This window comes from Helianthus annuus, chromosome 1, assembly GCF_002127325.2.
Source record: "Helianthus annuus cultivar XRQ/B chromosome 1, HanXRQr2.0-SUNRISE, whole genome shotgun sequence".
Taxonomy (NCBI): Eukaryota; Viridiplantae; Streptophyta; class Magnoliopsida; order Asterales; family Asteraceae; genus Helianthus; species Helianthus annuus.
The window spans coordinates 115,435,593-115,495,961 of NC_035433.2; the positions used below are offsets into that span (position 1 = coordinate 115,435,593).

General features: G+C 37.0%; 2 protein-coding genes and 1 pseudogene across 2 annotated transcripts; 2 read left to right on the plus strand and 1 right to left on the minus strand.

Annotated features, from left to right (window-relative positions):
* The first annotated feature begins 7,304 nt into the window (after positions 1–7,304).
* On the plus strand, positions 7,305–22,386 carry LOC110873133 (annotated as a pseudogene).
* Positions 22,387–34,949: 12,563 nt separating this feature from the next.
* On the minus strand, positions 34,950–35,423 carry LOC110928536 (uncharacterized mitochondrial protein AtMg00810-like). The gene has a single exon (XM_022171546.1). It carries the CDS (start codon positions 35,421–35,423, stop codon positions 34,950–34,952), a length of 474 nt encoding a protein of 157 aa, XP_022027238.1.
* Positions 35,424–39,596: 4,173 nt separating this feature from the next.
* Positions 39,597–44,258, plus strand: LOC110928519 (polyadenylate-binding protein 2-like). Its single transcript, XM_035988819.1, has 5 exons — positions 39,597–39,694; positions 39,786–39,914; positions 40,028–40,262; positions 43,749–43,843; positions 43,937–44,258. The coding sequence occupies exons 1-5, from the start codon at positions 39,647–39,649 to the stop codon at positions 44,123–44,125; spliced, it is 696 nt and encodes a 231-aa protein (XP_035844712.1). The 5' UTR covers positions 39,597–39,646; the 3' UTR covers positions 44,126–44,258.
* The last annotated feature ends 16,111 nt before the right edge of the window (positions 44,259–60,369 follow it).

Sequence of the window (60,369 nt, forward strand, 5' to 3'; positions counted from 1 at the left end):
TATGATTTGGGATGAGCGTCTTGTGGAAATTACATTTTGAGAAAATTACATTTTTAGTCCTTTATATTTGTAGATAGTTGTAATGGATGACCTTTACCTTTAACAATTACAGTCACAGTCTTTTATTTGTAAAACACGTTAGACCCTACGTCCTTTAACACTAACAAAGTTAAAATTTTATGTTAAGTCTATTTACACGAGGGTAGTTTTGTAACTTTACCTATTTACTTAAAAAATATATTAAAAAAATGAAAAACAAGAAAATATATTTGTTTATTTATATAATACTAATTTGCAAGTTGTTTGTGTATGATGGTGTTGTATCTCATGCTTAACAAGTGTTATGTGCATGAAGGGTTGTACTCTTATTTTTGGTGGATTGTACCTACTATTGTTTTTTTTTTCTTTTTTTTTATCTTTAGTTTTTACTTCTTACCCTATACTTTTATATCATTTACAATTCATGTAATATCCCCAAAACAGATTCGGTAATTAAGCCAAATTAACCGGGGATGAGCGGGTAAAATACCATTAGTCGTAAAAGTTAACCCGATAAACATTAAGATTTAAATAAATAAAAAATAAAAGATGAATACATGTTTTATAAGATAAAGTTATAAAAGACTCGGGCTATCGGAATTTAATCTAAGTCGAGTTGTAACATCTCCGAATTTAGTAAATGGAATTACCATGTTCACTTAATAACTGGCATGAAGTGTATGACTAGGAATATTAACCTAGTTTATATTTATAAACCAAAATTCACACTCTCAAATCTATCCCTCTCTCTCTCTAAAACCCAGAAGCTTCTGATCACCACCAGTCCTGCCCGTCGACCACCACGTGAAGCCTCGCCACAACCACTCCGGCCATCACTCACTCTAGACACTCCCTCATTCCTAAAACACCCAGAAATCTCCACTATATGTGCAACCCCATCGCCCCATCTCGAATCTGTTTTAGCATATCTGCAATCGATAGCCGGATCTAGGGTTTAGGTAGATAAAGAGATGAAGGTGCGACTCCCGAATCTGGTGGTGGGTGGCGAAGTGGCTACGACGATGAAGTACAGAGAGAAAGATGGAGACGCAGGTACAATCTGATTCTCTTCTCTCGCCATTTGTGTGAAGAAAATCATTTGTGCGTGTTTAGAGAGAGTTTCTGTTTTTAGAAATAGAAAATCATTTGTTGTTCTTCTCTCTCTAAACAAATGATTAGAGATTGTGGTGATGGTGGTTTGGTGGAGGATGGGGTTTTCAGATTTAGAGATTGTGGTGATGGTGGTCTGGTGGCGGTGATGGTTGTTGGTGATATTTGTGGTCAGATTTAACCATTGCAATCTGATATTATAGCCGGATCTAGGGCGGTTGTGCAAATGGTAGTGGGTTTAGGGTTTCTAGATCGTCATTCAGATTTGTGCGAGGGTGGTTAGTGGTGGTTGCAGGTGGTGGTTAGTGCTAGTTGTGTGGTGGGTTGGTGTTGGTGGGTGAAATCATCGGCTCAACAAGATCTGAAAGCAGATGATGTTGTGACAACAGAGGTGATGATCTTAAATGCAGGTTTGGATAAACCCTAAAATGAGGTATTTGGGGGAGAAGAGTGGTATTTATATGATGGGGTTGTTGCTATGTGAATGGACATAAATGCCCTCACGCGCTCTGCACATGATGTAACTTAACTTAATTTTCTAACTGAGTTTGGGATAAAGGACGAAAGATGTAACAGGTTTTCAAAATAAAGGACTGTGACTGTAATTATTAAAGGTAAAGGTCATCTATTGCAACTAACTACAAACATAAAGGACGAAAAGTGTAATTTTTCCTTACATTTTTGTACTTATAAAATGCTTTATATAGATGTATAGATTATTATCAGCCAAAAATACTAAAAACATATTTTTTGACTTTTTTTAAGAATGTTATTATATTCTTAAAACAGACTTCTAATAATTAAAATGATATTAGAAAACATATCAATACTAGCATCTTGAGGGATATAATCATCTAAAATACACTGAAAGTTCAAAAGTCAATTCGGTATATATTATTTGAATGATTCAAAGCATATACGAAAACAACCATAAAATGTTTTTAATATGATTGTTGAATAATTTGAATCTAACTAGTTATACAGAAATCAATAATTGTTGATTAGAGGTTATTAAAAATTAGGATAATTAGCAGTTATAAAAAATGAATGTAGTCAACTTTTATTTCAGGTAAAAAATAAGTCAAATATAATTTAAATTTAAAATTACTATAATATGTTGGAAGAATTTAATCAATTATATATAAAATTTTAAATTTTGAACCACTAAAATGTCTAGGTACACTGAATCCACCTAAAAAGGAAATCCAATTAATGTTATTAACTACAAATCGTTTACTTCCATATTATCCTCCAAATCAAATTTTTGAATTTAAAATCAAGTTATTATCTATCCTCTAAATAAGGAAATAATAATTAACAATAATAATTTTGTAACAAATCAATGGATAGTAGCGAACCATTATCATGATCCGAAATTTAATTGTCAAACATCAAGGATCAAACCATTAAATTCGAAAAACACATATAATATTCAATCAATCTTCAAACAAAATAATAGAAAGGTGGAGCAAGGATTCGAAAACATAATCAAATAAAAAACAACCAAACACTTCTAAGTTTACACAAATTTATCTAGCCTAACAACAAATTACAAACACAACAATCATAATCCGATGATCAATCACAATATCTAATCCTTAAGCTCAAAAACAACCTTAACACGAAAAATCATTCACTAAATGGGGAGATAACAATCATATCTATTACGATAGATCAATAATATATAATATATTGAAGATAAACTCACTGAATCAAAAACATAAAGGAAGAATAAAGATCAAAAGGAAGATTCAATTGAAAAAAAATCATATACAACATACTAAGATTTATTTAAATAACAAAGATCTTTAAAACCATAAAAAAGAATCAATGGATACAAACTTACAAACCCTAAAAAAGAATCAGTCGATACAAACTTTTACCATACGAAGAGGAAATCTATGAACAACGAATAAAATCAGAAGATGATACTTTATAAAATTTACATATTTTAAGTAACAGAATTTTATACATAAATCATTCCAGATGTTTACTAATTACTTTTGTTCCTTATACATAATATTATGTATTAGATAACGAAATAAATATAATCTAAGCAAACCTTTAAGAAATCAAACAACACATATAAACCATAGATCTTATACCTTGGTGATGAAGCCATTAGAACAGAATCAAAGATTTGTGCTCCAGGACGTTAAAACCCTAGACATGAAACATATCCACATCAAAAAACACAAATACAATAAAAAAGGTTAGAATGATAGATGGATATCAAGTAAAAACACAAAGACCACTTAATATGATATGTTAGATCTTTTGAATTCCACATAATCCAAAAACAATAATATAATATCAACAATAAAGCTTCATAATACATAAAGAAGGGATTCGTACCTTTGTGATGGCGACATTTGATTATCAGAATTAGAAAAGAAAATCAATCCAAGATGTAGAACCCTAGACAGGAACGAATACAAAAACAATCAAAATCAAACATGAATGATTTTCGAATGACAGATAAAAAATGATTACTTGATAGTATCCGTGACCTCACTTTGATTTGAAGATCTTGAGGGTCGGCGGAGAAGAAAGCGAGAGAGAATGCGAAACTCCGAATTGGTTGAGTCGGCGGAGAAAAATTAAATTTTCTGATGCATTTTTATTAAAGCAATTTAATCGAAGCTGCCCCTTGGACCCTGCTACCAGGGGCTGCCGCCCCCGGACCCCCGCTAAGATCGTAAAACGCAATGACTAAATCAAAAAACCCAGATCGTAAAAATGAAATTAAAGAATTTCTTACATGGATCGAAGTCGGTTTCTTCAACAATTGATGAAATTTGAATGATAGAAAAACTTATTGGTGATCGAATCGAACAGGTCGAGTGATTATCTTCAAAATCACAGGAAAAAACAAGATTTTGAATGAAATTAAACTGGGTTTTCTTCAAAAAAAAAAAAAAAAAAAAACTGAAGAACACGTTGATCGGTGTTTGAATCATTGATTGGTAATCAGTGATGAAAATCGCACTATAATGTAGAGATTATTAAGATAGAAAGTGAAGAAATGATTGAAGATGGCGGAGAAGATCTTGAGAACGAATACAAATACAACCAATTCCAAGGGGCGGCTTCGATTAAATTGCTTTAATAAACCGCAGTTAACCAGGGCCGCTTCGGAGGCCTAAAGCAAACTCCGAAATTGGGGCCCTTTTCAAATTTAATTAGAAGCCATCCCACCCATTTTACTACCCATGTTAAAGGTCATATACCCTCAAAGCAATCAGTAATAAGTAATAACATGTAGGAATAGATTCAGTAAGTGTGTTAATTTGCGTTTCCAAAAAAAAGTACGAGATTAATTACCATGAAATAAGAAAAGGCTCCGGCAGATTGTTGAACACATTGATGATCAGATTATCATTTGTGACAGAATATATTTCCGGTCCGGGAAATTGTCCGTTGATCAAGATTCCCTGTGAAAAAAAAAACATCATATTCATAAACAAAAATACTAAATTTAATAAAGCCTTATAATTCTCGAATCAACAATTTGTATCAATGTATGAATTGTACCTGTTAGACGAATGCCCATTGGATATATGTCTCCATATGTTACATTCCATGTAAAGAACCGACACGGGTCTTCAGCGTTAACAATCGCGACAAGACAGAAAACCGCACACGAATACAGTGACCATAAACATACTCTATTATGTCTAATGCGTTTCGGGAACTGAAATAAAGAGAATACCAAACTACAAATCATGGAGATTGTAGTATCATCTTTTACAGTTTCTTACAACCAGATCTACTATCAATTTGTGATTGCCAACTATTGAACACATCAAGAATTGTAGATTAGAAAATCAAATAGTAGTAATGAAAATCGAAAGAAAGAAAACTTACAGGTATTAATAAAGCTTTTTCGATCGCAGAAATAACAATCACTTACCTTCGATCAGATTTGCGTATTACCCAAAAAAAAGTATGCGCTTGATGACGGTTGATCTTCCACAATCGTTTCACGACTTCTAATTTCCTTCCCGCTTATATTTTGAGACCTAATTTTCTATCGGTTCCCTCCTCCAGGCTCCAATACCTAAATCCCCATACCCAGATGGCTACAACAAGCCCAAATCGAAGGCCCTTGACAAGTGATGGCCAAAGCTAGGGCTTGAGTTGACTAAGGCCGGCCCTGCAGTTAACCAAAAGATCATGGGAGAGAGAGTGCAAAACCGACACCAACTTCTGCTTCTAGAACGAATTTAATGACTTTCAACGGCTGAGATTAAAAGATGGGGACTTTATACGGCTGTAATTCTTCCAAAAGTTGATTACGAACAACGGTGACAATATAATATAGAATAAATCAAAGAACTTTCTTGTGCAAACCTATGTTAGTATTTGATATATAACAATAATAATTTATAATTTTAAAGGCGAACAACAGTGACAATATAATATAGAATAAATCAAAGAACTTTTAACTATTAAAACAATTATAATATAATTATAATAAAAATATTTTCTAGACATCCAAATTTGAAACTTCCAGGCAATTTCCACAATAAAAGTAGGTGTTACTCATTGATCGAAGACTTCTTCCTTTAAAAGTTACAAGTCTTCAGATTGCTTGTTTCACACCTCGTCTTCTTTACTCAACTATTAAAACAATTATAATTATAAGGGTAAATTACACTTTTCGTCCTTTATGTTTGTATCACATTGCAATAGATGACCTTTAACTTCAATAATTACAGTCACAGTTCTTTATTTGTAAAACTCATTACACCTTACGTCCTTTAATACTAATCTGGTCAAAATTTTCAGTTAAAGATAGCATGTGCCTTGCACATGAGGGTAAGATGATAATTTTACCAATATATTTTAGCAACAAAATATCTTAAAAGAAAGAATGATGAACAACCGTCTCCACCCTTTCTTTCTCATCTGTCATTGACCTCAAAACACAACACATACATAACCAATCTTCTATCTATATTATCCAAATCCATCCCTTTCTTTCTTTCTTCAACAAACACCGATCAATCCATCTTCTCAACAATCACCGATTATCATATAGGGTTTCATTTCATGTGCCTATTTCAGTAGTCGTCGACAAAACCAGAACAAAGCCACCACCGACAGACCGTTTGCTAGGTAGTTGCGTCAAGACGCGAGCTGCGGTGGCGCGTGAGGCTGCAGCTACGGTCGTTGAGGTGAAACGACAGAAGAATAAGAAGAAAAAAAAGGGGAAAACGAGGGTTTAGGGTTCGGTTTAGCTCCGGCACCGACACCGGCACCGGAAACAGCTCCGGTGATTGTTGTTTTGAAGTCGAAGAAGCGATGGCGGATGCCGGATGGTAGCCGTAGTTTGAGTGGTAATAAGGTTACTGATCAGGAGGAAGAGGGGAATACTGCACCTTTTCCTGATAGGGTATATAAATTTTCTAACTTTATTCTATTTTGTGTGTTTGAAATGTTGAAAATGTTTGATTTAGATTAAATTATTTTTGCTGTGTTTATAGTTGTTATGTAAAGTTAGATGCTTGGTGTTGTTATGGAAATTAAGTTAATTAGCCATTCAGATTGCAGTTGATGTTGGTGAAGGCTGATTTAATGTGAACCTACAAGTCAAATTTTATAAGGAATTTGTGGAGTCTTACTCGTCAAGCTATCTGAATATTTCAATTGATCATTTGAATACAGTAATAGAGGTTAGGGTTTTGTGGTTTTCAGCGGTGATGGTTGTAAAGATGCTGGTGGTTCTCGTTGTTACTAGAGGTTGGGGAGGTGACGGTGGGCTGGTGGTGGAGAAAAGCTAAAGATGGGGGAATTGAGATAGAAAGAGAAGAGAGCTGAGAGAGAGAAAGTGTGTGCGTGAGTGTGTTCACTTATATATATTTTAATTTAATTTAATTAAATTAATTTTAGAGTAAAATTACCAACTTACCCTCATGTGCAAGGCACATGACATACTTAACTGAAAATTTTGACAAGGTTAGTGCTAAAGGACGTAAGATGTAATGAGTTTTACAAATAAAGGACTGTGACTGTAATTACTGAAGTTAAAGGTCATCTATTGCAATCCGATACAAACACAAGGGACGAAAAGTGTAATTTATCCTAATTATAATAAAATATTTTCTGGTCATCCAAATTTGAAACTTCAGCAATTGGACAAAAAGTAGGTGTTGACTCATCGAAGACTTCTTTCTTTTAAAGTTACAAGTCTGGCTTGTTTCATACCTATCTTCTTTACTCAAATCACTCAAACCTTCCTCCAATAATTCATAGTTATAAACAATGGTTGTTCTCACTGATCTTAATCATAGATATGATGTATTTTTAAGTTTCAGAGGTGCCGACACTCGTAACGGTTTCACCGATCACCTCTACAACACCCTTTTGGATGCCCGTATTAACACGTTTTTAGATGATGAAGAGATGGAAACTGGAGAACCACTTAAACCAGAACTGGAGAGTGCGATTAGGTCTTCCAGGGCTTCTATTATCGTCTTGTCTGAAAAATATGCTTCTTCAACATGGTGCCTTGACGAATTGGTATTAATCCTTGAGCAGAAGAGGAAGTTTAACCAAATCGTCATCCCCATCTTCTATCATGTGGAGCCCACGGATGTGAGAAAGCAACAAAGCAGCTTCATGAAAGCAATGGCACAGCATAAAGAGAGGATGGATGCAGAAGCAGATGCAGAGAAAAGAAGTGAATGGGGTCAAAAGATGGAGTTATGGGAGAGGGCACTCACACAAGTTGCCAATTTAAAAGGAGTAGTTGCAAATGGCAGGTAAATCACTTAATTTTCTAGATGTCAGCCATTGCAATCTTTTCGAGAATTCATTACAAATGGCAGGCAAAATTCTGCACATGAGGCATCAGTTAATAATGGCATAATATGATATATTTAGTTTGGACATAGCAAGTGTTTTATTTTAAATAAATATTACAAATAAATCCATCTTAAACAATTTCAAGACTTTAATTAACATGGAGTAAAAGGGTGAACTTTTCAGACATAGAGTGAGCGGGTGAACTTTTCAGAAAAAATAAAAAAGTTATGTTATTTTTTATTTAGTTAAGTTAGGTTTTTGTCACTAGTTGAGTTCAGAACCCAAACCTTCAACTATATTAGTCACTATGGTTTCAGTTTTTAACCTTTTCGTCTTTAAAGCTAACGCAGTCCAGGTTATTCTGTTAAGTGGATGTCCAATCCCAAAACCTATTCAGAACGAACTATTCTGGCCTCTGACATTTGTGTCTCTTGAAGCATGAGAAACGAAATCTTGCTCTCTTTTCAATCTCCACAGTTTGCCTCCATTTCATGAACCATCTTACTCACGTGATTTTGAAAGCCTTCCAAATGGAATCCCAATGACTCCAAATTTCAAAGTTGCTCCCACCTCTTTCTAAGTCTTCGTTGCAATTGGGAGGGAGGTTCTTATTTAAACCTAACCCTATATATATACATATATATATAAAGGATTGTGGAGGGAATCCTGGCCCAGTACCCTTTTGGGTACTCATCATCCCACCCCGCAAGGGTTATGATGCCAACAAATAGCCTCGGTCACTACCTCCATGATATGGGCACCACAAGGGTCGAACCCGCGTCACTACAACTTCCCATTTCAACGTGACTTTCATTGGATGCGGGTACCACTGGGCTATAAGCCAATTGGTTAACCCTTTATATATAGGGGAGGGTTTATGAGGGTTAACGAGAAAACTCCTGTTTTTTAGAGAACTCAAGAAACCAACATATCTAACCTTACTAAACCCTAAACTCTAATCTTAATCCCTAAACCCTAAAAAAAATGAACCATAAACCCAAAAAAAACTAAATCCTAAAAGCTAAACCATTAACTCTAAAGGCTAACGGATAAAAGCTAAAAATAAAATCCTAAAGTTAAATCCTAAGATTTAAAAATTAAACTCTAAACCATAAAAAATAAACCTTAGGAAAGAAAATTCAACAAAAATAGAGTTTCTCTTAATCCTTTCTATAGATGTATATAGATGCATCTTAAGAAAATTCCTCTTTGTCATAAAACTCTGTCTAACCATTATTAACCCTAAAGTGGAAACTCAAATCAATAAACCCTAAGAAATAAACCCTAAACTCTAAAGTTAAACTCTAAAAGTTAAACCCCTATAAAGGCTAGCGTCTAAAATCTAAAAACTAAATGCTAAATCTAAACCCTAAAATTTAAACTAACCTCTAAAATTAAACGCTAAACCATAATCCCTAAAAACTAAACCTTAAATAAAATTCAACACAAATATCAATCGTTTTATACAGTTTTCTAACTCACGAAGAATGAATTTTCTAATGCGCCTCTCCCTATATATATTGGAGCTTCCAATGAGAAGAAAACATTTTTTAAGAAAAGAAAGAACATTTTAAATCAATAAGAATGATTCATTTAATATTTGTATATAATGTTATTCTAAGGATATAAGGATAAATTTACCAAGTTATTAATTTAATGTATTCCTTTAAATTAGCTAACTAAATTAAACCAATAGCTCATTTTTTAAATTTACCCTTTCAACACAAACTTGATTTACAGTTAAGTATAACTTTTGATATTTTTAGAATAAAGTGTAAAATAAATGTAGTATAAATTTTGATGTGCATAGGATATTTGTAGATTAAATGTAGTATAACTTCCGATTTGTGTAGCATAAATATGAATATGTGTATGATAAAGTTTTTTTGACTAATTAATTAAACTAGAATTGAGACCCGCCGCAATGCGGCGGAGATTCTTTACTTATAACTAAGTTGACTTAAGACCCGCACGTTATGTTAAACCTGTCAAACGAAAAAAAAAAAAGACGATGTAAAAACGTTCACCCATACACGCACGTTGCGTCGTGTTAACTCGCAAAATTTAGAACGAAACGTAAAAAAAGTTAAACCAAAGACGCACGTTGCGATGTGTTAAGTCACAAAATTTAGAACCAAGCATAAAGCGGAAAATTTGCGGAAAATGAAAACTATAAAGGATCAAAGTTGAAAGTAAAAAAAGTTATGAGGATAGATTGCAAAAGATAAAAAGTTTTGGGTTAAAAGCAAAAAAAGAAAAAAAAAACAAATAGTTTTGGGTTAAAAGTAATTTATGAAATACTTTTGGGTGAAAAGTAAAAAAAAAATCAATTTTTTTTTGGAAAACCTCTAAAGCCAAGGTTACGACAACCATATGCATAACCATTTTTTCTTTAGAAAACCCCCAAAGCACAACCCGCTTTGCGGCGGGGCGTAAAACGGCTTCAAATAGTATTAATGTCACACAACCGTGATCGACCACCAACACTGAGTCGACCTAGGATCTGCGTGTTGCGACGAACCTGTCAAACATGAAAAAATAGAGGTAAAAACGTTGAACCACATATGCACGTTGCGCCATGTTAACTTTCAAAATTTGAAACAAAGCATAAAAGTTGAACCACACCCGTACGTTGCGTCCTATGAACTCGAAAAATTTAGAACTATACGTAACGAAACGTAAAAACGTTAAACCAAAGACGAGAAGTATAATTGACAAAAGTTGTGAAGTTAAATTGCAAATAATGAAAAGTTTTGAGTTAAAGCTAAAAAAACAAATTTTATAGGGTTAAAATTACAAAAGGTAAAACCTTTGGGTTAAAACTAAAAAATCAAGTTTTTTTTTTTTTGAAAAATCCTCAAAGCACATGTTACAACTCTATATGCATGAAAAAGTTACTTCTTTATATAGGTTTTAATTAAGAAATATTTAGTGTAAGCAGTTATGAAATAATTAGTGTGTTAGCATTATGTTTTTTTTGAACGGCGGATCATCTATATAAAAATATAGAAAAGCCGGCCAGCTTGAAGCTGCTGAAAAACCCGGAATTACAACCCGATGTTCCTTTATTTGCTCCATCGTCCTGTTAATCGACGTGTGTCGTTTGTTGAACTCTATTTCATTCCTAGCTTTCCAAATCCCCCACATAGTGACGAGTACGATAGCTTCAATAAGTTTCTTCCACATCTTTGATCCTATCGCATTCTCCACAACCAAGACCAATTCGTGAAAGGAAGACGGCATGAAAGATAAAGGCAATTTCAACCAAACCAAGACTTGCCACCATATCCATTTCGAAAGCTGACACCGGAACAGAATGTGGTTCATAGATTCCGTCCCGATACCGCATCTGCTGCACACAATACTAGGTAAATTAATACCTCGAGCTCTTAACGCATCTTTAGATGGATTTCTGCCATGTGAAACTTTCCATCCGAAATCCGACACGTTAGAAGGTATCCATTTATTCCAGCGATGAACCACTCGTTGCCCATTTTCATTCATGACCTTCGCTAACTGCTCTCTCACAAACCAAACTTAGAAACTTCCTCCTTCGCACCCAGCTCAGATCCATTTATCAGGCCCTTTCTACGGCCTTACCCCGTTCAGCAGACCATCAGACGGCCCAACTGATCCCATTCGTATTGTTGTTGTGGGTCTTTAGTCCATTCCCATGCCCATAAGTATATATCCCCCACTTTGTTGTAGCACTGATCCACTTTAATGCCTTTATCTTTGGCCAATTTAAAAATGTCTGGATACGCTTCCTGTAGGGGACCACAATCCAGCCAATTATCTAGCCAAAAAAACACACCTTTACCATCCCCTATTACCGGTTTGAGGTGTTCATTTATCCGTATATTGTAGCTCTTAAACTCCTTTTCCACGACCATAATATCTTTTCAAACACCTAGACACGAAGCTTTGACCGGGAAGCTTTTAAACGTTCTTCCATTACCATGCATTGCAGAAATTACTTTGGTCCAAAGAGCCGATTTGGAATCTTTAAACTTTCACCACCATTTAACGAGAAGGCCCAGATTCACACCCTGGATATCACCCATGCCAGTTCCCCCATAAACTTTAGAATTAATCACTTTCTCCCATGCTATCCACCGGATTCTTCCTTTCCCACCTTTATCTCCCCAAACGAACCTCTTCTAATACTTTCGAGGGTGTTAATCACTTTGACCGGAGCCTTAAAAAGGGACAAGTAGTAATTTGGCAAAGCGCGCCAAGAACCGCTTTAGCCAAAGTCACCCTTCCGGCGAACAATAGGCATTTGGCTTTCCATCCTGAAAGTTTAGCGTTAAACTTATCGATAACGAGCTTCCAATTTTTAACCCTTTTCATGTTAGCTCCGACGGAAATTCCAAGAAAAGTAAAAGGCAATATACCCATTCTACAGTTAATTTAGTTAATTTTTTGGGCCATGGCGACCACCTTCTTACTTTCCACCCAACCCCATAGATATTGCTTTTGGCAAATTGATCTTAAGACCCGAACAAAGATAGAAACCCCTAAGTATCCGGTTGAGGTTCTTTATATTTGTTTCCGACCACTCCCCTAAAAAAATATCGTCCGCATAACAAAGGTGTGAAATAGCTGGCCCATTCGGTAATTTTACACCTTGAAAAACACCTCCATTCAGCGCTCTCCTCATAATGACATCTACTGCTTCCATAACCAAGATGAAAAGGAACTTGGATATAGGGTCTCCTTGGCGAAGCCCTCTAGTCATATGAAACTCCTAGGTTGGAGATCCATTTACGAGTACCGACGCCCTACTAGACTTCAAACAAGCTTCCACCCACTGTCTCCATTTAACCGGAAACCCCATAGCCTTTTTAGTGGATAATAAAAACGACCAATTGACCGAGTCATAGGCCTTTTCGAAGTCCACCTTAAAAATCATCACCTCCTTTTTTGTGCTCTTCGCCAAAGATATGACCTCGCTAACTATTAAAGGGCCATCTAGGATGGATCTTCCTTCGATGAACGCGGTTTGCACCGGAGCCACCAAAGAAGATACCACACGCTTCAACCGACTTGTCAAAACCTTTGCAATCATCTTGTATAGCGATCCAATCAGAGAGATTGGTCTAATTCTTTTATTCCATTCGGGTCTCGAATTTTAGGAATAAGTGTGATAAAAGATGAATTACAACCAATAGGGATTATTGGTTTAGAATGAAACTGTTGAAACACTTCTCCCACTATTGGTTCGAAGTACTCCCAACACTTTCTTATAAATTTGAAAGGGCACCCGTTTGGGCCCTGCCCCACATTCCCACACAGCTTGTTTGATTTCTTCTTTAGAAAAATTGGTAACCAACGATCCTGCTTGTACATCCAAAAGCCTTGAAAATCCATCTTTATCCATTATTGGTCGCTTCTTCGATGGTTCTCTAAATTGTTTTTTAAAAGCTGAGTTAAACTTCTTCTTAATCACAACAGGATCCTTCATCACAATCCTGTCAACCTGAATCGAGGTAATCCTGCTCTGAGCCTTCCTGATGTTGATGTTGACATAATTATGGAAAAACTTGGAATTTTCATCTCCAAGTTTTGCCCACTTAATTCTCGCCTTCTGTTTTAGGTTCAGCACTTTCTACTTTTCTAAGGTTTTTATTCAACATTTGGCAGCAACTCGTTTAGATACTTCATCCCTGTTTAACAATCTTGTCTGAGCCAGCATATCCAGATGCCTAACCACATCCGACGCCATCTTTAAATCAGCTCCCTCTTTGATGATACAATCAGCCCTCCATTGTTTTATTCTTGTTTTCAGATCTCTTAACAGCTCCAAAAATTTTGTGTACGCATTTGAATCTTGTTTCCTCTTATCTACACAATGTCATTTGTTTTCTCTTTTCTCACATTAATATTTTTTTCTCGAAAGACTCCCCTACATATGGTTAGGGTAAAATAAAACCCAATTGATCGAGTCGTGAAAGCTTATTTAAAAATGATATGTTTTGTACGGTTTTATTTAAATTTAAATAGCAGGAAATGTTATGTGAATAAGTTCGCGAGACTTCTATTAATTCTCAAATGTAGTAATTTTTGTCTATGAAAAATGTTTTTTTCTAACTTTTTTAAAAAATGTTTTTTTTTCTAAGTTTTTTATTCAAATTCGTATATGAAGTTAGTTAGAGGCATTAATTTATTTTTTTTTTTTTTTTTGAATGGCTAAACTTGCTTGTCATGGGAATTGAACCCATGACCTCCACCTATTCTACACCTTATCTAACTCACCAACACCATTGGGCTACTCCCAATGGATGCATTAATTCATGATTAACCATAATTATTCTTATATATTGTAAGAAAATGTGATGATATAAAGGGTGAAGATACGATAGGAAGTTTATTTGGCTAGCAAGGCTAGGAAGTGATCTTGACCATCCATTTTTAGGGGCATTCTAGTCAATCCAAGCCAATAGTTTCTCTCTCCTCCAATTCTCCCCCCCCCCCCCCATTTTTTAAACGTTAATAACTCTTTCATACAACATTATTTTTTTATAAAAATTGCACCAAAAAACAAGCGTTTGTTATCTTTAAAACGAGTATACTATTGCTATATTTAAAAAAAAAAATTTAAAACCCAGTTGCGTAAAACGCAATGAAAAAAAAAACCCCAGTTACGTAAAACGCAATGAAAAAAAAAACCCTAAAAAATGACATTTTTCTAAAAAGCAATGCACCAAAAACACAAAGAAGTGACTTATTTGTAAAACGCAATGGCCAGAAAACACAAAGAAATGTCTTATTTCTAAAATGCAATAGCCTAAAAACTCAAAAGAAAATTTACTTCCTAAAACGCAATGGACTAAAAACACATAAAAATGTGTTTTACCTAAAACGCAATTCACCAAAAACACATACAAATGTCTTATTTCTAAAAGGCAATAGCCAGAAAACACTTAAAATGTCTGTTTTCTAAAACGCAATGGAATGAAAACACATAAAAAGTGTTTTACACGCAATACACAAAAAACACAAAAAAATGTCTTATTTGTAAAACGCAATGGCCAGAAAACACATAAAAATGACTCATTCTAAAACGCAATTGCCTAAAAAACAAAAGAAAAGTGTTTTATGTAAAAAACAATGGACTGAAAACACCTAAAAAGTGTTTTACCTAAAACGCAATGCACCAAAAACACTTCAAGAATGTGTTTTTCTAAAACGCAATGGCCAATGCAGAACTGTTCTGTGAATTGTCTGTGCTGTGAACTGTCTAAACCAATGCAGCAGAAAATTAATTTTTCTGATGCATTTTTATTACAGCAATTTATTTGAAAAAAAAAATTTCTGTGCTGTGAACTGTCTAAACCAATGCAGCTCAACCCCAGCCAGGGGCTCTGCCCCTTGGACCCCGCTACCAGGGGCGCTGCCCCCGGACCCCGCCAAGATCGTAAAACGCAATGACTAAATCAAAAACCCAGATCGTAAAAATGAAATTAAAGAATTTCTTACATGGATCGAAGTGATTTCTTCAACAATTGACGAATTTTGAATGATTGAAACACTTATCAGCCCTCGAATCGAACGGATCGAGTGATTATCTTTCAAATCGCCGGAAAAAAACGAGATTTTGTATGAAATTAAACTGGGTTTTCTTCAAAAAAGCTGAAGAACACGTTGATCGGGTGTTTGAATCATTGATTGGTGTTGAAAATCGCACTATAATGTTGTGATTATTGAGATAGAAAGTGAAGAAATGGTTGAAGATGGTGGGTTTTGAAAATGGTGGGTTTTGAAGTTACTAGGTTTTGAAAAAGGAAGAAGAAAGGGTTGGATTGACTAAAATACCTTTTTTCTTTATTTTAAATGTTGCCACATGTCCTAATCCTATTGCTTCCTACACAGCCAAAATAAACTTCCTATTTGATCTTTCACATGATATAAAAACTCAATATATTATTTTATTGATCACATCAATCTGTATAATCCCGGATTATTCATTCATTAATTAGATAAATAGCAACAAGTAACGTTACCATAAATAAATTAGTAAAACCAGAGGAACTCACATAAACAAGTTGATTAAAAAGAGCGACGCAAAGGATAGGCTAAACTAAATATGCCACATTTGGTTTCGATCTTCAAATTGTTATATCTTTGGATCAGGTAGTCTATTTTTAAGAACGCTATTTCATATTTTTCATTTAATGATCAATTCTCAGGAAGGAGACAAAGCTGATTGAAGAAGTTGTTATGGACATCCATCGTAGATTAGGTGGACCCTTAAGTAATACTCTACCATCCCTTACGGGGAGGAACCATGACATTGAATTCATTACTTCGTGGTTGACAGATGGATCTTCTCATAGCGTCGACATTCTTACAATTGTAGGCATCAGTGGGATTGGAAAAACATCTTTGGCTAAGTATGTTTTCATGTTGCACTTTAGTAAATTCCAGAAAAGCAGCTTTATCGAAGATATCAATACAAGATGTGAAGAAAGCCATAATGGATTGCTTGATTTACAAAAGCAACTTCACGGAGACATTTCAAAAAAACTCGACTTACATGTTAATGATGTCAACGAGTACAGCTCTAAAATTGAGGATGTGTTATCTCGTAAAAAGGTGTTTATAGTGTTGATGACATTGGTAGTCTTGACCAGCTAAACGCTTTACTTGGAAAAAAAGGTTTACATCCAGGAAGCAAAATCATTATTACAACCAAGGATACATCTTTAACAGAAAGGTGTGACTTATTCAAGACACAAGTTCATCCCAAGCATACTCAGGTCTTACTTGATGGCTTAAATAAGTATGAATCACTAAAGTTTTTATGCATTCATGCATTCCAGAGCCATACGCCCAAAGAAGGTTATAAAGATGTCTCAATAGAGCTTGCGAAATATTGTGATGGACATCCATTGGCTCTAGAAGTTCTGGGTGGGTCTCTACATAAGCGAGATGTAGCATATTGGGAAGAGCGCATAAAAGAGCTAAAGAAAGAACCTCTTTCTGGTATAGAAAAGGTAAAAAAGGCATTGCATATGAGCTTTGAATCTTTGATGTGTGAAAATGATAAAGAATTGTTTAAGTATATTGCTTGTTTCTTTGTTGGAGAAGATAGAGAATTGACTAAAACAATATTAGAGACATGTGGTATAAACACAACATCTGGGATTGAAAATCTCATGGACAAATGCTTTCTTCGTATGGGATGGAATAACAAATTGACGATGCATTCATTGATTCAAGAGATGGGAAGAGATTTAGTCCTTCAAGAATCACCGAACAAGCCAGGGGAGCGTAGTCGGTTATGGTGTCACGCGGAGTCATTCGATGTGTTGAAACGAAAAAAAGTAAGAGGCCATTTATATTATAGTAGTAATGCATGTTCTAAGTATTATTATTGTCAATATACATGTATATAACCTTTATATATTAATGTTTGTATTCCTTTTCTTTGTAGGGAACCCAAAATATTCTAGGCCTTGCCCTTGACATGAGGATGCTTGACAAAAAGAAGTTGCGTGGATCATTTGAGCTGAAAACAGAGTCATTTAGTCAGATGGATAATCTAAAGCTACTACAACTCCATTATGTTCAATTAAATGAGTGTCTCCACAATTTTCCGGAGGAGTTACGATGGTTGTGTATGCACGGGTTCCCTTCAAAGTCTTTTCATTTAGACCTACCAATGGAGAATTTGGTTGTTCTTGACATGTCTTACAGCAATATTGAATCTTTTGACATGTCATACAGTGACCCACAACCACCTGCAAAGAAGCAAAAGGTAAGATTTTAGATATTTGTATACGAGATTCTGAATAATCAATAATCCGCTTGGATAAACTTTGAATGGTGATGATAGAGCTATTACAATGTAGTATTTTAACCCAAGAATTGCCTAGGCTTTCACGTAATCACAATCAACTGATTCAGATTCACACTCAGGTCTTAGGTATAAAATCAAACACAGACACTAGAATCGCCACACAAGATAGCTCTTATTATTCTTTCATATTGAGTAAATGCATGTTTTACTTATTTTAACTTATCTCTGTTTCACCAGTTGGTTGGATCATGCTCAAAAGAAGAACCATTGCTTGGATCATTGAAGATTCTAAATCTGAGTTTCTGTGAACAGCTTCATAGTGTTGGTGGTTTTTTTGAACTACCTGCACTTGAGAAGTTAATAGTTAGATGGTGCATAAGTTTGATGGAGGTGTGTGAATCAGTCGAGGAATGTGTTGAACTTGTCCACATTGATCTGAGTTACTGCTACAAGCTTAAAAAGCTTCCAATATCCCTAGGCAAGTTAAAGAAGGTTAAAACACTATCGCTAAATGGTTGTAATTTATCTGAATCTGCCATTATGGATTCATCAGATCTTAGCATAAGCTCTCAAACCTCTTCATCAGCCATTATAAGGGGGGCTATGCCAAGTGATTTCAAGTTCTTTATGACTTTTTTACCAAGCTCATTGAGAATTTTGTCACTTGCAAACAATAATTTGTCAAACGAATCCTTTCCCATGGACTTGAGTTGTCTAGCCATGTTAGAGGAATTATGTTTAAATGAAAATCCAATTGTGTCACTGCCCATTTGTGTGGGAACCCTTCCTAGGATTCAGAAACTTAGTATTGACCACTGCTATGATGTGATATCAGTTGAGCATCTTCCACGTACCCTAAGAGAATTCTCCATGTTCACAAATGATCAATATGCGATTAGGAAAATTAAATTTGATCCAGAACTTCCTCCACTCAAATTAGGAGGAATTCCTGATTGGGCGGCATCACATTCGTCGGTTGAAATTGAAGGCATAATCAAAATTCAACCAATGGCAGATGTTGAGGAAAAGTTATTACATAGTTTGGGCTGGAAAAAGCCAGACTTTATTAAAGGACACCTGGAAACTCATGACATCCAGGTATCCTCTATTTAATTGTCTCTTTTGTGTGTACATGTGTATTTTATGAAAGGTGATTAATGTTGCATTTACTTGGCAGATGTACTACGAATTTGGAATATTTAGCACCATTAATTGGTTGAAAGGGATGCCGGAGTGGATTAGGTGTAGAAGTTGGGGCCCATCAATATCATTTACCATCCCATCATCTCCTAAGAAGCTTCGAGGATTGAATTTCTGTTGTGTGAATTGGCCTCTATTTACATGTTTTCCCATGCCAACGATCAAAATTAGTAATATTACAAAAAAGCAAACCTGGATTTATAATCATTATAGTGGACACGCCTGGGTATCTGTGGACTGCATTAGTTGGTTAAGCCATTGGATGTTTGGGCCAAATGAGATGAAAGCTGGCGATATCATTATTATAGAGTGTGGCAGTAGAATGGAGTGTAAAACGGAGTATGGGGTTGGTGCTGTATATGATGATGAAGAAGAAGATGTGTTGAGTTATTACAAGTCATGGAATCACATCATTGGTGGAGACCTCTCTGCTTTTCAACTTACAATAGGAGAATACCTCCTATACCGTAACTGGTTTCTCAGTAAGCTCCATATAATTCCATATTATTGCCCTTTCATTCTATTATATATACTGATACACTTATCATCAGGTATAGAGATAAAAATGATGTTTTTGATTATTGAGTTCATGCTTGAATACACATACATATGCCCAATTTATAGTAAACTGAAAACAGGAATGAAAGGAAAGGCAATAAATAGCTGAGCTGGAGTCTGGGCTGTAAAAAAGTTGTGATTGGGCTGAAAATCCTCATAATATTCTTGAATTATTCTCTTCTTTCCGACACTCCCCCTCAAGTTGAGTAGTGGGGTCACCAATACTTAACTTGCTCAAGCAACTACTAAAAGCATTTCGGTTGACGGCCTTTGTAAGAATATCTGCGAGTTGATCTTTTGACGATACATATGGGAGCTCTATGATTCTTTCCTCCAGTTTCTCTTTGATGAAATGTCGGTCTACCTCCACGTGTTTTGTTCGATCATGTTGTACTGGGTTTTCTGAGATTCATATTGCAGCCGTATTGTCACACATAACTTTACTGGGTTCCTTTTGAAAAAAACCAATGTCTTCTAGTAGCTTTCTGATCCAAAGAACTTCGCTTAACCCTCGAGCTATACCTCTAAATTCCGCTTCTGCACTCGACAGAGCAACCACCTTCTGTTTCTTACTTCTTCAGGTAACATGGTTTCCTCCAACCAAGGAGAAGTACCCTGATGTTGACCTTCGTTTTCCCTTATCTCCTGCCCAGTCTGCATCAGTGTAGAGCTCAACCTTCAGATGTCCATTTGTTCTGAATAACACTCCATGGCCTATGGTCCCCTTGAGATACCTTAAAATTCTCTGAGCAGCTTCCATGTGGGCCCCTTGTGGTTGGTGCATTCTGACAACTGTCAATTTTCCATGTAATTCCATACATGTTAAACAGTAATTTGGGCTTTAATGACTGCTTGATTTGAATTAATGACATGAATGCTTTCTGATTATTGTCATATACATACAAGTGCATGCAGAATTATGGTTTAATGGTCCAGAATACCTTCCTAGGTGTCGGGAATCAAAACTGTCACAAAAGGGCTCATAAAGACACTAAACTGTGTAATTTAGCATCTTAACGAACCGGTAACCAACCGAACAACCGGACACTACCCGAAACACCAAATTCTCACTAGAAGCACTGTTTTATCATTTCCGAGCTAGTTATGGTCACCGAACATCCTAATACTTCTTATAATTACATAACACATATAAACACTAAACTATATACTTAGAAACTAACCTAACTTGTTTAACTAGCCATTACACTTCAACCATACCCCCCCCTCCTTGGCAATGGTCACCATGAGTGGACCCACCCATGGATTTTGTTGAATTGTTTATATAATTTGTTTGTAACTTTTGAAACATAATATCCAAGAGTTTATAAAATGTTGGAGGATCTTTGTTTTAAACCCACAAGTGACTTCACATAATTCATTTCACAAACATCAAACTTCAACTCTCCTCTCCCTCTCCCCTTGCTCTCGGCCGTGAACCACCACCCACATCACCACCACTTTCACTTCAATCTCTTGCATTCCAAGGTGATTCTAAGGTGTAAGAAGCAAGATTAAGAAGCTAGGAGGCATTGGAGCTTGAAGGACCATTCTCTAGAGCTTTTATCCACCTTGTTCATCATCTTGTTCATCTTTGATTTCTTCCCTAGCCTTGTGCTAGTAGTAAGACTCTTGTAACTTGATTTTGCTTCTCATTTTGTTGGTTAAAAGATTATGTAAGTGGTTAAACATAAAGATCATGAAGAAACAAGAAAATAATCTTTAACATAAAGCTTAAAATCATAAGAATCTATGTTGATTTAGTGTATGTATGAATCTTGATTGTTGATTTCTTGTGATTATGGTGTTGATCATCACAAGAAGCTTGTAAGATTGTGATTAAACACATGATCTAGCAAGTGAGAGGATGAATCTTGTGAAAATCAAAGTGATCATCCTTTATGTTTCACATGAACTTGAAAATGAAGATGTTTTTGTGTATGATGATGATGGATACATGTTACAAGACTTGTAAATGGATGATTTCAAAAATGATTTTCTCAAGAAACTAAAGTTATTTGCAAGATTTACAAGACCATGATTTTTAAAGAAGTTAAACATGTTTTAAGTGTTTAATCAAAGCTAGAAACATGTTTGTAACAAGAAAAATACAAAAGAATTATTTTTAGAAAAATCATCTTGTAAGTTGTAAAAGACTAAATTTTATAAGAAAGGGATTTATGAACAAAGAACCATGTTTTAAAGGGTAACTAAACCTACTAAATAACATACTAAGTTACTACAAGTTTTTACAAAAACTTCAAGTTCGTGTTATAGTGTAAATTGCATGATTTTGGCTCATGGTAAGTGTTGAATGATTTGTTGATGATTGATGATGATTTTAAAAGAAAATGATATGCTTTGAAAGCATGGAAACCTTCATTTTTAAGGGGAACTATGGCAAATTTTTTGTAGAATTTAAACACTTAGAAAAATATTTTTAAACAAGTGTTTACCAATAAATTTTGAACATGATTTTCATATAAAAACTTGCCATAATTTTGTCACAAAAATTACAAACTTTGGAGGTTGATTTTTGATAAATAAAAGTGACCAAGTATATATTTAGGTGTCACAATTTGTGTGATTATTTGTATATTATGTGTATTAGTTATATTATTCTAGCACTTGAAAATAATATAATTCACCAAAAAATCAAAATTATAATACAAAATATTACCAAGAATTCCAAGAAAATGAATATATAATTTATACCCAAATATTGGACAAACCGAACAAGGACTATGGACTATATATAAATATTCTGGAACTGAAATTCATATATGTTTTGACAAACGAGTTAAACGGTATTTTGGAAACCAAAAGAACGGAAAGTATGACTTTTACAAATATTACAAATGTATCATATTTTATCAAGAAGAAAATATATTATTTTTGAGTAAAGAATATATATATATATATATTCTTGAACAATTAGAAGATATACTATTTTTGAAGAAAATATACATTTTCTTAAACAAATTAAGAATATATTATTTTGGGTGAAAAATGGATTTATAAATGTTTTCTAAGTAAATGTTGAAAATATATTATGTTTGAGATTTAGATAAAAGAATAATTATTTTTGCCAAGAAAGATTTATGGATTTCTATAAAAGTTTTCTTAAAATACATATATTATAAGAAGACAAATTGGTGATTTTAGTTGATTAAAAATATTCTGGAAAGTTTAATACAAAAATTAAGTATAAAATACTTAATAAATACAAGAAAATACGTATTCTCGTATGTACAAATACACACCTGAATACGCCACCAATACTTGGCAAAATACAAGTATAATTATACCCATCCTTGGGGAAATATTCATGAAGGATTACAAGGCAAAATAAGTTAAAATATATTATTTTAACAAATATTCCAAATAATTGATAAATATAATTCAAGTTAAAATATTATTATTTTAACCAATAATTATATACTTTGGAATAATATAATGTACATCAAGACGTAACTCAAAGAATGTTAAGTCATAACAACTAAGACTAAGAGTCGTTACACGACCTAACCGTCTAATAAAGCATAGCACGTGTGTAGTAGTTGCACGACTTCAGGACAGGACCTTTGAGTTACACCGGATTACAAGACGCAAGATTGTGAGTCCATGCCCCCCTTTTCTTCTAATTGTTTTCAGTTTTATAAATTCGGGGGTGAAATAAATGTTACAATGTTTCAATGATTATAAATGGTATGGTTAGCTAAGGAATGAACTGTTAGATCATGTGAATGGGTAGACGTTAACTTGAGACCATTAATCCTTGTATAAGGACCGAGGGGCATGAGTGATAGATCTATTTGGGTGTTGCGAGCCCCACCCATGGGTCCGCGAGTTGGCTGCATGTGGTGACTATGTCGTTCCAGCCGGGTGGCCCGGTACGAAATACGCAAAGGGTTGAGACTTCCTACACCGTTGCACACATATTAATGACTTTGCAAATCATTAATTGATCTGTTCCTAGTTGCTTTCATACCGGTTTACAAATACAAACTTACAAATGTTTCCAAGGTTATTCGTGCACACATACAAACACATGAACTCGCTCAACTTTTGTTGATGTTTTCAAACTATATGTATTTCATGGAATTGATGGATCTGGCGAAGGTTGAAAGTTTACAAGATGTGTTTACAAGGAAGGATGTCATCGTATTTTGAAGGGTTTGAATTGTTTATCCCATCTTTGATAAGATACATGAATCAAAACCTTGTTTTATTTATGTCTTTTGTCAAAGTCTGTTATGGAACTTAAAACATTTGGTTGGTTTGTATTTTAAACTCGAAGTCTTGGTTTGGTACTAAAACAATGTGGTTTGTAATATTTTGAATCGTATTAATGGATGAACATCATGGTTTTAAATCATATAGTTGTTTGTTATAATTGAATGCAAAGATATTAAGCAAGTCACACATCACACGGTTCCGCAAAAGTCAGGGTGTGACAGTTTGGTATCAGAGCTTCGATTATAGCGAACTAGGATTCCTTCTCGAGTCTAGACTACAATCACTAGGGCTCTCTCACGAAAACATTTTCACAAAATATTTTTCATTGCATTTACAAAACGCCAAGATCCATGGAACAAACATTTTACAAAGGAAAGACAAAGAAACACGAGCAAGGACCATTGGCCAAATGGTCTAGGTTGCATGGGATAGACTTGTTAAGTTAGAAAGATCTCACGTAGGAGTAACGCGAATACATGATTAAGTGATACTCGTCTTTGTTTACATACACCGAGTGTTAGTGGTTAACGTACGTGCACATGTCATAATTGTAATGTTGCAGGTACACATGTCCTCATCCGAGAGCTGTCTATCAGAGGAGAATGATCCGATGGCGATCATCTCTGACGACGAGGTGGCGCCTATACCAGAGGTTTTGACTTCGGACACCGACAGCGACCCAGAGATGTTATCTGATGACGACGATGATTTTCAGCACTTCGCTCTCCTGGACTTTGGAGATGATGCACCTATAGCTGATGGCATTCCTGTTGAGGATCTTTTTGATTTCCTTGCTCCTATCCATGACCACCTCATTATCGGTCACCCCGATGGTGAGCATATTGTTGCACCTATCCTCGACGCTATTCCATTAGTGGTCATTCCCCCTGAGGATTGGCCCTTCGATGATCTTTTTAACGATGATGTCAATTTGTTTTTGGATGGTCCCCTAGCAGATGCGCAAGGTGATGGGGAGGTTGACGATGTTGCTATACTGGATGTACCCCCTCCTTTCATACCCGTCATTGAGATATCTTTTGACTCTAGCATGCACTCAGTTGCAGACTCCTTTAAGTCTGTGACTTCGTCGGCCCTGCAGGCTGCAAGACTGTAGCTCTACGCTACTGACCTTGATGACGATGATGCGATGTCTGCTGCACCGTCATCTCCTGTTTGAGTCCCTACACCCCCTCACGCCCCAGAGCATATTCCTGATCCAGACCCTGTTCCGTTTGGCGTGCCCGATATTGCACCTCTTATCCCAGAGCCGGTTTCTGCACCATTTGATCTCCCACTTGTTGATCCCTATATACCACAGCCCCCACCTGTCAGTGTTGCTCCCCTACCTCCTGTTATGTCTGATGCTCATCGTACTGACCTTCCGATCGTATTTCTACAGGAGATACCTACACCCCGTCCAGGGAAAGGTACCTTGGGACAGCCCCCGAGTTTTGATCCGTTTCTTTTAGCAGATTTCCCTCATATCCTCACATTTTTCACCGATTACACCAGCTTCATTGGATGAGCCTTTCAGGCGGTTTCAACCATACTATATGCCTATCTCTGACCCTTACCATTCCTCGCATCACGCTGGCTATACCCATGATGAGCTACTTTTGTCGCTTCAGTGGCAGTTCGAGATCTTGAGTCGTAGAGTTCTCGAGTTGTAGTTCGGTGAGGGTGTTAGACGATCACCCTGTCCCTTCCATCCTGCTTCTTTCCCTCCACACTCATCATCATCAGCTCCATTTGTACCTCCACCTGCTGCTCCCGCACCTATTCCGGGTTTTGATGCCCGCTTTCTCACCGTCGAGCAGCAGATTAGCTTTTTGCTTCACCTCGTTTATGAGCTCGAGGAGGAGCTCGCCCATGTCTGCAGTTTGCTTTTCTTCCCTCCTCCTCCTCCGCCATCAGCAACGTAGGTTTTGGTCTTACGCACGTACACTACTTTTGGTGAGAACGCTACAATTGAGCCGAGATTATGAAGATATGAAGACCATATTTTGATTATTACTTTTGTACATTGGCAGACTTATCTGACAGGGGTAGTGTGACCCTATGTCTCTTTTGATATGATACACTTTGAAAAACAATTGTGACCCTATGTCTCTTTTGATATGATACACTTTGAAAAACAATGTAACTTGTGGTTGGTCATTAATGAAAGCTCAATAGTCGTGTTCTCATTAACTACATTGTTGGTTTACATGTTCATGCTGTGGTTATGTTATTGTGTGGTTGCTGCTATGATGATTGCTATGTTATATATATATATATATATATATATATATATATATATGTATGTATGTATATATGACTCCTAGACAATTATTTATTTATTTAACAAGTAAGGCCTGACCTATCCGATCTTCTTACTAGAGGAACAATGCTGCCTCGAAGAGACACCAATAACGACAATGCACTGCCAAGGACTGAGGCAGAACTGCAAAAGCGCATCTCACAAGCTATAGCCCAGCACGAGGCCAACTGCTCCGAACATGGCGGTGGTTCCTCTGGAAATAACCCTCCAATCAGTAATGTTTAGTCACCTAAGACACATTACAACTCATTTGGACATTTCCAATTGTGCTTTGTCAATGCTTACAGTGAATTGTGTTGCTTGTGTTACAGGCTGTACCTACAAACAATTCTTGGACTGCAGGCCGCTTAACTTCGATGGCACCGGGGGTGCTGTCGCTTTCGTGCGCTAGGTGGAGAAAACTGATTCTGTATTAAGGATGAGCAAATGAGCTCCAGAGCAAAGAGTCATGTATATTTCTGGGTTGTTTCTAGACGGAGCGCTTTCGTGGTGGAACCTCCAGGTGCAGACATTGGATGAAGCTGCTACATACGCATTAACATGGGACGAACTGAAGGAGTTAATGCGCAAAAAGTATTGCTCGCGAGCGGAGATTCAGAAGCTTGAGACAGAATTCTGGAACCTCAAAATGGATGGTCCGAAAGTAGCAGAGTATATTCAGCGATTCCATGATCTGTCCAGGGTTGTTCCTTATCTGGTGGAGCCAGAGTTTAAAAGGATTGAGCGGCTTATCTGGGGATTGGCACCTCAGATTCTAAGCATGGTGACAGCCTCCAAGCCTCTAACTATTTCTGAGGCTATTGACCTAAGTGTGGCGCTTACTGAGGAGGCAGTTCGTTTGGGAAAGTTTTCGACTTCTGAAATTAAAAAGGAGACTCATGTGGAGTCATCAAGGGATAACAAAAGGAAGTTTACTAATTTCAAGAAGGGCACCCGAGCGAACAACAACAATGCCAACAAGCGAAGAGACACTAATCAGCCAGCTGAGGCACAGACTGGCGCTGCAAATGCTGAAAACAAGGGAAAAGGGTACATGGGTACCCTACTAAAGTGCGACATCTGCCAATTTCATCATGCTGGTCGGTGCAGATGTCACACCCCGACCACGTAAAACAACAAATCGTGGCGGAAACGTCGGGGAGTGTTGTAACAGAATCATTGTTTCACAACCATGGATCAAATAGTTTTGTTTTATTGAATTATTGAACTCATTGATTTTGTACAATTCGGATAAATACAAATAATTGTTTCTCAGTTTTATAGTCACTAAGGCACGAGTCCGTCCTATGTGTAGCATGCATCAACAATCATCACATAGCAGTACCTGAAACATATATGAAAATAGGTACGTCAGCATAAAAATGCCTGTGAGTAACATAGGATTTTATGTATTAGATTCATGGCTTTGGATAATGGAGGAAAAAGTTTTATGTTTTTAAAATAGCCATGAATCCAATGTAAAAAGTTTTGTTTCTGAAAACGTGTCGTTTTGGAAAAGGGTTTATAGTATAGACAAAATATACTTTGATTTTGGAAAGTTTGTATAAATAGTATAACAAAGTATACTTTAGTTTTGAAATAATTAATAGGTAGTATATCAAAATATACTTTAGTAATCAAAATAATAGATTTGGTAGTACATCTCAAGTATACTTTGGTTTAAGGATAAAAGTATCGGTAGTATATCAAATTATACTTCGGTTTGGAAATAGCATATCAACTATGCTTTGGTTTAAAATTAGCATATCAACTATGCTTTGGTAGTATATTAAATTATACTTTAGTTTATGAAATAATAAAGTTGGTAGTATATCAAACTATACTTTGGTAAACAGTAGCATATCAAACTATGCTTTGGATAGTATATCAAAATATACTTTGGTTTAAAATAACAAGGTTGGTAGTATATCAAACTATACTTTGGTAAATAGTAGCATATCAAACTATGCTTTGGTAAATAACAAAGTAGTATTTTAAAACACATGTTGGATTTTGTACTTAGTATATCAAAATATACTTCGGTTGATCACATTTGAGAGTACATCAAACTGTACTTTTGTAGTATATCAACATATACAAAAAGAGTGTGATTTGGTATTCAATCAAGCCTTAGTGTATCAAACTACACTTTGGAGACTATAGAAATACCACAAAGGCAATTTCTATTTGGTTAAAATTTGGTTTCTGACATTCCATACAACAGGAATGGGGTGTCTAGTCCTATAGCGCTATATCATACTACCAATCGGCTGGGTGAATGTATAAAAATGGGTACAATCCAACAATTAGTTTTATAAGTTTTGGAAAATCAGTGTTTAAACCATAGGTAATTGTTTAATTTGTCAAAAGAATATGTATTAAGCATGTGTAATCATATAGTTTAAAATCAGGAAAATAACAGATAGGCATATATGTTTCACCCCAAAACAATTGAAAACAGTAAAAGAGGGGACTATGTACTCACTTGAGATTGCAAGTATCCTTGATTAAGTGTCCTAACCAAGCTCGGGAAATCAAGGAATCAAGTGGCACCTAGTATGGATCACTATGTTAAACAATCGGATCCTAAATCGGGAGATAGGATAGAATGAAGTTCTATAAATCAAATGAGTATTGCAACTCATATGGTATGATTATAGAGCTAGCATTCTGATTTGGAAGTCTACCTAAGTGCTTTTGACCCGTTTCGACCCATTATGGTAGTATAAGCCACTATAATGCGTCGTTTGCGTAACACTATGTTCGGATGGTTAACTATGTGCTATGTCAAGTCTTACATGCCCAATTATCCCTAAACATGTTACTAAATCAGATTATATGTCAAAAATATGTTCACATAATCAAAATACGGATTTTAGCTTCAAAAGGGCATTTTGGTCATTTCCTATGGGCATACAAGCTAACTAGCATACGACTAACCAATCCTATGTGATCATAAGGTATAACCTCAGTGGTTATTCCCTATGCAACTAGGATTACTAACTAAGCTTGGTCGGATCCTAAAGATCGACCAAATGGGTCGGGTTCGAAAGGCTAAGCGGTTGTTTAGACCGCTTACCTTACGACCCTAAACAAGCACTAATCTAATAGTGTCGAGTTAAACATGTCAAAACATGTCTAACCTACTGATTTGGTATCAAAACAAAGCGTTTTGATACCCTAAAGTAGTTCCGTTGCAAAATGCGTGCTAAAACGCATTTTGACCGAAACTTTGACTCGACACTACAACTAGTTAACATGGTAATCAGCGGCTATAATCACGAAGGATTATAACTATCGTGATTACAATCACGTTTCAAAGTTCAATTGAACTTTGACTTGACCAATTGATGGTCAAAACCGAAAGTCAAACTGTTGGCCAAACGTTTGACTTTCTGCACAAATTAAGGAAAAAGCCAATAAAAGAATGAAAGAATCTCACTTAGGGTCCTTGCTATCTTTTCAACAAAGAAGACAAAGTCCCAATTCAGCTTAGGAGAGCTCCCAAGCAGATGTAGAGAGGAGAGAATGAGAATGAGCAAGGAATGAAGGAGTTAGGATGGCTATTTATAGTTGTGGTGAGTTAATAGGATCATCACAAGTGTTTTGATTAGCCATTAAGCAAAGAAATCTGGCCATACAAGTGTAATTGACAGCTATACTTTGCTTGGAGAGGTGCTAACTTGGTCACCACACAAAGGAATTGCAAGAAAGGTCCCTGAATTATCAAACTGATGCTGAAAACAATGTTTCTGCCCAGATGTGATGCTCGCGTAGCGCGACGGCATAGGCAGGGGATGGTCGTGCTACGCTACCATGTGCCTGATTCAGCAAGTTTCAAATAATTACAGTTTTGGTCCCTGCACGTGTTTAAAGCCTTTTTCGATGCGTTTAAACCCCGTTAACCTCATTTCAAGGCTCTAAAATGAAGTTAAAGTATAGGGGACTCAAAACATGCTCAAAAATATCTCGGATGTCGGTTCGTTTGATCGTACAATCGCGTTGTTCGGTTAATTACGACGGAAGTCGTAACGAACGCAAAAATCGATCCAAATTAAGCGACGAATGGAATTTTTGCATGCCGATCACTAAAATAAAAATATTTTAGTGTGTACAAAAATTTTGGATGTCCAGATATGTCCAGAACGTAAGATATGCGCGAAAATGCAAACTTACGCCATTTTTGACACTTTTAGTCCCTGTAAGATCATATAAGCATGTTTTCGCACACCGAACCCATCAAAGCTTATTTCTAAGCCATGTTTAGGTTATATATGGTATGTTTAACTTATGATCAAGTTCTGGACTATATGTTACCTTACGAATCGGTATAGTTTCGCAGTTTGACGCAAATAGTCCCTGCGATCGAATAAACTTGTTTTCGCCATACCAAACCTTCCAAAACTTATTTATAAGTTATGTAAAGGTCATTTAAGGTATGTTAAGCCTATTTCACTATTCCGGTATGTTTGTCGCGCTAAACTGATTAAGTTTACGCACCAGTGCGCGTATAACTTTCCAGAAAGCGATTTAAAGCTCGGAATTGAACGAGAAATGATATGTGCAAAAGATACACATATTTATACAAATCCCAAGTATGAAACACAATATTGCATTGACTTGGCATTTGTTTGGTGCTTGTGGTGACACAGGTGTCACAGCAGATATGGGAAGTGTGAATCGTGTGGGAAAATTGGGCATTCTAAGGAGACGTGTTGGTATGGAACAAGGCATGGGAATGGAAATCAGGGTGGTAACAGTAATGGCAACTGTGGTGGGAATGGTTATGGAAACAGAAACCAGGGAGGAAACGGTAATTTTGAGGGAAACGGGAATCGTGGTGGTTATGGGAACCAAGATAGCAACAGAAATCGTGGAGGAAACAATAACAACAACAATCAGGGTGGAAACAGAAATGACAATGGTCGCGACCAAGGATGTTTTGGTTGCGGTGAAGTGGGGCACTTCAAGAAAGACTTCCCAAAGAACAATCAAGCTCGTGGAAGGGTGTTTAACATTGGCGCTAGGGAAGCATGCCAGGATCCAAACGTGGTTACTGGTACGTTCCCTATTAATCAACGTTATGCATCTGTGCTATTTTATACTGGTGCCGATTTTAGCTTCGTATCTCTCGAATTTAAGAATATGCTTGGTTTAGTTGCGAATAAGTTAGACGTCCCATATTCGATAGAATTGGCTAATGGAAAGTTAGTAGAGGCGAATGAGGTAATTAGGGGTTGTATTTTAGAGCTTGGAGAACGCGAATTTTCTATCGATCTTCTACCGGTTGACTTGGGAAGCTTTGATGTCGTGGTCGGGATGGATTGGTTGTCTAGTAACCGTGCGGAGATAGTGTTCCATGAGAAGTTCATTCGCATTCCTATGGCGAATGAGAAGACGATCGTGATTCATGGAGAGAAGCATGATACGCCCTTGCGGATTATCAATTGATGAAAACACAGAAGTGTCTACGTAAAGGATGTGTCGCCTTCCTAGCTCATGTTGTGGATAAGGAAGTCGAAGAACTGAAGCTTGAAGATATCCCAGTGGTGAGGGATTATCCTAAGGTCTTCCCCGAAGACTTGCCAGGATTACCTCCGCAACGACAAGTCGAGTTCCATATTGACTTGGTTCCAGGCGCCGCGCCTGTAGCTAAGGCACCTTATCGACTTGCGCCGTCCGAGATGCAAGAGTTATCCACGCAGTTACAAGAGTTATTGGACAAAGGATTCATAAGGCCGAGCTTCTCGCCTTGGGGAGCTCCGGTGTTATTCGTTAAGAAGAAGGATGGTAGCTTTCGAATGTGTATGGACTATCGGGAGCTGAATAAGTTAACTATAAAGAATCGGTATCCATTACCGAGGTTTGATGATTTATTTGACCAACTACAAGGATCGAGCTACTACTCCAAGATTGATCTTCGATCGGGTTATCATCAATTGTGGATTCGAGAGGAGAGCATACCAAAGACTGCGTTCAGGACTCGTTATAGACACTACGAGTTCCTTGTGATGCCGTTCGGATTGACTAACGCGCAAGCAGTGTTTACGGATTTGATGAATCGTGTATGCAAGCCATATCTCGATAAAATTGTGATTGTATTATCGATGATATTCTGATTTATTTACGGATGAATGAAGAGCACGAGCAACATCTCAGAGCCATTCTGGAACTACTGAAGAAGGAAAAGCTCTACGCAACATCTCAGAGCCATTCTAGAGCTTTTATCCACCTTGTTCATCATCTTGTTCATCTTTGATTTCTTCCCAAGCCTTGTGCTAGTAGTAAGACTCTTGTAACTTGATTTTGTTTCTCATTTTATTGGTTAAAAGATTATGTAAGTGGTTAAACATAAAGATCATGAAGAAACAAGAAGATAATCTTTAACATAAAGCTTAAAATCATAAGAATCTATGTTGATTTAGTGTATGTATGAATCTTGATTGTTGATTTCTTGTGATTATGGTGTTGATCATCACAAGATGCTTGCTAGATTGTGATTAAACACATGATCTAGCAAGTGAGAGAATGAATCTTGTAAAAATCAAAGTGGTCATCCTTTATGTTTCACATGAACTTGAAAATGAAGATGTTTTTGTGTATGATGATGATGGATAAAATTACAAGACTTGCAAATGTATGATTTCAAAAATGATTTTCTCAAGAATTATTTGCAAGATTTACAAGACCATGATTTTTAAAGAAGTTAAACATGTTTTAAGTGTTTAATCAAAGCTAGAAACATGTTTGTAACAAGAAAAATACAAAAGAATTATTTTAGAAAAATCATCTTGTAAGTTGTAAAAGACTAAATTTTACAAGAAAGGGATTTATGAACAAAGAACCATGTTTTAAAGGCTAACTAAACCTACTAAATAACATACTAAGTTACTACAGGTTTTTACAAAAACTTCAAGTTCATGTTGTAATGTAAATTGCATGATTTTGGCTCATGGTAATTGTTGAATGATCTGTTGATGATTGATGATGATTTTAAAAGAAAATGATATGCTTTGAAAGCATGGAAACCTCCATTTTTAAGGGGAAACTATGGCAACTTTTTGTAGAATTTATACACTTAGAAAATATTTTTAAACAAGTGTTTACAAATAAATTTTGAACATGATTTTCATATAAAAACTTTCCATAATTTTGTTACAAAAATTACAAACTTTGGAGGTTGATTTTTGATAAATAAAAGTGACTAAGTATATATTTAGGAAAATATATAAATATTCCGGAACTGAAATTCATATATGTTTTGACAAACGAGTTAAACGGTATTTTGGAAACCAAAAGAACGGAAAGTATGATTTTTACAAATATTACAAACGTATCATATTTTATCAAGAAGAAAATATATTATTTTTGAGTAAATAAAAATATATATATATATATATTCTTGAACAATTAGAAGATATACTATTTTTGAAGAAAATATACATTTTCTTAAACAAATTAAGAATATATTATTTTGGGTGAAAAATGGATTTATAAATGTTTTCTAAGTAAATCTTGACAGTATATTATTTTTGAGATTTAGATAAAAGTATAATTATTTTTGCCAAAAAAGATTTATGGATAATTTTCTATAAAAGTTTTCTTAAAATACATATATTTTAAGAATACAAATTAGTGATTTTAGTTGATTAAAAATATTCAGTAAAGTTTAATACAAAAATTAAGTATAAAGTACTTAATTAATACAAGAAAATACGTATTCTCGTACGTACAAATACACACCGGAATACGCCACCAATACTTGGCAAAATACAAGTATAATTATACCTATCCTTGGGGAAATATTCATGAAGGATTACAAGGCAAAATAAGTTAAAGTATATTATTTTAACAAATACTCCAAATAATTGATAAATATAATTTAAGTTAAAATATTATTATTTTAACCAATAATTATATACTTTGGAATAATATAATGTACATCAAGACGTAACTCAAAGAATGTTAAGTCATAACAACTAAGACTAAGAGTCGTTACACGACCTAGCCGTCTAATAAAACATAGCACGTGTTTATGTAGTTGCACGACTTCAGGACAGGACCTTTGAGTTACACCGGATTACAATACGCAAGATTGTGAGTTCATGTCCCCCTTTTCTTCTAACTGTTTTCAGTTTTATAACTTCGGGGGTGAAATACATGTTACAAATGTTTCAATGATTACAAATGGTATGGTTAGCTAAGGAATGAACTGTTAGATCATGTGAATGGGTAGGCGTTAACTTGAGACCATTAATCCTTGTATAAGGACCGAGTGGCATGAGTGATAGATCTATTTGGGTGTTGCGAGCCCCACCCATGGGTCCGCGGGTGTCTCGGTACGAAATACGCAAAAGGTTGAGCCTTCCTACACCGTTGCACATATATTAATGACCTTGCAAATCATTAATTGATCTGTTCCTAGTTGCTTTCATACCGGTTTACAAATACATACTTACAAATGTTTCCAAGGTTATTCGTGCACACATACAAACACATGAACTCGCTCAACTTTTGTTGATGTTTTCAAACTACATGTATTTCAGGGAATTGATGGATCTGGCGAAGGTTGAAAGTTTACAAGATGTGTTTACAAGGAATAATGTCATCCCATTTTGAAGGGTTTGAATTATGTATCCTATCTTTGATAAGATAAATGAATCAAAGCCTTATTTTATTTATGTCTTTTGTCAAAGTCCGTTATGGAACTTAAAACATTTGGTTGGTTTGTATTTTAAACTCGAAGTCTTGGTTTGGTACTAAAACAATGTGGTTTGTAATATTTTGAATCGTACTAATGGATGAACATCATGGTTTTAAATCATTTAGTTGTTTGTTATAATTGAATGCAATGATATTAAGCAAGTCACATATCACACGCTTCCGCAAAAGTCAGGGTGTGACATGCATGAACTGACTTACTACTCCAACCACATACGCTATATCAGGACGAGTGTGAGAGAGATAAATTAGCTTGCTCACGAGTCGTTGATACCTCTCTTTGTCCGCAAGCTCCCCATTAAGTTCCATGTGAAGGTTGTGGTTTACCGCCATTGGAGTATCTGCGGGTTTACAATCAATCAACCCGGTTTCCGCCAAAAGATCAAGGACATACTTTCTTTGGCAAATGAAGATCCCCTGTTTAGACCTGAGAACTTCAATCCTGAGGAAATACTTGAGATTTCCTAGATCTTTCATTTTGAATTTTGAAAACATATTCTCTTTCAACTGTGTTATTTCTTCTACATCATTTCCGGTAATAATCATGTCGTCTACATATATGATCAAGCAAGTTACAAGGCCGTTTCTTCTCTTGAGGAACAGAGTATGATCAACATTACTTTGGTGATACCCGTATTCTTTCATGGCCAAAGTGAACTTTCCAAACCATGCCCTAGGAGATTATTTTAGCCCGTATAATGACTTTTTCAACCGACATACTTCCCTTTCTTTAAAACTCTCTGTAAAACCTGGAGGTGCTTCCATGTAGACCTCTTCCGTTAAGTCTCCATGGAGAAATGCGTTTGTAACATCAAACTGGTGGAGAGGCCACTGCTTATTGGCTGCCACTGAGAAGAGGACTCTGATAGTGTCCATTTTTGCATACGGAGAGAATGTCTTAAAGTAATCGATCCCATACGTCTGAGTGTAACCCTTGGCTACGAGCCGAGCTTTGTATCTTCCAATGGAACCATCTGGTTTATATTTGATTGAATACACCCACCGACATCCAACAGTTTTCTTTCCTTTAGGAAGAACACACTTCTCCCACGTGTTGTTTTTCATAAGAGCACGCATCTCCGTTTCCATTGCTCCCTTCCAGTTCTTCTTACCCTGGGCTTCCTTTACGGAACTTGGTATTTTTTCGGAGTATAGTGAGGTAACAAATGCTTTCGCACTGTTAGATAAGTTCCCGTCAACCATATTGGTTGTAGGATACCTTAAATTTCTGGTTTCCCTTTCTGGGGAGTACCGTTTTGGAGGAACCCCTCTATTGGCTCTAAGAGGTAAAATGTATGTTCCAGGTGTTGTTCCAGAGCCTCCATCATGTTGTTCATTAGATTCGACTTCTCCTTATACTGCGTTGTTTTGCTCAACAATCTCTACCTGTTCCATTGTCTCGGGACTTTCCTGATTGTTAGTGGTATCTGGATCAGATTCAGGCACATTTCCGAGGTTTGGAGAGTCACTTACCTCGAACACCAGTCTAGATGATTCTTGGGTGAGGCTTTCGACAGGCTTAGTATGTGTTGATGTATGAGATGACTCATCTTCGCTTGCAGATGGAATCCACTTCAACCAGCTCAGTGAGTCTTCATGTTCTATCTCCCCCTGACCACCGAGATGGGAATGATAGTAATATTCTGTTTCAAGAAAGCCGTAGTGGACAGTGGTAATCACACGACGTCGTTATGGGTTATAACATTGGCATCCTTTCTGATTCACCCCATAACCAATAAAGACACATTTTTCGGCACATGGATCAAGTTTGGATCGTTCGATTTTAGGTACATGGGGAAAAGCGGTACACCCAAAGACACGAGGTGGTAAGGTAAGAGGTGGGGGTAGTTTGGTGAATGTGGATAAGGTATCTAGGGGAGTTTTTATGTCAAGGGCTTTGGTTGGTAAACGATTAAGGAGATACACAGCTGTGTTTATAGCTTCGGGCCAAAAAGATTTAGGGACTTTGGATTCAAGCATAAGGGCTCGGGCCATTTCTACTAAAATGCCATTTTTCCGCTCAACTACACCATTCTGTTCTAGGTGTTTTGGGCAAGTGGTTTAGTGAATCATTCCCTTCTCTTGAATAAATTGTTTCATGGAGGTATTAACGTACTCCCCACCATTATCAGATCATAAGATCTGAATGTTGGTTTTGAATTGAGTTTGGACCATGGTGTAAAACAGTCTAAATTTTTCAAAGACTTCAGATTTGTGTTTTAAAAAATATACCCATGTCATCCGGGTACAATCATCAACAAATAATAGGAAGAAACAAAAATTTTGACCTCCATCCGTTTCAGCTGGACCCCAAACATCGGAACGTATTAGTGAAAAAGGTTCACTGACCCTAATGTTACTTGGTTTGAAAGGTTTTTATGGCTTTTGTATAAGGCACATGTTTCACAGTCTAATGTACTGTTGGATGGGAAGAGTTTAGGGAGTAAAAGATGTAGATACCCGGCGGAAGGATGCCCTAGTCTCCTATGCCAAAGCCATGCTTCTCTACTCTTTGTTCCGTGAGCAAGCATCGCAGTCCCTAACTGAGTCACCTCATCCACATAGTATAAGCCTTGTCGTTCAGTGCCACGCCCAATTATCTTTCCAGTTCTGATGTCCTCTAAGATACAAAAATGAGGATGAATTAGAACTGTGCAATTGAGTTCCTTTGTAACAAGACTTATTGATAACAATTTGTGTGTTAACGAAGGAACATATAAACAATTTGACAATCTCAGATTGGGAGATATTTCGACAGTTCCTCCTCCCTTTACTAAAGCATTTTCGCCATTTGCAGTCTTGATGTGGGTTATGTTTGGTTTCTTTGTAGACACGAAGTCCGATGGCTCGTACATCATCGTATCAGTGGCTCCGCAATAAAAAATCCAAGAACTTACTTGATCACCGCTTTTCTGTGTTGTTAAATAGGCTTCCCCACTTGTTAATGAATAGACTTTCAACATAGTTCCTGTGATTAATCATTTGCAAAAAAAAAAAAAAAAAAAAAATCTCCTTTTTTTAAATGTTGTCTTTAAACAAGAAAACTTTGGGTTTAAAGAAAAGTAGGGTACAAGTTTAGTAAAAAAAAAAAGTTCCCAAAAAGGTGACAATCCCTTTTTTTATCTTTCCTTCACATGCACCCCACCCCACCACACTTTTACTTTTACTTTTCCTTTCTTCTTTCTTCTTTCTATCCTCTGTCTTGTTCTTGGTAGCCACACAAAGAAAAAAATCCTTTCTTATCTTTCAATGGTTCAACCTCTCAAACACATAGAAAACTGAAACACAGAACAAAAAACCTAGCGGTTAAATGTGCGGTACTGATGTAGATCTAGTCCGGATCCGGTGGGATCTGGTAGTGGTCATACGGAGTGGGCGAGCAAGGGTTGTTTTGGGCTGAGTGCTTTCTCCGAGGTTGACCGGATGTAGGAGTCGAGACTGGGTCTGGTGGGTGTACGGTTGTGAAGAGTGGCAGAAACAAACAAAACCCTAGGAACCTTTCTGTTCCTACAGTGATGATGGTCGGAGTTGTGATGGTGGAAAACGGAAGACGAAAGACGGAGTGGAATGCAGCGTTTGTTTGTTTGATTTTTTCGGAGTTTGAGTTTTTGTGGTTTGAGGTTGGATTGGCTGGGATAGATTGTAGATGATGAGAAAAGTGTTCACGAATCAGAAACATTGCTCTGATACCATATCATCAGGTAAATGATGTTTTTGAGTTCATGCTTGAATACACATAGATATGCCCAATTTATAGTAAACTGAAAACAAGAATAAAAGGAAAGACAATAAATGGCTAAGCTGGAGTCTTGGCTGTAAAACAGTTGTGATTGGGCTGAAAATCCTCATAATATTCTTGAATTATTCTCTTCTTTCCGACAACACTATGCACTAATTATATATACTACCTAAGTAACTAGGAATTTGAACGGTATTCCGATGTTAATGGCAGCTACAAGGGTAAATGTCGTCTCTCTATAAATAATATGAAAAAAATTATCTTTTTTTTCTTTCAGAATAGGAAATGATGTTTAAAGCTTTTACAGTGATTATCACAGTTCACACACGTTATGAACGTTGCATATAAGGGTATTCCGCTTCTGATGTCAAATTACCAATTACCCAATGAGTCAAACCGCTTAACAGAACTTCCAGTGATTATCACAGTTCACACACGTTATGAACGTTGCATAGGTTCATCAACGCTCCGAGTCTGCAACTGGTAATAAGTGTACTTTCGTTTCCCACACCGCCCGCATTTGAGCTGGTCTGTTGTAGCCTTTGGCGGCCCACCACGCTCACACTCAAACAAAGCCTTCTCTTTTGTTTTCACATTCTGCATTTGCCTCTCGGTGCTCGCCATTTCTTCAGGCGTTAACTCCACGATCCTGGTGGAGTTCGTCTTCTTTTGCTTGTGTTCTTCTGCCTGAAACTTGAAACAACTGCCAAGAAGAACTTTGCAAAAAACAACTGTCTGAAAGTCGAAACTTCTGCTCGTCCTGTGGGCTTCGTCTTATTATGCTCGTCCTATGGGGTTTGGCGATGTAGGGTTAGGCGTGGGATGAAGAAACGATCGGCATGAAGATTGAAGATTATAACCGATGGCGTATGTGATGTTGGGTTAGGCGTGGGAAGAGGAAACGATTAGATATGAAGATTGAAGATTATGAGAATAAGAAAAGGGTAATTGAGTAATTTCTCAAAAAAGGGGGAAATATGTAGTTTTTTTAGGAAATATGTGATAAGCCCTCTTAGGAGTGAGAAATATGTAAAAATCCCTAAAATTTAGCCAAGTCTTGTGTATTACTATGTTTTGTAAGATCATAATGTAAAAAAATTTATTTTTTTTTCTTTCAGAAAAGGAAGTGATGTTTAAAGCTTTTTCCACAAAGAAGTCTGAAATAGTTGGGTCTCAGGTGCATTTCAACACCTAAACCCCTCTCTCATCACATGATTTAAAACCACACAATGCGAAAAAGATTGGATTTTTATATTTTGTCCATGTAGGCACAGTGTTCACAAACGCGTCCAACTACAATGCCACCTGCTGGAGCTCCTTACATGCCTATGTTCCCATATGGTTTAGGTCAACAAACGTTTGATGGTCAACCTCAACTTACTCTCATTCCTTCCCAAGTAATCTCCCATAATCACATTTTTAAACATTTTCTAAAGGAGACTGAAAACTACTTTAGATTTAAACTTGAGATTTCTTATTTATTAATAATTTTGTGGTAATACCTGGATAGCCTGGTTTGGGGCACCAGCATCAACTTGTTCTAGGTATGAGCTCACCAATGGCAAACTTTTGCATGCCAATGGTTCCAACATGTCAGCAGGAAGCAGGTGGAAGCCGTGTTAGTGTTCCTGGGCCGCGGAATCACCAACAACCTCTTAGTCTTATGCAGCAACAGGTTTGTTTTACTATTCTCTGTCTCTGTTTTATTGAACTAATGTATTCTCACCCGCTTGGTAGTGACGTTGGTAATGTGTTAATGGCTTCTATTTCGTATGTGTCACACCCTGGCTTTGCGGAAGCGTGGGTTTATTTGGTGTGACTTCTTAATACCATAGCTTAATCATAACAAAGTTATATGAAAATAAAACCATGCAGATCATCCATTGAATTAAGTTTGAAAAGTAAAATACCACAACATTGTCTTAATGCGTTGACACATGCAACGGAAATTACAATCTAATGACATAAAAACATTGTTTGAAAGACACAACCACAAACTTAAGATAGACGTAGTTTAAGAACTGTGACTCGTCCAGGTAAAAGTCACAACCCCTAAACTTGGATGATCCCATAACTCTACGCAGCATGAAAATGTAGCATACTGTGCCAGATCCTTAGATCCCTGAAATACATGTAAGTTGGAAAAATCAACAAAAATTGTTGAGCGAGTTCATGTGTAAGTGAGTATGTAAAACCTTTGTAAGTATAAAATCCTGGTATGTAGCAAATAAGGAAATAAAGAGATCACCAATGGTTTGCAAGGCCATTGATATGTGTGATGTGCAGTAGGAAGACTCAAACCTAGCGGATTTTGCGTTGGGCACAAAGTCACCCCGAGGTCCGTTCTGCTGGGCCTGGGGCTGGGCTCGCTACACCCAGATAGATCTACCGCTACTGTCCCTCGGTCCTACAATGAGGATTAATGGCCTCAAGTTGCGCCTACCCACTCACATGATCTAAATAGTAACCCTCCTTACGCTAACCATACCATGTAAAAGTACTTGTAATCATAGTAACATGTATTTCACCCCCGCAGTGTAGAAAACTGAAAACAGTTAAGAGAAAAGGGGGACATGAACTCACAGTGGTGCGTCTCTAACAAGAAAATCTCCTGGTCAAACTGTTGTGCGACGACCTACACGTACTAACTTCTATTAGACGGACGGCCGTGCCTTAGCTTAAGGGTTAATGTCTTTGGGAAATAGTTAGACAATTATTTCGTATGTACACTTCGTAATTATTTGGTAAATATTTTCCTTCCCAAGGATGGGGGCTTTAATACATGTGCGTTCGTGAATTTTCGAAATATATTATTAAGTCTCACTTAAAATATATTTTAATTCTTTCTCCAAAATATAAATATTTTTCCCAAAAATATTATATTTTATTACATATAATTTTCCCAAAATAATACCTTTGTCAAAATACGCGTTCACTAGTATTTTTCCAAAAATGCGTAAGTTACGTTTAAAGATCGGGTGGTATTAATAATACCGTTGTAACTTAATATTTATTGTGAAGGCGTTCGTATTATTTTGGAGTCGTTAACATTCGGTAATATTATTTTTACCCTAAAAATAATATTTGTATAGTTCACAAAATAATCATAAAAATCTCACAAGTGTTGTTATGAAAAATATATACTAAATATATATTTATCAAGTTTTATTTTGTGAAAATCCCACCTCCGACACTTAGAAATTTTGTAATAAAAATCGTGGCGAAATTTACATTTTTGAAAACAGGTTAAAAATATATTTATAACACTTGTGGTAAAAATATTTCCAAGTGTTAGATTTTTGGAAAAATTTCGCCAGAGTTTCCCCTGTAACTGGAGGTGGCCACGCTTTCTAACGTATCATTTTCTTTTAAAAATTCAACCAACAAGGTTCCCAACATTAACAAACAATATTTCAACATTAAACTAGTCAAAATAGATATAAATCGCAAAAATACATGAACTTGTGGTTTATCTAAAATATGTAGTAACTTTCCATTACTTTTAGTGGATCTTTATATAAATCAACTCGGTTTCTTGAGAATCTCGTTTTTAAGGAGAATACATTTCCACAACTTCTTGTCAAAAATTACAAAAATGATTCTTTGTCAAAACTTTGTGTTACACAAGTGTCTACACACTTGTGTGTTCACAAAAATCACCTTTATTTAGTAAAGATTCCGGTTTAAAAACATGATTTCATTTGACACTTGGTCTTTTGAAAATACCACTTGTAGATCCGTAGATCTACTAGTTTAGAACTCCATTTCATGAGAAAAATTGTTTTTACACAAGTTCATGTTTATGCTTGAAAGGGTTCGTCATCTAGAATCTTTACAACTAAACATAAGGCTAGTTCATGTTTTGTGAACATGGTCTAGCAGGTTTGATGACGATCCATTCCCATACTAGAAATCAACAACCAAAAATAATCATAACAATACTAGTTTTATAAGTTTTACACTAATATTCATCTATTATCCACCTTGTTCATCTTCTTTAGTAGACTTTTAGTTTTGTTCTTACATGTTCATGAATTTCAACCACTTTAGATATAAATAATAGGGTGTTTAGAGTCACTTACTGCTAGCTCGAGGCTAGGGAAGAAACTAGTCGAAAAACGAGTGGTTAATAGCATTGAGGCGAGGTCCTTTGCAATCTGTGAGCACCAGGCTTCCTCGTACGCGATTCTTCACACTTGTAGATGTATAGAATGGCTTGTATGAAATTGAAAGGTGGGTGTGTGGGTGCCTTGGTTCTCGGCCGTGAGGTTCAAGAGAGGGGAGGGAGATGATTTTTTTTTTTTTTTTTTTTGTTTAGTGGTGTGTAAGTTATGATGGACTAATGTTATTACTTATAGGCCAAACTTCACTAGTTAACCAAAGGATATTGTGTAGGGGTGATATTAGGCCAATCAAATAAAATATTTAAAATGTAAGTGGGTGTGTCTCACATGGGGGAACAATCGTTGGGGGGGGGGGGGGGGTACATGGTTAGTTTTCAACTAACTTTGTTAAGTTATATGTAGTTTAGTTAATAGGAACTTTAATTAATTTACTAGTGTGTTATAATTTATAACGGGTGTTAGGGTGTTCGGGTACCCTAACTAGCTCAGAAAAGAAAAAACAATGTCCATGACAATATTTTTATGTTCCGGGTAAAGTCCGGTCGTACGGTTGGATATCAATCCATTAATGTGCTATATAAGCGTTTAAAGTGCCGTTAATATTATTTTTAGTGACACAATTTATTCCCGACACTTTGGAAAGTGTCTAGTATTATTTTTCCAACTTTTTGCACTTTACTAGTTTAGATAAATGCTGAATTTTTATTTAAAGTGTAGAATTTTGTACTCAAAGTACGTTTTAGGCACATCCGGTCACTATAATTATCACCTAGTGACGCAGTTCTACAATCCTCATTTCCTTACACTCTCTACTAGTGTAGTAAACTATCTCTGGCTCATACAGGCCTTAGAGGCAGTGCCTGCCTGGTGCTGGCTACATCAGCATGTTTAATGGGTTATCCGTTCATTGTGCTACTGTGCTTTTGTGCATCAAGGTTGTCACTAAAGTTCTGTATGTAAATAATAGAGTGACAGCAAATAAAGTATGATGCAAGTATGTGCATGTATCAGTATTCAAGTAGCAGTTTATCCACAATTTCAAACAAGCACAGTCATTAAGCAGTAATTAAATATTAATTAAGTCGTACGGATACCTGATTTGGTGAGGGTTGTCACAGTATGATGTTGAGAAGGCGATGCATTTGCGTGATGTTGGCGGAATCTTTGCCTTTACAAATGCTTCTCCAACAGAGCAAAGGACTGTAAGCGCTTTTGATCATAGTTTATAAAAACTGACACAATTTATTATTAAATCATTATGTTTTAGATATATGTGTGACGTGTAAATATTTCAGATGTCGGGTGAGGATCAGTACCCACCATTGGAACAGCTGGAGGCCGAGTCAGAAGCAACGGTAACAAGAGATTTTCTTCGCTTGATAGAATCACCAGAAGCACGAAAGGCAAAGGTTGCAGAGGCAATGGAGATCGAGCAGGGTAGCCCTGCCCCTGCTCATGAACTGGCTTCATTTTTATCTTTGTAAGTGGATGTGTCTTGTACGGAAGATCTCAATAACGCCAACAAATACACAAACTCTAAGGCATAGATTGGATTATGAAATAACAGGTGACTAAAAACTATAAAACCCTGCAATCAATATCAATCCAATTTTATTAGAATGGTTGCCACTGAGAATGAGCACATGCAAGCATGATCAAGGTCTCTCTAAGTTTAATATGCATTTTTACTACAACAGAAACATGTAGGTGAGGTTAAATGTCTTACAAAGTCTTTCCAATGCTTTCAGGTTACAGTTAGTTTTACTAAAAGATAAGATTATAACCGTAATAACAATGTTTTTGTAAGCATTTATAGAAAGTTTTAAAATGAACAACAGAATCCAATCCGTGTAGGACTGAAAAAGCGTGCACAGTTTTTTGATGTATTGTAACAGCAGTGAGAACGCAATAAAGCTTATTCCGGTCTGCTTGCATTACGTTCTCTTAGTACCCATCACAACTTTCCCTATTTTTACAACGAAACCCTATACTACTAAATAATTACCATCATACCCCCCATTCTTTTGAAGATCCAACAAAAAACAACAGCAGTACTTTATTGATTTCCTTTGGGAGTACTCTCCATTTTGACAGCTTAATCTAAAACCCCTTAAACACCAACTTGTTGACTTTCATGTGCATTGACCACCATTCAAATACCAACAGAACCACAGTTGAAACCAATCTTCCATTGATTTTAAAACCACTACAAAAGACTTTAAGCTGACAAAAGTGTAGTTGCAACTCCAGGTGGGGACATCTCTGGCAGTCTTTAGAAGCCCATTAATCATTCTTTCAAAAAAGTTAAATGGATCAACTTCACCATCATAGTTGAAAAATATATCAACTAAAATCTGTGAGTCAACACATACTCTTTTAAGAAATCGTAGTAGGATCATATTTTGCTGAAAATTAGGTTGAACAATCAGAGGAAAGAATACTCCAATTTTCGTCTTTAAACCAGCTCCAAATCTTGACAACATGCTAATGAAAATTGACCTAGAGGGTTGACATACAATTACAAGGGTTGATGTACCATTCTTGAGCAAAGACAAGCATAAGTACTGCTTAATGGCGCCTTCATACTCACACCAAGAGACCCCTTCTTTTTTATTGCAATTAAGCCATGAAAGTTTTCAACAGTTTCTTTAGATGTCCATTTATGCCATGTGGACATTGAATCCAAACCTCTTACTTGATTAGAATGATCATTAAAAATATTTATAACTTGATTTAAAGCACCAAATCCATGTTGATCATTCTCATATGTAGCAATATCAGAATCAATCAAATGATTAGGCCTATTGCAGTGGGTTCGATCTGGAGGAGAGTGGTCTCCAAGGTAGCGATGAAGGGAGTGGGGAAGGATATGGCCAAATATCTTGGCGACTTTCAGTTTGGGTTCGGGGTTCCAAACGGGGCTGAGGCGGTTCTTCATAGTGCCAACAGACTCTTAAATGCCCACCACCAAGACGGGTCATTGGCTATGCTTACCGTCGATTTCTCGAATGCCTTTAATCTTGTGGACAGAACTGCTCTTTTAAATGAGGTAAGGAAAATGTGTCCATCCATCTCTGCTTAGGTTGATTTTTTTATACGGGCAACCAGCTAGGCTTTATGTGGGGAATATTTGGTCTTCCACGGGGGTTCAGCAGGGGGATCCTTTAGGGCCTCTCCTTTTTGCCCTTGTTTTACACCCTCTTGTTCTTCGAATCATAGATCGTTGCAAGCTTCTTTTTCACGCTTGGTACCTGGATGATGGGACCCTTATTGGAGATGCTACTCAGGTGATCAAGGCTTTAGACATCATTAGAGTGGAGGGCCCCTCCTTGGGCCTCCTTCTCAACATTAAAAAAACTGAAGTTTTTTGGCCTACATGCGACGGGGTGAAGACTCAAGAGGGTTTATTTCAGCGGGAGATTGTGTAACACCCTTGTTATTATTTTAAAGGTTTTCGTATAAATGACGAAAATAAACATGTAATTACTATTAAGTATCCTTAGAAAATACGAGTTTACTAAAACTTTTACAATTTTAAAAGTTTGAACAACTTAATGTAATTGGATTCGTCGTTTTAAAGATACGAAAAAACACCGCGCGGAAGCTTGTATTTTATCGTGTTCGGTTCCTCATCGAGCTTGATCTTCATCCGGGCACTCTTGGCGATCACCTATGATCAAAACCAACTTAAAAGTTAGTTTTGATAGTCAAATATTAAGTTCAAACAAGTACAGGGGTTAAAATGACCAAAATTAAAAATTTTCCGGAGTTAGGGGCGTCGCGTGACGCCAAGGGCCTAGGCGTCACGCCTAGCCCTTGTTTTCACAGACTGTTGCCTTCAGTTGTTGCTGTACATTCCCAGCTCAACCCGATTTCACGGAAACGGCCATAACTTCTTCGTTATTGATCCGTTTTACCCGATTCTTTTTCCTACGCGTCCGTAATTCAATCCTCCATCTTATGGAGTTAAAATCCTACATCTAACATAAGAAATTTTGAGACTTCTAAGCCTTCGACTCGTTACCTTTTTACCGAATTTTAACCCGTTTATGCATTTTATCAAACAAACATATTCATTTGATTCCTATATCTCATACACTTCTTCAAATTAATGTTACCTACTATATTAGGTTCTAATCATAGGTTTATTACACAATTTAAACCCGTTTTCGTTCGTATGCTTATTTTGACCCGTTAAGGGTATTTAAGCACTTTAAAGTTTGAATTCGCTTTCATTCATTTCTAGCATCTTATTCCTACATTTCTTATCAAGTAATCTTCATCTACAACTCTTTGTGTGTTGGATTTCAATGTGTATATCTATATGTTCCAAATTTTTCCCTTCGAATTGTTATTTTACGGCAAGACTCAAATAGAGCTATTTGACTAACGTTTTACATCTTTCAACTTCTACACTTATTCTAAGTATTTATTTAATCATGAAACTCATTTCCAAACAACCTTTAAGGGTTGTTTGTTCAATTTAACCTACAAGGGCATTTTGGTCAATTTTGGTCCTTCTTTTACGACAAAGGACTTTCAGATACTTGTTTGACCCAAAAATTCGATCTTTTAACTATAACCTTGTTTAGAAGCCATTATGTTTCTAAAACACTACAATTATAACTTGAATTATTCGGTTTATCTTTAAGATAACCAAATATCCAATTTGACCTGGTTTAACTCTTAGAAAACCTCAAGTTCTACATGATGAATTGAATCATTATACATACCTGGCTCGGATCAATATATTGACCCGTTTCAATACCTTGACTTAGTAGCCGCTAAGCAATAGCGATGTGCGTATCCATTTGATATTTATTCCTATAAACATGTAACTCGACAAACCATTAGTCGATATTGTCAAAGGGTGATAATTTCACCTTTTGACCCGTTTATTTACCTAGTGATCTTCGTCACTTCCACTAAATGTCAATTTCATGTATTATGCTAATTTAAAGTCTAATAACGAAAATACGAAATCAAGCATAATGTAACGGAACCGTAGTTACGTACCTTTTAAGCATCCTTTTTCAAACGCGTATTTCCACCGGCTTGTCCACTTGACGATCCGGATTCCTCGCCTAAAGAGTTCAATTCACAATCCGTTTAGAACCCTTTTTATAAGTCTTAACGCACAATTTTCCATATCCATCAAACATGCGTTTTTGTCCAATTTTCAACTTTCAAGCCTTCTTTGGGGCATTTTTACAAACACTTAACATGCAGAATTTTATATCTTTTATATTCTAATTCATGGCTTGTCACTTAGCCTAAATTAACAAACATTGAGCTATCATTTATAGAATTAAACATCATATTTTTTTTTCAAAATTCAGTTTCTATGAATCGATTTGCACTAGAATAGTCTTCTAAACCCTAGTGTTCATCATTTTCTCACAAAACCCATGAACCACCTTCAATGTGTTCATGAGATTTCCTGAATTTAGACATTATTTCACATGTTGTTGTCTAGGTTTTACTCCTAGACACTATATCATCCCTATTCAATCCACATAGCAAACATGCAACATCAGATTTCTACTTTTCTAAATTCATGAGAATTTCAAGTAGTGAATTCTTGTCAAATTTTACATACCTTATGATCTCCTTGCAATGAGGATCACTAATCTATGTTTGATTTTCGCTTAGAACTTGATTTGAACCTTCAATTGCTGAGATTTGTGAAGTTTTTGGGTTTGAAGAACCCTGGTCGCCCTTCCCTTGCCTGGGTCGATCCTCACACACGCCCACAATATGTATTTGGGTTTTAATTTTCTTGTTTTATGGAATTAAGTTTCAAACTTAGCAACATAAGCCCCTCATGTTTAGTTATTTATTAAATCAGTCCCAACCTTCTTATTTTAAATCCACATTCCCTCTTATTAACTAAACCAAACATTTCTAGTTAACTTAGCGGGTTTCGGGGATATTTACGACTAAGTTTATTTTAGGTCCTGTTAACTCAGACCTTTTATAAACTTTATTTATCCATAGACCTTTATTTATCTTTTTATTAAATATTAGGTTTACTTACTTAAAAATCCTAATATTCACCGGGTAAATTTTACTACTAATGGTACTTTACCCGTCTTTTAGTATTAACGGGGTTTGATTACCAAACCCGTTTTCGGGGTGTTACAGATTGGTAGGCCAGTGCATGGTGTGAAACTCTTGGGGGGTGCTGTCAGTAGAGATGGGGAGTTTATTAGTGGTTTGGCCCTTAAAATTAAGAGCTAAATGTGCGGTTGAGCTGATGGGATGCCTCAAACGTCTTCGGGACCCTCAGAGCGAACTCCTCCTGCTTCGTTCGTGTATGGGGGTTGCTAAACTGCTGTTTGGGCTAAGGACGTGTCAGCCTTCTTATGTTGGGGAAGTCGTCACTGTTTTTGACAAGGGGCTTCAGAATGCGATCAAGAACAAATTGTTTGTGGGGGTGCCTTTTTCGGGGACCTACAATGGAGGTTAGCTTCCCTCCCGACCCGTTTTGGGGGCTTGGGATTTGCTCAGCTGAGGATGCCTCTTCCTACGCTTTTGTGGCTTCAAGGGCCCAATCTTGGGTTCTTCAAGACCACATCCTTCGTGAATGTGGTGGTGGGTTGTTGGACTCTGATTACAGGGGTGCATTGGACAACCTGCATAGTTCTCTTCCCGATCTTGATCTCGGCGATTTCTACATTAAAGACACCGCCCCCATTAAAGCCCAGAAAATTCTGGCGAATGCCTTATATGGCTAAATCGTCAAGACAGTTGAAGAGAAGTTTGCTTTGTCTCCGCGGCAGCGAGCCATGTTTGAGTGTTTGCGAGCCCCCCATGCTCAGAATATCCTGTCTGTTGTTCCCATCGAAGGTTTAGGGCAATGTATGTCGGCTGTGGAATACCGGGCTATCCTCAAGTACCGGCTGATGGTACCGCTTTTCCCGGTTGATGACTCGTGTCCTGTATGTTTGGGGAGCATGCAATCCATTTCAAAGAATTACCAGGATTTAAATATCGACACGATTTAGTTCGTGATGTGCTTTATGATGTCCTTAAGCGGGCAGGGATCTCGGCAAAAAAGGAAGCTCAGGTGAACTTCTTGACCGATCCATTAGAAGGGAGATCTACCCTACGGCCCGCTGACATTCTTGTTTTTGGATGGGAAGGAGGAAAACACGCGTGTGTTGATTTGACAGGTGTGTCCCCCCTCGTTGGGCTAAGGGACCACGGGTTTGTGGCGGGCCAAGCAATAACTAAGGCAGAGGCGGCCAAAGTTGCTAAGCATGAAAAAGCTTGCATCGAGAATCAGCACGTGTTCGTCCCGTTCGCTTTCGATACTTTTGGCGCTCTTGCCCTTGACGCGGTGCGGTTCCTCAAGCGGGTTCAGCAGGTGGTAAGCAGTAACACCGCACATGTTAAGGGGCAGAATTTTGTGTTTTGCAGGGTAGGGTTTGCTATTCAGAAGGGGGTAGCGGCACAACTTGTTGCTCGTCTACCTGCCATTAGTCCGTAATAGTCTCTGTTTTTATAATATTAATGTTAAGAGTTAAGTTTCTCTGAAAAAAAAAATCAAATGATTATCCTTATTATTACGAGCCCTTTTCCACATCAACACCATATTCACGACTCATTACTAAGATCCTATTTGTAAAGCATCATGTTCATGTGTTTCATTCTTATTTGTATCATTTCTACCAAACAATTCTTGAATTTCTAAAACCTCAACAACAGTTGTTTCTTGACAATTGGGTCACCATGATCGGTCGACAATTGGGTCCAATTGTTGTGGTTGCGTCACCACAACTCATGTGTTTGCCAGATTTTAACAGGGGCTTTGCGCAAAGTGGTTGTGTCACCAGGATCGGTCGATAATTGGATTCAATTATTGTTACTGTTGATGCACTTGTGTCTGTACTTTGTCTGTATTCGGTCTATATGTAAACGATGTCTTTGTCAGTCCTGTAAGTTGACCAAGTCAACCGTCCTCCTGGTTTGACTTGGCTCAACAGTTAGAAATATATTATGTGAAGTGTCTGAGTCGAAGGATGAGCAATCGAAGGATTATGTCTATCCTTCGATTGGCTCGAAAGATAAACCACGAAGGATACTGATGGACTTCGAAGGATATGCTATCCTTCGAAGTATATATGGATCCTTCGATGGCAATTGTGGTCGACAGATAGTCCTTCGGACAGTCTGTCTAATCCTTTGACCAGACCTGCTGTGTGTGGGTATAAATACCCATGTAGTGTGTTGTGTTAAGTAAGACAAGACAAGAGACTTGAGAGACTTGTGAGATAGATGCACATAGTGAGTTGAGAGCATTCTATCAAAACACACACACACACACTAGAGAGTTTGCAAGTTAGATTTGTAAACATTGTGCTTGTAACCGGAACCTTCATTCGTATTAATACAGTGGTGTTAATCGGTGAATCCTTGTGTGCTTGTGTTTATGCTTGTCTCAACCCGGTTTGCTTGCTAGCTTGGATTCCGCACTCGCTAGTGGGTTTGTATAACAAGGTTTAGGTTCGTCATCCTCCGGAGAGGGACCTACAAGTGGTATCAGAGCCGTGGCTCTTTTCCTTGTTAAAACCGGGTTTTTGTGCAAGACTTGGTAGTTTTTGGACAAAAAGTTTCTTGGTTTAGCACCCGTTTTCAGTGTGTTTTCTGGATATTTAACCATAAAAACGTGTTCTAAACTAACCGGGCGTGTTACGGGAAGGTTTGGGTAACTTAAAAATCATATTCGATAGTTTTTCTGTTTTCCGACCATTATTCCGGTCAAATTCCGGTTGCCTTGGTGTGGATAAGAAGGTTCTATTTTGGGTATTATTTTTGAAAGTCAAACTGTTTTGTGAAAAGGTGGTGTCAGGACATCCTCTTTTGCCGAAAGCAGGTCACCAACCACATCAACTTTTCACCAACTTTTGTACCTTTCTGTACTTGTGTCAGAACCATCGAAAGATAACTTTCGAACTCGAAAGATATCCTTCGAACTAGGAGATTCGAAAGATAGCCATCCTTCGAACATCCTTCGAAGTCAGCAGGTTATCCTTCGAGTCAAGGAATCTTTTTGAAAGATCATCTTTCGAGTCACTGTTCATTTCGAAAGATAAGGATCCTTCGTGAAGGTGAATCTTTCAAGGTTATCCTTCGAGGTCATCGTTCGAATCTCAACAGTAATCTTTCGACACTGTTGATCCTTCGAACTGGTGTGATCTTTCGTGGATCCTTCGAGTCTTAATTGTTTAGACTTAACAGTTGTGAATTTCAGGTCTTTCGATCCTCAATCCTTCGGCTGCTTGCTATCCTTCGAAACTTTTAACATAGTTTGTGAAAATCAACTTTTTATTAAGTTAATTTTCACAGAATATATTAAAATAGAAAATGGGTACAAACGGTCAATGGGATCCATCCGCATGGACGACAACAACCTTGAATCCACAATCATCCTCTACGCAATCTGCGTCAGATTTCGATAAGAATGCATGGATGCGGGCTATCGCTCCACCTCAAACTGCAATGATAACTGCAAGTCAGTGGGCGTTAGTTACAAATCAAAGCAACAGCATTCAAGCCATGATGCAGAACGATAGTGAAACCGGTACAAGTACAAAACCACCAAAATTGAATCATATCAATGACTGGGGATGGTGGAAGGAAAGGCTAAGAACGTATGTACAGGGGCAAGGTCAAGATCTCTGGATGTGTTTCTTCACTCCTTTTGAAAATGAATTAGAAGTGGCAGGATCAAATCCAGAAACGTATAGCACCATGTCTGATGACGACAAGAAGAAGTTTGAATTAGAAAAGAAGGCATTCATGATTCTTACGCAAGCTCTTCATAAAGACATATACCACCAATTTGTTTACTGCACAACGACTAAAAGCTTGTGGGATATGTTAACTTTGAGATGTGAAGGAAATGCTCAATCAAGGAAGATTAAACAAGAGCTGCTGAAGAAAGAATTTGAAGGCTTTACATGCATGGAGAATGAGGGTTTAGCTGAGTTATCTACAAGATTTCACCATCTGCTGAGTGAAATGTTTGCTTTCAAAGTCACTGCCTCCCCACAAGAACTAGTGAAGAGATTTGCTGATAGCTTACCAGCAAAGTGGAGCAGTTATCTTGAAATCCTCAAGGAAAATGGTGTTCTGGATACGATTACCGTTTATGAGCTTATTCAGAAATTAGAAAACAAAGATGTTGAAGAAAAGCTCAAGGCGAAAAGAACAGTCACTCCTCAGAATCCAGAGATGTATTTTGGGATTGCAGGTGGTATTAGTGGAGAAAAGCCAGCTTCTCAACATGCTAAGCTGCAAACTGCCTTCATTTCTAATTCCGGACCGTCCACAGCAGATCAGTTTGATCCATCAGCATATACTATGATCTCAAGACCAGATTCTTCTTCTTCTCAACAACAACAGTATATGCAACAGACAGCTCCACAGTTCACTCCACCATCTTTCCTAGATCCAAACAAAGCTCAACAACAACAGGCACAACAACAAGGATTTTATGGAAGTTCTTCAAGCTTTCAAGCTACTTCCAATCCGAACACTGTCAGATTGGATACTTCAAATTTTTCTAAAGTCAGTGTTGAAATAGCCAAGGAACATATGGAGATGCTAAACACCTTGGTTAGTGCTTATTGTGGGATGGTTGCAGGTCAGATTGGAAACATCAATCTAACCAACGAAGATTACCAGCAAATTGACAAAGAAGAGTTTGAGATGATGGATATAAAGTGGGCTCTTGCTAGTGCCATTCGTAGAGCTAAAGAGTTTATGGAGAGAACAGGAAGAACCAGCTTGGAAAGCAACAACAACACCAAGTATGGTTTTGATAAAAATGCTGTCACCTGCTTCAACTGTGGTGAAAAGGGTCATTTCAAACGGGAATGTCAGAAGCCACCCAAGCAAGGCAATCAGAATCCTTTTAGGAATTCAAGACAGCCTCAGCAACAACAGAACAATTCTGACAGACAATTAGTTCCCGTGGGAGGAAATACTTCTGGATCCGCAAACTCTAATCCCCACAGAGGATTAGTTGTTCAAGCTGATGAGATTTGTAACTGGAGTGTTCAGCTTGGAGAAGGAGGTAATGGAGGTAATGGTGGCACAGCTTGTTATGCCAAGGTAGTTGAAAAGGTTGAAGAACCCGTGTCTGCTGGCGAATCTTCAGAAGATGAAGATAGCTCGGGTTACAGTGGAAGTGTTGATGGTGAATCACTTGATACTGGTGATATGTCAAGTGATGCTTTAGATCTGGAGGTTGATGAATTATTGGCTGATGCTGAAGCATTATGCAAGAGAAAGTCTATTCTGTGCCAGAAAGCTGCTGGAACTTCTGAGAAGCTTTCTCAATTTTTCTCTGAAGACGGATCTTTCTCTTTTCTTACAGCCTTCATGGCTCATGTTGAAGGACAAACCTCACAGGTATGTGATTCTAAACCTGACTCTGTTTCTGCTGTTGTTGAATGTGCTAAATGTCTAGAATATGCAGAAAAGGAAAGTTTGTTTGAAATCACACAAAAACACAATCAAGAACTGATTGTTGATCTTGCCAAAGCATCTGAAGCTAACTTCTTTTTAACCAAAAATGAAAAAGAATTTAAAGAAACAATTAAGTCATTAAAACATGATGTTTCTGAATTACAAAAAGCTGTTTTGAGAAAACAACATGCTAATAATAACTTAATTGACACAATTGAGAAACAAATGGTGGAGTTAGCTACAGCTCGATGCGAGTGTGATGCAATCAAGCAGAAATTGGACAGTTATTCCAATTCCCGCTTTGTTTTGGATCACATCATCAGTGTTCAAAAAGAAAAGGGGGATAAAAAGTGTATTGGATACAAAAAATGTCCTCCCCCAATGAGCCACAATTATTCAAAACAGCCTGATGACGAGGATATGCCCCGTTTTGAACCTACTGTGCCACTTGCGCGAGATGACTTTGCTGCAGGCCTCGGGTTCAAAACTGGTACATCTTCCTCGGAACAATCAGCTTCTGAGAATGTGGAAAATTCATCGTGTGAAAAGGAACAGAGTCCTCCCATCATTGAGGATGCTGATTCTTCAGATGATGAATCTGAAGAAATTGTGAGGCCACAGTCTAACTCGGTTACACCAGACATTCCAGTTGAGAATCACATCTTGTGTGATCCAGCAGTGAAACCGAGTAAGGCTGAAACACCAAAGGCAATGAAACCCAGTGTACCTAGCAGTGAAACGAATAACTTGTTGTATACGCTCAAGGGAGACAGCAAAATTTATTCTGACAGAGATTTTCCAATCAAAAATGTAAATCAAGATTTAATTGAGAAAATTTTTGAAGGACGAACTGATAAGTTTTTGGGAAACAAAGGTAACAAAGTCACTGTCACTCAATGTGAACCAGTTCCACGTGAACAAATTAGAAAACAATGTGGAAACCAAAAACTGCCAGTTGAGCGAAAACAACAGGTGAATTCTGGAAAGGGTAAGGGGCAGGTACAAGAAAAGAGGGCTCAGAACAAGAATGTTCAAGCACCGAAAGCTCAGTCGCCTAAGACTGAACAACCAAGGGTTCAACAACCTAAAGTTGAACAGTCTAAGGCTCCACAACCTAAGGTTGCACAACCTAAAGTTCCACAATCTAAGGTTGAACAATCTAAGGTTCAAAAGGTGCAAAACAGGAAAGCCCCTGTTAAGAAACAAAAACCGATAGTGAAGTTTGTTGAATCAAAGGGTACGGACAAACTGGAATCATTTCAGAATAAATCTAACATTGATTTTATAAAACAAGTTAGAATTTTAAAGCGAAATGATGAAAACAATTATACCCAACACACAAATGGATGTGACTTAGGTCCTAGCACATCTAAATCACAAAGTTCAGTCTCTGGTTCTCAGTCGGGTCATCAACACGTTTCTCCGAGGTTTGTAGAGCGGAGAATGTGTTTTGAATGTGGTACAATTGGACATATAATTCGAAATTGTCCATATCTTCATAAGTTGAAAGCAAAGGTTGATGATCCCCGTGAACAAAATCATGCCGCCCAAGAGAATAGAAAAGGCAAACAGGGCGAAAGCAAGAAAAAGGATCGGAAGATAAACTTCGTGAAATCAAGAGGGACTGATAAAATTGATACTTTCAAAGGCAAATCCAATAAGGATTTTGTTAAACAAAGTAAAATTTTGAAAAGAAACAGTCAAAACAACTATACACAACACACAAACGGTTGTGATGTAGGACCAAGTACCTCAAGATCACGAAGTTCATCATCCACCTATTACAGTTATGATACTCCGAGGTTTGTTGAGCGGAGATCATGCTTTGAATGCTGTGAGTATGGACACATCATTAAGAATTGCCCATATCTCACCAAGAGAAAGTCAAAAATTGATGCCCCCCATGGTAACAATTACCATAAAAGATCTGTTTCACCAAAACAGGACCCTCGTCTTGTTAAACAACGAGAAAAGAAACAGAAAAAGAAACAAAGAAAAGAAGTTGAAAAAGTTTTAAAACCGGAGGTCATCCAAACAAAATCTGTTAAATCGGATGTTAAACATGAAAAACAGAAACAAATTTGGATACCAAAACCGGTGACTGTTTCAGGGGGAGCTACATCAATTCCGAATCATCGGGAAATAGATGTTACAATTCTCGATGATGACGGACGACCCAAGTCTGTGAAGGCTTGGGTCCCCCTCTCCAACTAATCTCTGAATGAGTGTGCAGGATGTTTCAGGAGGAACTATTGATAGTTTTAGGACTGTTGATAGTGGAGCGTCCATGCACAAGATTGGCGACATATTACTCCGAAATATTGTTATATCTAGGAGAATGTTGTTGTCATTGATGGAGAGAGAGAGGAAAGAAAAAGAGAAAGAAGAAGAACGTGGTTGAAAGAAGTTGCAAAATTCGACCAGATGAAGAACGCGCCAAAATTTGGTTGCTATGGTTTTTAATCAGGTTCTCAGGAAAGAATACAATGAACGACGTGAAGATGCTGTGGTGTAGATTGATCATCCGCACACCGCTTCTGAAAGAGAAAGACAAAGACCTTTTGCTGGTGCAATGTGGAAGACCAGCCGGAACCAAAGGTTTTTGATCGTGTTGCTGTGAAGAGATTTTTCACTAGCTACAAAATCGACTTTGAAATCCACACCGGGTGGATATCCAGTTGGGAGAGCGCTCAGATTCCGTGCAATGCATGAAACAGTTGCAGGATACGGTTTTAAATTTCTAACCTCTCCTTTGCTTGTTGATTTTTAAGCTGCTATATGAATTATATCGTCTCGTACAGCACTCTTTGGCCTGACACGTTGATCTCGTATATCACCTCACACGTGATTGTTTCTCTATGAAACTCGTCAATGTTGTTATGGTCCGCACCGCTTACCGACGTGCCAACTGATTTTCCCAAAATTCGATAAATCTTTTCTGATAAAAACTTAATTTGGGTAACCGGCATTAAGGTCAAGCAAGAGTAAAACCAACATCGGAAAATCATTTTGGTAAATACTTTGTGTTTTTAAATTTGTCTTAGTTTATTGATTTTAGGGGGAGTAAATCCAAAAGTCTGAAAATCCAAAAACATCGAAAAATTTCAAAAACCCAAAAACAATAGAAAATCAAAAATGAGTTTCCTGGCGAGCAAAAGAGAAAATGATAGTACATCAGTGGTCTATCCAAACCTCTTTAAACCTTAAATGAAAAACGATAAGCAGCTCTATATAAGATGTATTGGTAGGCTCACAATCATGTTAAAGTGTGCAGGGTGATATAAATCTTAATCGACTGAAGACCAGGTGGGAACCATTCATTGGCATATGGTCTTAGTACCGAAATTTCGTTTGATAGATTGCCGAGGTTCTGAGATATTCGGTCTTTATGCTGCTTATCATCTGGGTATCATGGTTGTATCTTTTACCGAAAAATAACGGGGACGCAAGTCTAGATCTTCCATGATACTATACATACGTGTACATATTGCATACTGCTTTCGACCTCAATAAGTGATAAACAATCACATGTCCATATCAAATAAGTGATAAAATATCACATTTATCCGGGTGTCAAGTTCGTCTCTCTGCTGTACGGAAGTACTGACCTGTTCACGGACTTGCACCTGTGCCCTCATGCATATGAAAATCAAGTTCCTCATCAATAAGTGATTATATCACAAAGGGCTTGTTTTCAAATCAAAATAAGTGAGAATCTCACATCAATATACGGTCAAACAGATGATAATCGGTATACTCACCGGTAAGATGAACCCTCGTGCATACCTTGATACGGGAATGTGTCGTGATGTGGATGAACACCGGTCGGTAAGTATAAATCATACATTAACGTATCCTCTAAACATGATTACATCTGATAAGTTGAGCTTAAGTGGACAACAATACCGATAATTGTTATAGGATGCTTATCTTAATGTTAACTAACTGAACAACAAGAGCGTTTTGGCATGACCGTACACTGATATGATTCTCTTACCCTCGAAACTCGCAAAAAGAATGTATGTATATATTTATTTACTGCTTTCAGTATTTACATTTAGAAAAGTCAAAAATACCAAAAAGATTTTAGGTGTGTTTTAATATAAACTTTATAAAAGCCAAAAAGATTTTATTTCCAATTTATTTTCGATCGTACGATGTTGGAACTCGAGTCTTCGTTGCCTGAAACATGAACGAAAACCGAAATGACTAAATCTTCATAAACGGTCGAAATTTGCATGTTTTGAAAGTTGAAATCTGAAATTGATAAATTTGAAAAACTTTCAAACTGTCGGACGGTGTTTGATTGTGACATGGTCATCAGTGTGTCATTTGTTTATGGTAACTATATTCCAAGCAGTTGTTCTCATTACGCGTTTAGATTTCTTGCATGTGCAGATTCTAAAGGCTAGGAGAACATGGTCGATGACAAAGCTTTGGAATGAAGACACGACATGAAGGCACTCAAATGATGAAGATAATCGAGTTGCCGCTGGCCATCGTCAACACCACAAGGATCTCACTTCATAAAGATAAAGTATTTCACGAGCATAACTCAAGGGGGAGCTTATGTTAAGGGGGAGTTTGTCAACACACTTCCTACATGATACGGGTAGTTTGTTGATACACTCTCTGCTCTCAAGATGTGAAGACTTTCAAGATCCTCCGACATTGAAGACATCAAAGGCTAATCTTGTGAGTAGTGTCCAAGGGGGAGTTTGTTGATACATATTTGTGGACACGACTCACGGAACGAGAACTCGAAGACCAAAGACCATCGAAGTTCGAGACGAGTCTACACCTATAGAGAATAAAGACAAAGCTACAGCCAAGGGGGAGATTGTTGATGCACTTGTGTCTGTACTTTGTCTGTATTCGGTCTATATGTAAACGATGTCTTTGTCAGTCCTGTAAGTTGACCAAGTCAACCGTCCTCCTGGTTTGACTTGGCTCAACAGTTAGAAATATATTATGTGAAGTGTCTGAGTCGAAGGATGAGCAATCGAAGGATTATGTCTATCCTTCGATTGGCTCGAAAGATAAACCACGAAGGATACTGATGGACTTCGAAGGATATGCTATCCTTCGAAGTATATATGGATCCTTCGATGGCAATTGTGGTCGACAGATAGTCCTTCGGACAGTCTGTCTAATCCTTTGACCAGACCTGCTGTGTGTGGGTATAAATACCCATGTAGTGTGTTGTGTTAAGTAAGACAAGACAAGAGACTTGAGAGACTTGTGAGATAGATGCACATAGTGAGTTGAGAGCATTCTATCAAAACACACACACACACACTAGAGAGTTTGCAAGTTAGATTTGTAAACATTGTGCTTGTAACCGGAACCTTCATTCGTATTAATACAGTGGTGTTAATCGGTGAATCCTTGTGTGCTTGTGTTTATGCTTGTCTCAACCCGGTTTGCTTGCTAGCTTGGATTCCGCACTCGCTAGTGGGTTTGTATAACAAGGTTTAGGTTCGTCATCCTCCGGAGAGGGACCTACAGTTACTACCGTGTTGCACCTTACGGGTGGTCAGACCATCCTCCAGACAAGAACGGCGTTCAGAGAACAGGAAAACTTTGCAGTGTAGTAACATCCTGCATGTGCTTACAGTTGGGAAAGATGGGTCTGGTTTTGATGATTTGGTCCCGTCCCTATTGGATAGCACGGGAGAGGCGGGGCCTCCTAAGGGAGAATGCAAAAGTGAACCTAAAATCTCACATCGTAGAGTTCGATAAGACGGTTCTAATGCCGCTTGAATGAGGTCAATCGGAGTCTCTTTGATACCCTTTATACGACTTCTTATTTTTTTAGTCTTTGTATTTGATTCTAAACCTATTATTGATAAAAATTTTAGTTATATATATATTGGTAATATATGTTAAAATATATATATATATATATATATATATATATATAATATATTTAGTCTAATATATTAATATATTATGAATTTTGAAACTTGTTTAGCTAGGATTTAAGATTCTATTGAAGTTTTAGTTTAACAATAATGTAAAATTACTTTTTAGATATATAATACGTCAAAGTTATAACACGACTTTCATTTCAAATATATAAAGTATAACCAAACACGTTAAAACATTTAAAAAACTATTATCTGTTTGTAAATTTTATTGTTTTTACTTAATCCGCCTATTTAACCATGTAATCCTCTTATAACGCATAGACAAAACCATGTAACCCGCCTATACCACATAAACAAAACCAAATAACCCACCTATTCCA

What these genes read in the sequence shown, in the direction of transcription:
- LOC110928536 (XM_022171546.1), bottom strand. Translation starts at nt 35,423, where the DNA reads ATGAAAGAATACGGGTATCACCAAAGTAATGTTGATCATACTCTGTTC.
- LOC110928519 (XM_035988819.1), top strand. Translation starts at nt 39,647, where the DNA reads ATGTTTAAAGCTTTTTCCACAAAGAAGTCTGAAATAGTTGGGTCTCAG. An exon ending in CTGAAATAGTTGGGTCTCAG is followed by an intron (nt 39,695 to 39,785) that starts GTGCATTTCAAC and finishes TTGTCCATGTAG; the next exon opens with GCACAGTGTTCACAAACGCG. An exon ending in CTCCAACAGAGCAAAGGACT is followed by an intron (nt 43,844 to 43,936) that starts GTAAGCGCTTTT and finishes TAAATATTTCAG; the next exon opens with ATGTCGGGTGAGGATCAGTA.